Source organism: Somniosus microcephalus, chromosome 3 (genome assembly GCF_052327205.1).
Source record: "Somniosus microcephalus isolate GS21.2 chromosome 3, FLI_Smic_1.0, whole genome shotgun sequence".
Taxonomy (NCBI): domain Eukaryota; kingdom Metazoa; phylum Chordata; class Chondrichthyes; order Squaliformes; family Somniosidae; genus Somniosus; species Somniosus microcephalus.
Window position 1 is genome coordinate 167124441 of NC_140989.1, and position 67334 is coordinate 167191774.

General features: G+C 48.2%; 1 protein-coding gene across 3 annotated transcripts; it reads right to left on the minus strand.

Moving 5' to 3' along the window:
• Positions 1-5983: 5983 nt before the first annotated feature.
• Positions 5984-54919, minus strand: lrp11 (low density lipoprotein receptor-related protein 11). Of its 3 annotated transcripts, XM_085981861.1 has the most exons (8): positions 54246-54917; positions 47149-47306; positions 33651-33792; positions 18572-18697; positions 18254-18451; positions 11705-11875; positions 9045-9146; positions 5984-7117 (listed from the first exon to the last, which is right to left on the minus strand). In XM_085981861.1, the coding sequence occupies exons 1-8, from the start codon at positions 54772-54774 to the stop codon at positions 6963-6965; spliced, it is 1581 nt and encodes a 526-aa protein (XP_085837987.1). In that variant the 5' UTR covers positions 54775-54917; the 3' UTR covers positions 5984-6962. The 3 variants fall into 3 exon arrangements, with proteins under 3 accessions (XP_085837987.1, XP_085837988.1, XP_085837989.1); XM_085981862.1 differs by lacking the exon at positions 11705-11875 and having other exon boundaries at positions 54246-54919; XM_085981863.1 differs by lacking the exon at positions 5984-7117 and having other exon boundaries at positions 9073-9146; positions 11643-11875; positions 54246-54919.
• Between the last annotated feature and the right edge of the window lie 12415 nt (positions 54920-67334).

Below are 67334 nucleotides of genomic sequence, written 5' to 3' on the forward strand. Positions count from 1 at the left end.
CTCTTTCTCTTCCCCCCAGTCGCTCTCTCTCTCTTCCCCCCGTCGCTCTCTCTTCCCCCCAGTCGCTCTCTCTTCCCCCCCGTCGCTCTCTCTTCCCCCCGTCGCTCTCTTCCCCCCCAGTCGCTCTCTCTCTTCCCCCCGTCGTTCTCTCTCTTCCCCCCGTCGCTCTCTCTCTTCCCCCCCAGTCGCTCTCTCTCTTCTCTCCCCCCAGTCGCTCTCTCTTCCCCCAGTCGCTCTCTCCTCTTGCCCCCATTCGCTCTCTCTTCCCCCCCAGTCGCTCTCTCTCCCCCCAGTCGCTCTCTCTTCCCCCCAGTCGCTCTCTCTCTTCCCCCCAGTCGCTCTCTCTCTTCCCCCCAGTCGCTCTCTCTCTTACCCCCAGTCGCTCTCTCTCTTGCCCCCATTCGCTCTCTCTTCCCCCAGTCGCTCTCTCTTCCCCCAGTCGCTCTCGTCTTCCCCCCCCAGGTCGCTCTCTCGTCTTCCCCCCCAGTCGCTCTCTCTCTTCCCCCGTCGCTCTCTCTTCCCCCCCAGTCGCTCTCTTCCCCCGTCGCTTTCTCTCTTCCCCCCCCAGTTGCTCTCTTCCCCCCGTCGCGCTCTCTTCCCCCCCATCGCTCTCTTCCCCCCCGTCGCTCTCTTCCCCCCAGTCGCTCTCTTCCCCCCCAGTCGCTCTCCCTTCCCCCCAGTCGCTCTCTCTTCCCCCCAGTCGCTCTCTCTTCCCCCCAGTCGCTCTCTCTTCCCCCCGTCGCTCTCTCTTCCCCCCCTTCGCTCTCTCTTCCCCCCCGTCGCTCTCTTCCCCCCAGTTGCTCTCTTCCCCCCAGTTGCTCTCTTCCCCCCGTCGCTCTCTCTTCCCCCCCCGTCGCTCTCTTCCCCCCGTCGCTCTCTTCCCCCCAGTCGCTCTCTTCCCCCCCAGTCGCTCTCTCTTCTTCCCCCCAGTCGCTCTCTCTTCCCCCCAGTCGCTCTCTCTTCCCCCCAGTCGCTCTCTCTTCCCCCCGTCGCTCTCTCTTGCCCCCATTCGCTCTCTTCCCCCCTTCGCTCTCTCTTCACCCCCTTCGCTCTCTCTTCCCCCCCGTCGCTCTCTTCCCCCCAGTTGCTCTCTTCCCCCCAGTTGCTCTCTTCCCCCGTCGCTCTCTTCCCCCCCAGTCGCTCTCTTCCCCCCAGTCGCTCTCTCTTGCCCGCATTCGCTCTCTTCCCCCCCAGTCGCTCTCTTCCCCCCAGTCGCTCTCTCTACCCCCCCCACTCGCTCTCTTCCCCCCACCCGTTCTCTCTACCCCCCACTCGCTCTCTCTTCCCCCCGTCGCTCTCTTCCCCCCAGTCACTCTCTCTACCCCCCAGTTGCTCTCTCTACCCCCCCACTCGCTCTCTTCCCCCCACTCGTTCTCTCTACCCCCCCACTCGCTCTCTTCCCCCCACTCGCTCTCTCTTCCCCCCAGTCGCTCTCTCTCTTCCCCCCCAGTCGCTCTCTCTTCCCCCCCGTCGCTCTCTCTTGCCCCCATTCGCTCTCTTCCCCCCTTCGCTCTCTCTTCCCCCCCTTCGCTCTCTTCCCCCCAGTTGCTCTCTTCCCCCCAGTTGCTCTCTTCCCCCCGTCGCTCTCTCTTCCCCCCAGTCGCTCTCTCTTCCCCCCCAGTCGCTCTCTCTTCCCCCCAGTCGCTCTCTCTTGCCCCCATTCGCTCTCTTCCCCCCATCGCTCTCTTCCCCCGTCGCTCTCTCTACCCCCCCACTCGCTCTCTTCCCCCCACCCGTTCTCTCTACCCCCCACTCGCTCTCTCTTCCCCCCCAGTCGCTCTCTTCCCCCCAGTCAGTCACTCTACCCCCCCACTCGCTCTCTTCCCCCCACTCGTTCTCTCTACCCCCCACTCGCTCTCTCTTCCCCCCACTCGCTCTCTCTTCCCCCCAGTCGCTCTCGCTACCCCCCCACTCGCTCTCTTTCCCCCACTCGCTCTCTCTTCCCCCCAGTCGCTCTCTCTACCCCCCCACTCGCTCTTTCCCCCACTCGTTCTCTCTACCCCCCACTCGCTCTCTCTTCCCCCCACTCGCTCTCTTCCCCCCACTCGCTCTCTTCCCCCCACTCGCTCTCTTCCCCCCACTCGCTCTCTCTTCCCCCCACTCGTTCTCTCTTCCCCCCCACCTCGCGCTCTCTACCCCCCACTCGCTCTCTCTACCCCCCACTCGCTCTCTCTTCCCCCCCACTCGCTCTTCCCCCCCCACTCGCTCTCTCTTCCCCCCCCACTCGCTCTCTCTTCCCCCCCAGTCGCTCTCTCTACCCCCCCAGTCGCTCTCTCTACCCCCCCACTCGCTCTCTTCCCCCCACTCGTTCTCTCTACCCCCCACTCGCTCTCTCTTCCCCCCACTCGCTCTCTTCCCCCACTCGCTCTCTTCCCCCCACTCGTTCTCTCTTCCCCCCCACCTCGCGCTCTCTACCCCCCACTCGCTCTCTCTACCCCCACTCGCTCTCTCTCCCCCCCCTCGCTCTCTTCCCCCCCTCGCTCTCTCTTCCCCCCCCACTCGCTCTCTTCCCCCCCACTCGCTCTCTCTTCCCCCCCCACTCGCTGTCTCTTCCCCCCCACTCGCTCTCTTCCCCCCCCACTCGCTCTCTCTTCCCCCCCCACTCGCTCTCTCTTCCCCCCCCACTCGCTCTCTTCCCCCCCACTCGCTCTCTCTTCCCCCCCCACTCGCTGTCTCTTCCCCCCCCACTCGCTCTCTTCCCCCCCCACTCGCTCTCTCTTCCCCCCCCACGGGCTCTCTCTTCCCCCCCCCACGGGCTCTCTTCCCCCCCCTCGCTCTTTCTTCCCCCCCACTCGCTCTTCTTCCCCCCCCACTCGCTTTCTTCCCCCCCCACTCGCTCTCTTTCTTCCCCCCCCACTCGCTCTCTTTCTTCCCCCCACTCGCTCTCTTCCCTCCGTCGCTCTCTTCCCATCGCTCTCTTCCCCCTCGTCGCTCTCTTCCCATCGCTCTCTTCCCCCCCCAGTCGCTCTCTTCCCCCCCGTCGCTCTCTTCCCCCCCCAGTCGCTCTCTCTTCCCCCCGTCGCTCTCTCTCCCCCCCGTTTCTCTCTCTCCCCGTCTCTTTCTACCCCCATCGCTCTCTCACACTCCCAATCTCTCTCTCTCACACTCCCAATCTCGCTCTCTTCACACTCCCAATCTCTCACACTCCCAATCTCTCACACTCCCAGTCTCTCTCACACTCCCAATCTCTCTCTCTCTCTCACTCCCAATCTCTCTTCGAACAACATGCCCGCGAAAAAGCCTCGGCACCGCCGGGCACCCCCAGATAGTATATAATGAAGGGCAAGAGGATAACTAGGGAAAGAGTAGGGCCCATTAGGGACCAAAGTGGCAATCTGTGTGTGGAGCCAGAAGATGTAGGTGGGGTTTTAATTGAATTTTTTGCATCTGTGTTCACTATGGAGAAGGACGATGTAGACATAGAAATCGGGCAGGGGGACTGTGATATACTTGAACATATTAGCATTGAGAGGGAGGAGGTACTAGTGGTTTTAGCAGGCTTAAAAGTGGATAAATCCCCAGGCCCGGACGAGATGTATCCCAGGCTGCTGTGTGAGGCAAAGGAGGAGATTGCAGGGGCTCTGACACAAATTTTCAGAACCTCTCTGGCCACAGGGGATGTGCCAGAGGACTGGAGAACAGCTAACGTAGTACCATTATTCAAGAAGGGTAGTAGGGATAAACCAGGGAATTACAGGCCAGTGAGCCTAACATCAGTGGTAGGGAAATTATTGGAAAAAATTCTGAGGGACAGAATTAGTCTCTACTTGGAGAGGCAAGGATTAATCAGGGATAGTCAGCATAGCTTTGTTAAGGGAAGATCATGTCTGACCAATTTGATTGAATTTTTCAAGGGGGTGACTAGGTGTGTGGATGAGGGTAGTGCAGTGGATGTGGTATACATGGATTTCAGTAAGGCTTTCGATAAAGTCCCGCATAGGAGACTGGTCAAGAAGGTAAGAGCCCATGGGATCCAGGGTGCCTTGGCACATTGGATCCAAAACTGGCTTAGTGGCAGAAGGCAGAGGGTGATGGTGGAAGGTTATTTTTGTGACTGGAAGCCTGTGTCCAGTGGGGTACCGCAGGGATCGGTGCTGGGTCCATTGCTGTTTGTGGTCTACATTAATGATTTGGATGTGAATGTAAAAGGTATGATCAGTAAGTTCGCAGATGACACAAAAATTGGTGGGGTGGTAAATAGCGAGGAGGGTACCCTCAGTCTGCAGGACGATATAGATGGGTTGGTCAGATGGGCGGAACAGTGGCAAATGGAATTTAACCCTGAAAAGTGTGAGGTGATGCATTTTGGAGGGACTAACAAGGCAATGAATGGTAAGACCCTAGGAAAGACAGAGGATCAGAGGGACCTTGGTGTGCATGTACATAGATCCCTGAAGGCAGCAGAACAGGTGGATAAGGTGGTTAAAAAGGCATATGGGATACTTGCCTTCATTAGCCGAGGCATAGAATATAAGAGCAGGGAGGTTATGATGGAGCTGTACAAAACGCTGGTTAGGCCACAGCTGGAATACTGTGTGCAGTTCTGGTCGCCACACTATAGGAAGGATGTGATTGCTTTGGAGAGGGGGCAGAGGAGATTCACCAGGATGTTACCTGGGCTGGAGTGCTTCAGCTATGAAGAAAGACTGGACAGGCTGGGGTTGTTTTCCTTGGAGCAGAGAAGGCTGAGGGGGGACCTGATTGAGGTGTACAAAATTATGAGGGGCGTAGATAGGGTAGATCAAAAGGAACTTTTTCCCTTAGTAGAGGGGTCAATAACAAGGGGCATAGATTCAAGGTAAGGGGCAGGAGGTTTAGAGGGGATTTGAGGAGGAACTTTTTCACCCAGAGGGTGGTTGGAATCTGGAACTCACTGCCTGAAAGGGTGGTAGAGGCAGGAACCCTCACAACATTCAAGAAGCATTTGGATGAGCACTTGAAATACCATAGCATACAAGGCTACGGACCAAATGGAAAATGGGATTAGACAGGGCTTGATGGCCGGCGTGGACGCGATGGGCCTCTTTCTGTGCTGTATAACTCTATGACTCACCCCTTCCTATCTTTGCGACCTCCTACAGCCCAACAACCCTCCGAGAACTTTGCGTTCCTCCAATCCTGGGCTCTTGTGTACCCCCACTTCCTTTGTCCCACCATTGGTGGCCGTGCCTTCAGCTGCCTTGGCCCTCAGCTCTGGCATTCCTTCCATTAAACTCTCCGCCTCCTTTTATACACTGCTTGAAACCTACCTCTTTTATCAACCATTTGGTTTGGTGTCAATTTCTGCCCGATTGCACTCCTGTGAAGTGCCTTGTGATGTTTTACTATGTTAAAGGCATTATAGAAATCCAAGCTGTTGTTGTGCAAACTCATGTGAAGGTTGACTCCATCGTGGCATCCCTGCCTTGAGTTACTAGGCTACTAGAGCAGGCCAAAGGCTGGGTAATCTGCAGCGAGTGGCTCACCTGACTCCCCAAAGCCTCTCCACCACCTACAAGGCACAACTCAGGAGTGTGATGGAATATTCTCCACTTGGTAAGATGAGTGCAGCTCCAACAACACTGAAGAAGTTCGACACCGTCCAGGCCAAAGCAGTCCGCTAGACTGGCAGCCCATCCACCACCTTAAACATCCACTTGCTCACCATCGGTGTGCCATGGCTGCAGTGCATGGGAATACCATCACCTCCAAGTCACACACCATCCTGACTTGGACACGTCACCATTCCTTCATCATCGCTGGGTCAAAATCCTGGAACTCCCTACCTAACAGCACTGTGGAAGTACCTTCACTTCACAGACTGCAGTGGTTCAAGAAGACCCACTACCACCTTCTCAGGGGCAACTAGGGATGGGCAATAAATGCTGGCCTTGCCAGCTACGTGCACATCCCAAGAATTAATTGTTTTTTAAGTTACCTTTGAAAGCAGCGACCCATTCAACTGCGAGATGAAGCAAATAATGTTAGTCGATCGGACCTGGAATCACACTGGGTAAATGCCATTTATTAGAGATGATCCAGGAGCCAAGGATTGTTGGTATTCAATGGAATCTTTAAAGAGGAAACTTCCAATTTTACAAAGTTCAACAGTTTGGGCACAGAATATACTGTCTGTTCTAAACTAACGCACTCGATGGGCCGAATGGCCTCCTTCTGGGTTAGAAATGTCTCCAATTCTGTGCAATTTGCAGTATTGTATTTTATCACTACTTTGCTCCTAATATTCTGTTACTTTCCAACTGCTGCTAAGCGTTTCCAGGAGAAATGACCCAGAAAGTAAGATAGCAGGTGGCACCAACACTGGCATAAGTTTACATTAAAATAATATGGGGGTGGTGGGGAATCTGCTCACAGCGCTAACCGAAAGGAGGTGCAGAAACGTGTCCGCAGGCGGAGAGAAACTGCAGGTGACACGGGGGGGGGGGAATTCACCTGACGTGCACCCAGTGCAGGATCACGGCGACAGGGTCCTTATTGATCGATGGGATGGTATGGTCGAGCTCCTTATTAAACAGGATAAACCTCGTCTGAATGAGCAAGTGAGGCAGAAGCAGAAGTCAACAGGTGTAAAAGTTTCATGGATGCTGCCTGACCTGCTGAGTGTTTCCAGCATTTTCTGTTGTTATTTCAGATTTCCAGCATCTGCAGTATTTTGCTATTGTTTTAAACGTTTCAGCGCAAGGCAGAGTGAGAAACACTCGATCAGCCACCAAGTCTTACTGACAGGGCTACTTGGAAGAACATCACTATGGCAACAACACTGGTTTGGTCTGAAATTGGTTTCAAAACAAGGCCCAGATTTGCCTGTGTGACTAGGAAGGAATAAAATCGAAGGGTTCTACTGCGTTCCACATAATCATTTGAACAAATACACACACGCACATTGATTTATTTTACATCGAGAAGCACACTGCTATGATGATTGTTATTAAAAAGAGACCTTTTCTTGTACCATTCCCGGGTCACAGGTACATGCCGTTGATCAGGTAGTCCGACTCCTCGGACGTAATAGGCCGGACCTTCTTCAGTTTGCGCCTCACCAGCTGCAGCCGGCAGCCAATCATCAGCAGGAGCAAGGCGGTGATGGCAAGTCCCAGGGCCAAGGGTAGCACAGCTCCTGCAAGGTAAGTTCGGAAAAACGGTCAGCTCCCTGCACCTCCTCACATTTAAGAAAAGGGGGGGGGGGGGGGGTTAAAGATTTTAGGGCTCTCGGCTGGAAGAGAGGGTTAACAGTAGCGTCCCCCCCCCCCAAAAAAAAAAGTCGCAGCTTACAGCACCTCCCGTCACCCCCACTCCCAGCCCCTCTCCCCACTGCATCTTCCCCTCCCAACCAACACATGCACCCTCCTCCACACGCAGCACGGCCCCTTCCCATTCCTCCCCCCACCCCCTAATGGTGCGACCCCTCCCCCACACGCAGCACGGCCCCTTCCCATTCCTCCCCCCACCCCCTAATGGTGCGACCCCTCCCCCACACGCAGCACAGCCCCTTCCCATTCCTCCCCCCACCCCCTAATGGTGCGACCCCTACCCCACGCGCAGCACGGCCCCTCACCAACCCACACGGCCTCTCCTTTCCCTCCCCGCCCTTCTCCTCCCCCCACACACAGCAGCCCCTCACCTCCCACCCACACAGCCCCATCCACATGCTCGGTGTTTCTTGGCTACTTTCAGTCCCCCAACCGTTGGCCGAGACCAGACTTCCGAAAGGGAGCCTCGCTCAACGTCCATGTTTCCCGGGGATTCAGGGCTGCCGACCTCCGCTGGGAGCTCCCGCCAACTGTGGCTCCCCACTAGGAGCCGGGTTTCACTGAATTCACCCAGTACAGTTCCAGCTCTGTGCTCCCATCACATCCAGAGCAGGCTGACGTGCTGGGGATCTCCTCTCTGTTCGACAGACAGAGGTCCCAAATGGAGTCAGTTTGGGCAGCCACCATGAATTGACAGGACCAAGCTCGCTCTGATCCGGGGGCTGTCACTCAAAGACCCCAAGAGCCTAGCTGTTGTACAAAATAGTTGAACAGGAAGGGTAGAGATCAGCATCAAAGCATGTGGCTGATGCAGAGCAGAGGCACCCGTTACCTGACCTGGAAGCGCTCAATGCCGACTCGCAGGAGCCGTTTTTCTATAAGCAGCTCCTGCAGCAGAGTGGGGCCTGCAGGGAGCGTGGACCGGGAATCACAGGCACCCGTCCAAAGTTTTTTTGATTGGGTGAAAAATGGGGGGGGGGGGGGGGGGGGGGGGGGGTGGTGGGCGGTGGAGTATTCTCTGGACACTCCTGGCAGCCGAGGCTGATGGGAAAATTGCCCATGCTCCAGGTGGGCTAAGCTGCACAGTTCGAGCGAGCATTAGGCTGTCACGGGGTGGGATAGTACATTAAGTGTTTATATACTTTTGTACAGCAAGGATATTGTGTTAAACCTTTATAAATCACTGGTTAGGCCTCAGATGGAGTATTGTGTCTAATTTTGGGCGCCACACTTTAGGAAGCATCTCAAGGCATTAGAGAGGGTGCAGAGGAGATTTACTAGAATGGTACAATGTTATGATCTGGAATGCACTGCCTGAAAGGCTGGTGGAAGCAGATTCAATATTAACTTCCAAAAGGGAGCTAGACATATATTTTAAAAGACAAATTTTGCAGGGTAATGGGGCAAGAGAAGACGACTAGGGCTAATTTGATAGCTCTTTCAAAGAGCTGGCACAGACACAATGGGCTGAATGGCCTCCTGTTTTGTACAATATTATGATCTGCAGAAAGGTCCTCGTAAGTATCTGCATCCAATAATAAGCAGACAGATGGACCTTCTACCAGGCCTCTATCGATAGCGCTCGAGACTGCCCTCTACAAGGTATCCACAGTAGTGCAGGCTCTCCCAATCCCTGCCGCCGCCTCCCCACCCCATCCCAACTTCGGGGTTTGTCTCCCGCTCAGTGTTTTGCACACAGCAGCACAGCTGGGATGAGGAGCTCTTTGGTGTTGAGGAAACCTGTGTCCATCCAAATCCTACCACCCGGTGATAATGATCACACACACGACTGACCTGACTCTGGGACCGGGTGGCCTCCTCTCCCATGGCCGATCTTCGACATCAGGATGTCGTCTTTACTTGTCTCAACTGAACTCGTCTCTGGAGAGTCGTCACCTGAACAAACATCGGAAAACAAACTCGGTAACAAGGTTGTGCTAGCCCACGTAACATACTTGCTCACTCACTGTTTGCTCAATCAACAATTAGAGTTACAGCAGGGATAATGTACTGGGAATGGGGAGAGAGACACAACACACCCAGTAACTGGTACAGCAGGGATAATGTACCGGGAATGGGGAGACACACACAGCACACCCAGTAACTGGTACAGCAGGGATCATGTACTGGGAATGGGGAGAGAGACACAGCACACCCAGTAACTGGTACAGCAGGGATCATGTACTGGGAATGGGGAGACACACACAGCACACCCAGTAACTGGTACAGCAGGGATCATGTACTGGGAATGGGGAGACACACACAGCACACCCAGTAACTGGTACAGCAGGGATAATGTACTGGGAATGGGGAGACACACACAGCACACCCAGTAACTGGTACAGCAGGGTTAATGTACTGGGAATGGGGGGACACACACAGCACACCCAGTAACTGGTACAGCAGGGATAATGTACTGGGAATGGGGAGACACACACAGCACACCCAGTAACTGGTACAGCAGGGTTAATGTACTGGGAATGGGGAGACACACACAGCACACCCAGTAATTGGTACAGCAGGGTTAATGTACTGGGAATGGGGAGAGAGACATAGCACACCCAGTAACTGGTACAGCAGGGATAATGTACTGGGAATGGGGAGAGAGACATAGCACACCCAGTAACTGGTACAGCAGGGTTAATGTACTGGGAATGGGGAGACACACACAGCACACCCAGTAACTGGTACAGCAGGGATAATGTACTGGGAATGGGGAGAGAGACACAGCACACCCAGTAACTGGTACAGCAGGGTTAATGTACTGGGAATGGGGAGAGAGACATAGCACACCCAGTAACTGGTACAGCAGGGTTAATGTACTGGGAATGGGGAGAGAGACACAACACACGCAGTAACTGGTACAGCAGGGATAATGTACTGGGAATGGGGAAGAGAGACATAGCACACCCAGTAACTGGTACAGCAGGGATAATGTACTGGGAATGGGGAGAGAGACACAGCACACCCAGTAACTGGTACAGCAGGGATAATGTACTGGGAATGGGGAGACACACACAGCACACCTAGTAACTGGTACAGCAGGGATAATGTACTGGGAATGGGGAGACACACACAGCACACCCAGTAACTGGTACAGCAGGGTTAATGTACTGGGAATGGGGAGAGAGACACAACACACCCAGTAACTGGTACAGCAGGGATAATGTACTGGGAATGGGGAGACACACACAGCACACCCAGTAACTGGTACAGCAGGGTTAATGTACTGGGAATGGGGAGACACACACAGAACACCTGCTAACAGGTCTGAGTACAGGTCTGAGTGCACTACTGTGGGCTGTGGGAGGTGGTATTTGTATAGAAAGAACTTTCACATCCTCAGGACATCCCAACATGCTTCAAAGCCAAGAAATTAATTTTGGAAGTGCAGTCACGGTTGTATTGCAGGCAAACACAGCAACCAATTTCCACACAGCAAAGTCCCACTAACAAAATATGAATGAATGACTAGTTAATCCATTTTTGGTGGTGTTGGCGGAGTAGGGAATGTTGGTCAGGACACTGGGAGAACTCCCCATGTCTAGAATTGTCAATCATGGACTTCTAGCAAGGAGGTAGAAGAGTGAAGCAGAGTTATCAGTTCCAAGGCCTTTGATTAGGAAGGATTTAGTGGGGTGAAATTGTTCCCTTGGGTCATGGTGACAACTATCCAGGCAATACTAGGAGTCTGAGCAGAGCAGAGTGAGATATATCAGAAGAGCAGCACAGAGTGAGATTGGACAGGAGAGTGAGCAGCACAGAGTGAGATTGAACAGGAGTGAACAGGGCAAGTACTTTCAGCACTGTGCAGCAAGGCGCCCAATTTTATTTAAATTAGGGCAACATCCAATACTGCAACTAGCCTCAGCTCGTTCTGCCACCGGCCACCCCCACTGAGCCAGACCATCATGGCTCAGCCGTGTCAGTCTTGGCTCATTGGTAGAAGTCTTGCCTCTGTCAGCAGGTTCAAGTCCCACTCCAGAGATGAGCACAAAAATCTAGCCCGACACTCCAGTGCAGTGCTAAGGGAGAGACATTAAACTGAGGCCCCATCTGCTCTCTCAAGTGTACGTAAAAGATCCTGCCATACTGTTTTGAAGAAGCAGGAGAATTCTCCCCAGTATCCCTCAATCAACACAATAAAAACAAATTACCTGGTCATTATCACATTGCTGTTTGTAGGAGCTTGCTGTGCGCAAATTGGCTGCCATGTTTCCTACGTTACAACAATGACTACACTTCAAAAGAAAGTCCTTCATTGGCTGTAAAGCACTTTGGGACATCCTGAGATCGCGAAAGGCGCTATATAAATGCAAAACTTTCTTCGTTTCATTATCCTGCCCACTGTGTCAACCGAGCTTGCTTTAGAATTACAAACGGCACACGCACCTTAATTTTTAAAAGAATGAAAGTGTTACAACTGCGCTCGGGCTAGTGTTTGCCGAGTTTACCTTGTGCAACTGCACATCCATTCTTACAGTCTAGCTCCTGCAGGAAGTTATTCTGATTGCCCTGACACCCACTGTAGATGAAGTGTCTGCAGGTTCCCGAGGCGCTATCGAAGTACCAGCGTGGGAAGTGGCCCTCGCAGTGACCCATAGTAGGAGGAGCCAAGCAGTAATCTGTAAACAAAAATCAACAACTTGCATTTATATAGCGCATTTAATGTTGTAAAACATACCAAAGCGCTTCACAGGCACGTTATCAGACAAAAGTTGACACCAAGCCACATAAGGAGATATTAGGTGAGGGGAGCAAAAGCTTGGTTAAAGAGGTAGGTTTTAAGGAGCGTCTTAAAGGAGGAGAGGGAGGTAGAGAGCAATGTTCCCGTTTAGCTGCGCAGCCACACAGCTGCCTGAAGCTCCTGCACAGGCCCCTTGCTGGTTTCTCAATGGAAAAACCACACATGCGTGGAAGTTTGAATGGGCTGTGCAGCGAAAACAGAAATCACAGGGAACATTGGTAGCGAGGTGGAGAGGTTTAGGGAGGGAATTTGAGCACTTATGGCCTTGGCAGCTGAAGGCACAGCCACCAATGGAGGGCGAAGGAAATTGGGGGTGCACAAGAGGCCATTGGATGAACGCAGAGTTCTCAGAGGGTTGTAGGGCTGGAGAAGGTTACAGAGATAGAGAAGGACGAGGCCATGAAGGGATGTGAACACAAAGATGAGAATTTTAAAATTGAGGCCTTAACAGATGTAGGTCAGTGAACACAGGGCGTGATGGGTGAACAGGACTTGGTACGAGTTGGAGTACGGGCATTAGAACTTTGGATGAGCTCAAGTTGACGTAAAGTGCAAGCTGGGAGAGCAGCCAAGGAATCGTCAAGTCTGGAGGTAACAAAGGCACAGATGACGTTTTCAGCAACAGATTGGTATCACAAGGTTCTTTACAGCAGCACCTGGCCTTCAAGTCAGAGAATACCCATTGTACAAATAAACAGCTCCTTTTTTAATCATTCCTGGGATATAGGCATCATTCATTGCCCATCTCTAGTTGCCCCTTGAGAAGGTGGTGGTGGGCCTTCTTGAACCGCAGCCGTCCGTGTGCTGTTAGCTAGAGAGTTCCAGGATTTGGACCCAGTGATGATGAAGGATATGTCCAAGTCGGAATAGTGTGTGACTCGGAGAGGAACTTGGAAGTGATGGTGTCCTCATGCTGCTGACGAGATGCTAAGTTGCTTCTTAACTGTTAGGAATGTGATCTGCTGCATAAACTGCTCTCAGTCAGGGTTTGAAGAACTGTTTTCATTCCGGGCGTATCCCTGGCTCTTTCAGCTGCCAGGAAAAACCCAAAGCAGGCTGGCCGGATATGGTAATACCAGGTGGCGAGCTGGTTTCCCACAGTCCGGCCAGCCTGCTTTGGGGTTTGCTGCCTGGCAGGTCAGGAGCGATTAGCTCCAAACACGGCTATGGCACAAGGTATTTAAACACAAAGGAGTGCGACAGAAGCCACGGGGATTGGACTGGATGCTGCTAACTGTAGCGTTCAGTACAGAATAAAGGGGTACATTCCATTGTTCTGTCTCTTAACTAGCCCCTTAACAGGGGTAAAACCATCCACAAGGTGTCCTGCCTGCACAGCTTGATAGAAAGAACTTGCATCTATATAGTGCTGTTCACGACCTCAGGACATCCCAAAGCACTTTACAGTCAATAAAGTACTTTTTGAAGTGTGATCATTGCTGTAATGTGGGAAACATTTTGCTATGTTAAAGGCTCTATATAAATGCTAATTGTTGTTGAAACATGTTAGTTAATTTGCGCACAGCAAGGTGCAACAAATGTGATAATGACCACATAATCTGTTTTAGTGATGTTGGTTGAGGGATAAATATGGGCCAGGACACTGGGGAGAACTCCTGCTCTTTGAAACAGTGCCATGGGATCTTTAAGTCCACCTGAGAGGGAAGACAGAGCCTTTGTTTAACATCTCATTTGAAAGACGGCACCGTTGACAGTGCAGCACTCCCTCAGCACTGCACTAGGAATGTCAGCTCAAGTTGGTGGAGCAGGACTTGAACCTACAATCTTCTGATTTAGAGGTGAGTCTAGTATGTTCTCTAATAAACTCTAGAATATACTCTAACATAGTAAAACGTCCCAAGGCGCTTCACAGGAGCGTAATCAATAAAAAGCAATTTTGACACCGAGCCACAGAAACAGGTATCAGGAGAGGTGACTAAAAGCTTGATCAATGAGGTAGGTTTTAAGGAGCATCTTAAAAGAGGAGAGGTAGAGAGGCGGAGAGGTTTAAGGAGGGAATTCCAGAGCTAAGGGCCAAGGCAGCTGAAAGCACGGCCATCAATGGTGGAGTGATTAATATCGGGGATGCGCAAGAGGCCATAATTGGAAGAGCACAGAGATCTCGAAGGCTTGTAGGGCTGGAGGAAATTACAGAGATAGGGTGAGGCCATGGAGGGATTTTAAAATTGAGGTGTTGTCGGGCCAGGAACCAATGAAGGTCAGCAAGCACAGGGGTGATGGGTCATTGAGATTTGGAGCGAGTTAAGATACGGGCAGCAGAGTTTTGGATGAGCACAAGTTTATGTAGGGTGGAAAATGGGAGGCCGGCCAGGAGAGCATTGGAATAGTCATCTAGAGGTAACAATGGTATGGATGAGGGTTTCAGCAGCAGATGAGCTGAGGCAGGGTCGGAGTCGAACGAAGTAGGCAGTCTCGGTGATGGAGAGGATATGTGGTCGGGAATTCATCTCGGGTCAAACACAACACTAAGGTTGCGAACGGTCTTGCTCAGCTTAAGACTGTTGCCAGGGATGGAAACGATGATCAGCGAATGAAGTTTGTGGTGTGGACCAAAGACAATGGCTTCAGTCTTGCCAATATTTAGTTGGAGGAAATTTCAGCTCATCCAATATTGGATGTCGGACAAACAGTGTGATAAATCAGAGACAGAGAAGGGGTCCAAAGAGGTGGTGGTGAGATAGAGCCGAGTGTCATCGGTATACATGTGGAACCTGATGTGTTTTCGGATGATGTCGCCGAGGGGCAGCATGGACATGAGAAATAGAAGGGGGCCAAGGATAGATCCTTGGGGGACTCCAGAGGTAACGTTGCATGAAGAGGAGCCATTGCAGGTGATTCTCTGGCTATGATTAGATAGATAAGAATGGAACCAAGCTAGAGTAGCTCCAGCCAATTGGACGCCAGAGAGGCGCTGGAGGAGGATGGTATGGTCAACAGTGTCGAAGGCTGCAGATAGATCGAGAAGGTTGAGGAAGGATAGTTTATCACTGTCACAGTCACAAAGAATGTCATTTGTGACTCTGACAAGGGCCGTTTCAGTACTGTAGCCAGGCCATAAACCTGATTTAAGGGATTCAAACATGGAATTGCGGGCAAGATGGGCACGGATTTGGGAAGTGACAACACTTTCAAGGACTTTGGAGAGCAAAGGGAGGTTGGAGATGGGGCGGTAGTTTGGAAGGACAGAGGGGTCAAGGGTGGGTTTTTTAAGGAGGGGGTGATGACAGCGGATTGCAGATGTAACCCCACTATTTAAGAAAGGAGAGGGAGAGTAAACGGGGAACTACAGACCAGTTAGCCTGACATCAGTGGTGGGGAAAATGCTAGAATCTATTATTAAGGACAGGTAACATGGCACGTAGAAAATAAGAAGATTGGGCAAAGTCAACACAGATTTGTGAAAGGGAACTCGTGTTTGACAAATCTGTTAGAATGTTTTGAGGTTGTAACTAGCAGAATAGATAAGGGGGAACCAGTGGATGTGGTATATTTAGATTTTCAGAAGGCATTCGATGAAGTGCCACACAAGCGGTTATTAAATAAAATTAGGGCTCATGGGATTGGGGTAATATATTAGCATGGATTGAGGATTGGTTAACGGACAGAAAACAGAGAGTAGGAATAAACGGGTCATTTTCGGGTTGGCAGGCTGTAACCTGCTTGGGCCTCAGCTATTCACAATCTGTATCAATGATTTGGATGAGGGGGCCAAATGTAATATATCCAAGTTTGCTGATGATCCAAAGCTGGATGGGAATGTAAGTTGTGAGGAAGATGCAAGGAGGCTTCAAGGGGATATAGACAGGCTAAGTGAGTGGGCAAGAACATGGAAAATGGAATATAATGTGGAGAAATGTGAAGTTATCCACTTTGGTAGGAAAAATAGAAAAGCAGAGTATTTTTTAAATGGAGAGAGATTGGGAAATGTTGGTGTTCAGAGGGACCTGGGTGTCCTCGTACACGAATCACTGAAAGTTAACATACAGGTACAGCAAGCAATTAGGAAAGCAAATGGCCTTTATTACAAGAGGATTTGAGTATAAGAGTAAAGACGTCTTACTGCAATTATATAGGGCCCTGGTGAGACCACACCTGGAGTATTGTGTACAGTTTGTCTCCTTACCCAAGGAAGGATATATTTGCCATAGAGGGAGTGCAACAAAGGTTCACCAGACTGGTTCCTGGGAATCGTGGATTGTCCTAGAAGGAGAGATTGAGTAGACTAGGCCTATATTCTCTAGAGTTTAGAAGAATGAGAAGTGATCTCATTGAAACATACAAAATTCTTACAGGGCTTGACAAGGTAGATGCAGGGAGGATGTTTCTCCTGGCTGGGGAGTCTAGAACCAGGGGTCACAGTCTCAGAATAAGGGGTCGACCATTTAGGACTGAGATGAGGAGAAATTTCTACACTCAGAGGGAGGTGAATCGTTGGAATTCTCTACCCCAGAGGACTGTGGAGGCTCAGTCGTTGAGTATATTCAAGATAGAGATCGATAGATTTTTGTATATTAAGGGAATCAAGGGATATGTGGATAGTGCAGGAAAGTGGAGATGACGTAGAAGATCAGCCATGATCTTATTGAATGGTGGAGCAGGCTCGAAGGGCCAAATGGCCTACTCCTGCTCCTATTTCTTATGTTCTTATATGTCCTTATGATTTGAAGGGGGGGAGGGGGGAACCCGATAATGCTTTAAGTGGTCCAGCCAGATCTATCGATGGATGTTTAAACCAGTTGTTCGCCAAAGATGTTCAAATCTGCGTCCCTTGGACTTAAGGGAGCAGAGATGAAGGGTATACCGGGGGATCGATTAGGGCGAGAGAGAGCATAATGGTTCTAATGGGGACAAGGGCATTAAAAGTGGTGGAGAAGGTGTGATTTAGCAAATCGGTAGCTGCAGAAATATCATGGTGAATTGTAGGCCAAAGGCTAGATAGTTGGGAATTTGAAAGTGCAGTGGTAAGTGACTTGAGGGAGAGTTTTTTCCCAGGGGCGGACACAGAAAGAAGGTGGGTTGGGAGGGGGGAAAGGGAATGTGGGTGGACAGCGATACATGGAAATGATCAGAAATTGCTATATCAGTAATAGTAACGAAGGGAGAAGCGACACCACGTAAGAAGATCAAGGGGGTGGCTATGTGTGCGAATAGAAGAGTTTATATGGAGGGAGAAATTTAGGGAGGAAAGAAGGGCAGTAAACACAGAGGAGAGCACGCAAGAAGAGTTAAGATGGAGGTTGAAATCACCAAGGATGAGAAGTCACTCAGTACAGAGGCTGAGGGAGGAAAGCGGTAAAGATATCTCAGCTAAATGAGCTAAAGCACTCCACATAAAGCAAATGTGTTTGAAGTGTCATGTCTAATGCTATGTAGGTAAACATAGCACCTATTTTGTGCACAGCAGGACTCCAGTTAATAGCGTTAGTCTGCTTTCAGTATAGTTTGTTGAGGGAGGACTGTTGGCAGGAACTCCCTGCTCTGGTTGCAATAGTATCACAAATCTTTAAACTGAACCAGTGGAACAGGCAGACAGTGCCTTAGTTTAACATCTCACCTGAAAGAATACAACTATGACAATGCAGCACTCCCTCAGTACTGCACTGAAGTGCAAGCCTAGATTATGTTTTGTTTATTTATTCTCAGGATGTGGGCATCACTGGAAAGGCTGTTATTTACTGCCCATCCCTAGATGCTCCTAAACAGGTGGTGGTGGGCCACCTTGCTGAACCGCTGCAGTCTTGTCTGGTGATTCTTGTTATTCTTTGTAGCAGTTCGATACAACTGAGTGTCTGGCCCACTTCAGAGGGCAGTCAAGAGTCAACCGTGTTGTTGCGGGGACTGGAGTCACATATAGGTCCAGACCGGGTAAGGACAGCGGGTTTCCTTCCCGAAAGGATATTGGTGAACCAGTTGGGGCTTTTACAATCTGACAGCTTCAGGGTCACTTCAGTGTTGGGCTGGCTTTTATCCCACAACTTAACTCAAAGCCAAAAAAGTGCGACAACAACGCCAAGCCAGCACTCCCTTTCTATTTAGTTATGGGGTCTGTTAGTTTTGGATAAAAACTGTGCAACTTCTTGCGCAGTGCCACTTAAAGAATACAAAAGGATACGGGGAATGGGCGGGGAAATGGGATTGAAGTGGATAGTTCCCGTTGAAGAGTAATGGGCTGAATAGCTGACAGTCCTTTGATTCTGCACACAAGTTGATTTATTAATCGCTTGCTTACACATACCTGGAAGCCAGCCAGTGCTGGATTTGCCCCTCCCTTCTGTTCTGGATGACTGTGTCAACTCGGTATTGAGCTGCTCCACAGATTTTCGGTTCTCCGCTGAAGGCTTCTGGAAGCTGTCAGCAGATGGCCACGCGGCGCCATCTTGCCTTGAGCTGGCAGCGAGCGTCGTGTGGGTCACTGATTTACGACCTACGTTAACTTTAGCAAAAAGAACAAAAACACACAGGTTACGTCACCAGTCGTTTGTTCTTTCCCCTCTTCCAGTTAATGAACACGAGGTCAAAACTCTTTGACCCATGTGTTCGGGATTGCACTTACAGCTTTGGCAGAAGGTTTCATCGGATCTGTCGGGGCACTGGGCTGTCCCATCACAAGCCATGGTGATATCGATGCAGCAGCCATCATCACAGATGAATTGGTATCGCAAACAAACTCCTGTACAGTCTGCGAAGAAGAAAAAGAGAATGGTGCATCAGCAGACCCACTAATACGGCCACTCCAGACAGAAACCTGCATTGAAACAAGGGACCAGCCAACCTCGCAACTGCTGCTGCAGTGGGGAGACACCTTACAATTTCCACATTAACTTTCTCTTCGAGCCTGTTCCGCCATTCAATAAAATCATGGCTGATCTTCTACCTCAACTCCACCTTCCCACACTATCCCCATATCCCTTGGTTCCCAACAATCTATCGATCTCTGTCTTGAATATAATTAACGACTGAGCATCCACAGCCCTCTGGGGTAGAGAATTCCAAAGATTCACCACCCTCTGAGTGAAGAAATTGCTCCTCATCTCAGTCCTAAATGGCTGACCCCTTATTCTGAGACTGTGACCCCTAGTTCTAGACTCCCCAGCCAGGAATAACACCCTCCCAGCATCTACCCTGTCAAGCTCCTTAAGAATTTTATAGCTTTCAATGAGATCAGCTCTCATTCTTCTAAACTTTAGGGAATATAGACCTAGTCTACTCAATCTCTCCTCATAGGACAATCCCCCCATCCCAAGAAATAGTCTTGTGAACCTTGTTTGAACTCCCTCTAAGGCATGTATATCCTTCCGCAGGTAAGGAGACCAAAATCGTACACAATACTCCAGGTGTGGTCTCACCAAAGCCCTATATAATTTCAATAAGACTTCTTTGCACTTGTACTCCAAACCTTCTGTAATAAAAGCTTACCATTTGTTTTCCTAATTGCTTGCTGCACCTGCATGTTAACTTTCCGTGATTTGTGTACAAGGACACATAGGGTCCCTCTGAATAGCAACATTTCCCAATCTCTCACCATTTAAAAAATTCTCTGCTTTTCTATTTTTGTAACCAAAGTGGATAACTTCACATTTCTCCACATTATATTTCATCTGTTATGTTCCTGCCCACTCACTTAACCTGTCTATATCCCTTTGCAGCCTCTTTGCATCCTCCTCACAGCTTACTTTCCCACCTAGCTTTGTATCATCAGGAAACTTGGATACATTGCACTCGGTCCCCTCATCTAAGTCTTTGATACAGATTGTAAAAAGCTGGGGCCCAAACACTGATCCTTGCGGTACCCTACTAACCCTTGGATGTAGACCATCAGGTCCAAGGTATTTGCCAGCTTTCAGTCCCATTAATTTCTCCAGTACTATTTCTTTACTAATACGAAGTTCCTCATTCTCACTAGGCCCTTGATTTCCCACTATTTCTGGAATTTTTATTGTGTCTTCTTCCATGAAGACAGAAACAAAGTATTTGTTTAATGTCTCTGCAATTTCCTTATTCCCCATTATAATTTCTCCTGTCTCTGCCTGTAAGGGACCCACGTTTACTTTTGTTACTCTCTTTTTTACGTACCTATAGAAGCTTTTACATCTGTTTTATGTCTCTTCCAAGTTCACTCTCATATTCTATTTTCTCTCACTATCAATTTCTTGGTCATCCTTTGCTGAATTCTAAAATCCTCCCAATCCTCAGGCTTACTACTCTTTTTGGCAACATTATAAGCTACTTCCTTTAATGTAATACTATCTTCAACTTGATCACTTTTCCTGTGGGATTTATATTCCTTAAGGGAATGTATATTCATTAGGAATTATTAATTATTTCTTTAAATGTTCGCCATTACTCATCTACCATCATATCTTTTAATCTAGTTTCCCAATTTACCTTAGCCGACTTGCCCCTAATACCTATGTAGTTTGCTTTGTTTAGATTTAAGACTCTAGTTTTGGACTTAACTAAATCACTCTCAAACTCTATAAAAATTCGATCATATTCTGATCACTCTTCCCCAGAGGGTTCTTTACTATAAAGGTTATTAATTAACCCTGTCTCTTGAACAATACTAGCTCTAAAATAGCAAGTTCGCTAGTTGGTTCCTCAACATACCGATCTAGAAAACTATCTTGAATGCATTCCATGAACTCATCCTCCGCACTATTACTGCAAATTTGATTTGTGCAGTCTATATGAAGATTAAAGACTCCATGATTACTGTATTACTCTTGTTACATGCACCCATTGATACTGTTCCCGACACTACTACTACCGTCCATCCCTAGTTTGCCTTTGAACCATTATAGCAATTTGATACAGCTGACTGGCTTGCTAAGCACTTCAGAGGGCAATTAATTTTCAACCCCGGAGTCACATATAGGCCGGACCGGGTAAGGACGGCAGGTTTCCTTCCCTAATGGACATTAGTGAACCAGTTGGGTTTTTACGACAATCCGACAACTTCATGGTCATTTTTACTGATACCAGCTTTATATTTTCAGAATTTTATTGAAACTGAATTCAAATTCTCAAACTGCCACGGTGGGATTTGAACTCACTAGTCCAGGCCTCTAAAGTACTGGTCCAGTAACATAACCACTACATTACTGTACCCATGTCAGGAACTTGCAGGATAACTCAAACTTGCCTGTTTAAACTCTGCCGACCATGTGCTAAGTCGGTAAAGCTCCGGGTGTCAGCAATGTCAAGTTGAAGCAGTGTTCAACGGGAGTTGGGGGTGGGGGTGTTAGTTCATATTTCACATCTATAAGATTGTCACGTTGCTGCCAATTGAAAGGAGATGAAATTGGTTGCTTGAACTCACTGAGCATCTGTGACTCACTTTAATAGATTGGGCGCAGCTGATTGGCTAACGGAACAAAAGCAAAATACTGTAGATGTTAGAAATCTGAAATAAAAACAGAATTACTCCATCCCACTCTGGAACAGTGTAAGAGGCCGAGGTCAATGAAGCTCAATGCAAGCTCGAGGAACAGCACCTCATCTTCCGATTAGGCACCTTACTGCCTTCTGGTATCAGCACTGAGTTCAACTAAATTAGATCATAATCACCACCAATGTTCCCTCTAAGCTGCGCACCCAAAGAAAAATTAGGGAGAACATTGATCACCGCTCCTATTTTCTAGGACAGCAGGTGCTGGTAATGATTCTGTTGTAACCATTTACACCTCCTTTCCATTAGCCACACCCATTTGCCTCACACCATCATCAGTTTTGTTATTAGAAACAGAAACATAGAAGATAGGAGCAGGAGTAGGCCATTCGGCCCCTCGAGCCTGCTCCGCCATTCAATGAGATCATGGCTGATCATCCAAATTCAGTACCCTGTCCCTGCCTTCTCCCCATATTCCTTGATCCCTTTAGACTTAAGAAATATATCCAACTCCTTTTTGAATATATTTAATGAACTGGCCTCCACCGCCCTCTGTGGCAGAGAATTCCACAGGTTCACCACTCTCTGGGTGAAGAAATTCCTCCTCATTTCAGTCCTAAATGGCTTACCCCTTATCCTTAGACTATGACCCCTGGTTCTGGACTCCCCGGCCATCAGAAACATCCTTCCTGCATCTAGTCTGTCCAGGCCTGACAGAATTTTATAGGTTTCGATGAGATCCCCTCTCAATCTTCTAAACTCCAGTGAGTATAAGCCCAATCGACACAATCTCTCCTCATACGTCATTCCTGCCATCCCAGGTATCAGCCTGGTGAATCTTCGCTGTACTCCTTCCATGGCAAGAACGTCCTTCCTCAGGTAAGGCGACCAAAACTGCACACAATACTCAAGGTGCGGTCTCACCAAGGCCCTGTACAGCTGTAGCAAGACATCCTTGTTCCTGTACTCCTGCCGCTCCACCCTATCAGAGACCTCTCCCTTTGTTCATTCTTTCCCCCTGTCTCTGCACTTGCTTAAAAACTGTTCAATCTCTAACTTCTTCCAGTTCTGATGAAAGGCCATCAACCTGAAACGTTAACTCTGTTTCTCTCGCCGTAGATGCTGCCTGACCTGCTGAGTGTTTCCAGCAGTTTTTGTTTTTATTGATGGCTAATGCTGGAGATGTCCCTGGAATGACTCCAGAGCATATAAGGGTAGTGGGGCCTTGATATACCTATCAATTCGTCCAATAAAAGGCGACGAGTTAGGAACGTAACTAAAGGTTTTTATTGACTAAATAACAGAGCCCACCCTCGTGGGTGATCGGGTCCAACAAGGAGGAATACCAGCCAGTCGACTACCTTTATACCTGGGCAGGTAGGTGGAGCCATGGGCGGAGTCGGAGGTGGTCAGCCCAGGTATAACAGCGCGACAAGAGGCGACCTCGTATCGTGATACAACGGTGATAACAATACAACAGTGATAACTATAGTGTAACGATAAAGTGGTTTACCACATTCACCCCTTGTTTAGATTTGAGTCCGGCGGGGTGAAGTGTACTACCAGTTCTGGTATGTCAGTCTGTCCGGAGGCCTCGTAAGCCTCTCCGATCGTCGCAGCGGCGGTGCTGCATTATCCGGTGTTAGTGCTGGTGTCTGCGTGGTCGGCGAAGGCTCGTGGGGTTCCGGCATGCCGTCTACCTGGGCTGGAATTGGGGGGGTGGTGGGGGGGGGTAAAGGTGGTGTCTCCGGAGTGCCCGAGGGTGCGAGGTCTCGTAAGGAGACAGTGTCCTCCCGCCCGTCTGGGTAAGCCACGTAGGCGTACTGGGGGTTGGCGTGCAGGAGGTTCACCCTTTCGACCAGGGGGTCTGTTTTATGGGCCCTCACGTGCTTTCGCAACAAGACGGGCCCCGGAGAGGTCAGCCAGGTTGGTAGAGTGGTTCCCGTAGTCGACTTCCTGGGGAAAACAAACATTCGTTCATGGGGGGTGGCGTTAACGGCAGTGCAAAGTAGTGACCGGATGGAGTGCAGCGCTGTCGGGAGGACTTCCTGCCAGCGGGAGGTTGGGAGGCCCTTAGACTTTAAGGCTAAGAGGACGGCCTTCCATACCGTCGCGTTCTCTCTTTCCACCTGGCCGTTCCCTTGGGGGTTGTAGCTGGTGGTCCTACTTGCTGCAATACCTCTCGCTAGTAGGAACTGACGGAGTTCCTCGCTCATGAAAGAGGAGCCCCGGTCACTATGTATATAGTTTGGGAACCCGAACAAGGCGAAGAGGTCGTTCAGGCATTTAATGACCGTGGTACTGGTCATGTCTGGGCAGGGGAAGGCAAAGGGGAAACGGGAGTACTCATCAACAATGTTGAGGAAGTACACATTACGGTCAGAGGACGGGAGGGGCCCCTTAAAGTCGATGCTCAGGCGCTCGAAGGGGCGGGTGGCCTTGATCAGGCTTGCTCTGTCCGGCCTAAAGAAGTGCGGTTTGCACTCGGCGCAGGTCTGGCAGTTCCTGGTTATGGTCCTGACCTCCTCGATGGAGTAGGGCAGGTTGCGGGCCTTAATGAAGTGGTAAAGTCTGGTGACCCCGGGGTGGCAGAGGTCGTTGTGGAGGGTCTGAAGTCTATCACTTTGCGCGCTGGCGCATGTAATTCGTGACAGAGCATCGGGGGGTTCGTTCAGCTTACCTGGCCGGTACAAGATATCATAATCGTAGGTGGAGAGCTCGATTCTCCACCTCAAGATCTTGTCATTCTTGATTTTGCCCCTCAGCTTGTTATTAAACATAAAAGCGACCGAACGTTGGTCGGTAAGGAGGGTAAATCGTTTGCCTGCCAGGTAGTGCCTCCAGCGTCGTACCGCCTCCACAATCGCCTGGGCCTCCTTCTCGACCGACGAGTGTCGGATCTCAGGGCCCTGTAGGGTCCTTGAGAAGAAGGCCACCGGTCTCCCCTCCTGGTTAAGGGTGGCGGCTAGGGCGAAGTCGGATGCATCGCTCTCGACTTGGAAGGGGATGGACTCATCCACTGCGTGCATAGTGGCCTTGGCAATGTCTCCCTTAATGAGGGAGAAGGCTGCGCACGCTTCCTCCGTAAGGGGGAAGGATGTGGACTTCATGAGGGGTCTGGCTTTGTCCGCATAATTGGGCACCCATTGGGCATAGTAGGCGAAGAGCCCCAGGGTTCTCTTAAGTGCCTTAGGGCAGTGGGGGAGGGGTAGCTCCATGAGGGGGCGCATTCTTTCGGGGTCGGGGCCGATGAGTCCGTTCTCTACTACACAGCCAAGGATGGCAAGGCGCGAGGTGTTAAACACACATTTCTCCTTATTGTAGGTGAGGTTCAGCCGTTGGGCTGTACGGAGGAATTTCTCCAGATTCACGTCGTGGTCCTGCCGGTCGCGGCCGCAGATGGTGACGTTATCTAGGTAGGGGAATGTGGCCTGCAGTCCGTTCTGGTCAACCATCCGGTCCATCTCCCTTTGGAAGACCGAGACCCCGTTGGTGACACCGAAGGGGACCCTAAGGAAGTGGTATAGGCGCCCATTCGCCTCGAAGGCGGTGTACTGGCGGTCCTCGGGGTGGATAGGGAGTTGGTGGTAGGCCGACTTAAGGTCGATGGTCGAGAATATGCGGTATTGTGCAATCTGATTGACCATGTCAGATATGCGGGGAAGGGGGTATGCGTCCAGCTGGGTGTATCTGTTTATGGTCTGGCTGTAGTCGATGACCAGGCGATTTTTATCGCCGGTCTTAACGACCACGACCTGGGCACGCCAGGGGCTGTTGCTCCCCTCGATGATGCCCTCCTTCAGGAGACGCTGCACCTCAGAGCAAATGAAAGCTCTGTCCCCAGCGCTGTACCGCCTGCTCTTGGTAGCGACGGGTTTGCAGTCGGGGGTGAGGTTAGCGAACAGGGAAGGTGGCGGCACCTTGAGGGTGGATAGGCTGCAGGTGTTACGCGGTGGGCGGTTTAACCTTCGCTGGTTGTCGACTGTGAGTGGGGGGAGGGGTCCACCGTATGCTAGGGTTACACTTTGGAGGTGGGATTGGAAGTCCAGCCCTAGTAGGACGGCAGCGCAGAGCTGGGGGAGGACGAGGAGTTTAAAGTTTTTATACTCTGTACCCTTAACCGACAAGGTCACAGCACAGTAGCCGCTAATGTCCGTGGCGTGGGACCTCGATGCCATCGAGATTCGGTTGCGCGTTGGCAGGACAGGGAGGGAGTAGTGGCTCACCGTGTCTGGGTGGATGAAGCTCTCCGTGCTTCCGCTGTCGAACAGGCAGGTCGTGGCGTGGCCGTTTACTTTGATGTCCATCATCGACTTGGACAGGTGGTGTGGGCGGGCTTGATCCAGAGTGACGGAGGCTAGCGTGTAGGTAAGCGAGTCGTTGTCGTCTGCGGGCGAGGCGGTCGTCGGGTCCGGGGGCCCGGTGGCAGTCGGGCGTGGTGGGTAAAATGGCGTCTCCCACGAGGTAGGACAAAATGGCGGAGAAGATGGCTGCCCCCATAACTCACATGAGGCACTATTGGGGTCGGTTGCCTTGATCAAAGATGGCCGCCCCCATGACTCACGTGTGGGGATACTGGCCTCAGTTGCCGTGAAAGAAGATGGCCGCCCCCACAGTTCGCATGAGGCACTGCTGGCCTCTGAAGATCCGCTCCTGCAGGCCTTAGAGAAATGGCCTTTCTTCCTGCAGGTTGTGCAGGTAGAGTTCCTGGCTGGGCAGCGCGACCTCGGGTGCTTCTCCTGGCCGCAAAAGAAGCAGCCGGCGGCCCGATCGCGGGTGCCCGATGTTGGAGCCGGTACCGGGGGTGGCGGGCCCGGTCGGGTCCGGGACGCCGACGCTGAGGTAGGTCCCGGGGGCGGCGCTGCGAAGGGTATTGCGGTAGGGGTCGGGCCCGAGTCCCAGGGTCGCGAGCAGTACCTGGAAAACGCCTCCTGGTCCTGATGGGCCACCTCCAGGGAGAGAGCGAGGGCTTCAGCTTTGTCCAGGTCGAGGTCTTTAGCTTCAAGCAGTCTTTGCCGTGAGTAGTCGGACCGTAGGCCTTTCACAAAGGCATCGCGGATATTATCTTCCGTATTTTCAACAGCCGTCACCGCTTTAAAGTCACAGTTCCTGCCGAGTGCTCTTAGCGCCCGTAAAAATTCAGCTACAGACTCTCCTGGCTGTTGCGGGCGGGATCTTAGGAGGTGCCTGGTGTACATGTAATTTACCGGGCTGCGGTACTGCTGTTTCAGTAGGTTGATAGCGGCCTCGTACGTAGTCGTGTCCTGTATGAGTGCGTATACTCTCGGGCTCGCTTGGGCGTTCAGAAGTCTTAGTTTGGATCTCTGCGGGGCGCCGGATTCTTCCAGGTAGGATTCGAAGCAGTCCAGCCAGTGTTTGAAGTTGAGGGCTGCGTTTGCTGCCTGTGGGTTTAGATCCAGGTACGGTGGTTTGAGGGCTTGCAGCCAAGCCGGCTGGTGTGGCTGTGCTTCTGGGAGGGCTTCTGGCTGGCCAGTAGTAGACATCTTTAAAATTTAGTCAATAAAATTGATATACCTATCAATTCGTCCAATAAAAGGCGACGAGTTAGGAACGTAACTAAAGGTTTTTATTGACTAAATAACAGAGCCCACCCTCGTGGGTGATCGGGTCCAACAAGGAGGAATACCAGCCAGTCGACTACCTTTATACCTGGGCAGGTAGGTGGAGCCATGGGCGGAGTCGGAGGTGGTCAGCCCAGGTATAACAGCGCGACAAGAGGCGACCTCGTATCGTGATACAACGGTGATAACAATACAACAGTGATAACTATAGTGTAACGATAAAGTGGTTTACCACAGGCCTTTAACAACCAGTGGAGGTAAGGTGGAGTTGGCAGATCTGCTTACAGCACACAGCAGAACTCACGTGACAAGTTACGAAAGGGAAGAATTATGTTGGATATTAGGCGGTTCTTCTTTTTCCAGAGAATAGTGGACCTGTGGAACTCCTGTGGTGAACACTATTTTGGCGAGTTCCTTCAAGTGAGAGCTGGGCCCGTTTCTGGCTGGGGCAGAGATCACCACATACAAGAGGTAGGTACCTAGTAACGTTAATCACGGTCAATGTGGTCTCCTGGACTAGTTTTGATCACCTAAGGGGGTGGGAGAGGACATTTTCCAGTCTTTTTCCCTAATTGGCCTGGGATTTTAAACTGGTTTTTCACCTCTCCCACGCGTTACATGGCTCTGGGTGCGATGGGGAGTATCTGTATTTTGATGCATAGGACAGCATGACCGTTTGGGACAGGCTGGATGGACCAGTAGGTCTTTTCCAGTCTGTCATATTTGTATGTTTGTATGTAACTTACCTTGTAAACTGAAGCCTCCTCAAGCACTGCTCCTCAAACAAATGCGGGTACGAGTCCTGTGCTGTATATTCTGGTCTGGGGGGGGGGTCACTGGTGAGTGGGCGTCAACTTCCGCCAAGTGTCTCCAGTGATGCCGGACCTGGACTGGCCTCCATCGCTTGCTCCTCCTCTCCTTCCTCCAAAAAAAAAGCAAAAATACAGGGGAATTCCCAAAGGGAAACCTGTTGCACGCTGTCCGAAACGGCGGGCCCAGACTGAAGCCTGATCAACCTGCAGGGAGACCACCATCCATTGGCCACTCTACTGCACCAGTAAACCTCAGGCATGAGGCGCCGATGAGCCAATCAGCCAGGCACAGGAATAAACGATAAGGCTGGATCGGAGATGTAGTGTGACTGTGAAACCCTTGGGAGCTGAGCACCCATACTGTAGGAAGGAGGCCACGGCCTTGGAAAGGGTGCAGAAGAGATTTACCAGAATGAAACCAGGTATGAGGGACTTCAGTTATGTGGCGAGACCAGAGAAGCTGGGATTGTTCTCCCTAGAACAGAGAAGGTTAAGGGGACATTTAATAGAGGTGTTCTAAATTATGAAGGGTATTTTGATAGAGTAAATAAAGACAAAGGCCTAGAAATTCAGTATAGCCACGTTTGGGGCGCTACAGCCGGGCGGCCGCTAAAGTTTGCGCCCGGCGCAACTTCGCGCCACCTTCGCCGATATTCAGTGGCATCGCCCCAAGAGGTTGCTGCTGCGCTAAAGCAGGCGATGCACGACTATCATTAGGCGCTAAGCCGGCGATCCGGGGCGCTCACACCGAGGACGGGCGCAGCGCAGGTGCGGCGAGTTGCTCAATGAAGGCAGACACGCTGGCGCCGGTCAGCTCTTAAAGGGGAAGGGTCGACTTGTTTGGCTGCCATGCCCTGCACACTGCAGCTCTGAAGCAAGGCCTGACCATTGCTGGTTCATCAGTTCTACGCCCTCAACCATGGGGAAGCCCGCTATTCTTCCAAAGCCGATTGCACGCTCTTGCTGCTTGTCCAGGGTCATGGGGAAGGAGATGTACTGACGTCTCCTTCTGAAAAGGGCATTGTTCACCTGGCGGATGCAGCAATGTACCGCGAACTGGGAGATGTTGGCAATGTCCCCAGTAGCGGATTGGAAGGAGCCAGTGGCATCGAAGTTGAGAGCCACCGTCACCTTCACTGCCACTGACAGAGACGTCCTGCTCCTCAGCTGTGGCTGCAGATCTCTGCGAAGCAGGTGGCAGATCTCAGTGACCACCTCCCTTCTGAATCGCAGCCTCTGAACGCACTGCTCCTCAGATATGTTCAGATATGAGAACTGCTGGCAGTATACCCTGGGTGGGTAAGGCCTCCTGTGCCGACGCCTGTTGGCCAATCTCCGTCTGGCCATGACTGGCACTCGCTCACGGCATCTCTGATCCCTTTGAATGCAATGCAGAAAGCCAACGTTTCCACCCATTGCAGCCCCCATTATATGTGGTGACTCAAGGCTATGGCACTGAAAGTGAAATCCAAGTGCAAAGCTCTGGCCTGAAGCCACAAGTACCTGTGCAAGCGCTGAGTCAAAGTAGAAAGCTCTCTGCCTTTGTCTCTCTCCAAACATCTCTCTCTCACAGAGGGATTGGCACAAAATGGCTGCCACTTATACTGCAGGAGGAGTCCCCTTTAAATAACGCCTCCCGCGCCCTGCAGCGACTGGGAACCGTTCCCCTCTACCAGTCGCAAAGAGGGGCGGCGCCACTGAATTTCCGGTTCGGGGCGCACAAAGGGCGTTGCACGATGAAATGACGTCAGGATCTGCGCGCGCAGCTGAGCGCGCGCAAAGGCTTTGCGCCGCCGCTAAATCTTTACTGAAGTTGGGGAGAGGCGCAGATCGCGCTGCGCCCGGCCGCTAGCCACCTAGCGCCCCACATCTCCTCCTCCTAAGGCGCTAGCGGCTGGTACAAACAACTGAATTTCTAGGCCAAACTGTTTCCACAGGCAGGAAGGTCAGTCACCAGAGGATACAGATTTAAGATAAATGGCAAAAGAACCAGAGGGGAGCTGAGAATTTTACACAGCGAGTTATGATTGGCAATGCACTGCCTGAAAGGGTGGTAGAAGCAGATTCAATAGTAACTTCCAAAAAGGAATTAGATAAATACTTGAAAAGGAAAAATGTGCAGGGCTATGGGGAAAGAGTGGGGGAGTGGGATTAATTGAGTAGCTTTTTCAAAGAGCGGGAACAGGTACAATGGGCCAAATGGCCTCGTTCTGTGCTGTATGATTCTATGATCTTGCACTCATAGCTTTACCCAACAAACACTGGGTGGCCTGTATGGCTAAATGTCTTTCTATTTGTTCTCTCGGGGATGTGGGCATCGCTGGCAATGCCGACATTTATTTCCCTGCCTAGTTGCCTTCTCCTTGAACGACTGCAGTCCTTGTGCTGATGGTACTCCTATGATGGTGTATGAATGTTGGCCTCATTTGGACCTGTGGCAGATAAACAGCTCCTTCGTGCACACTGGCTGGATAATTGGTGATTGTGTCATCACCTTCTATAGCAATTCAATCGGTTCAACACTGAGGTCTGGTACAGGCAGAGTGGGGGGAGGAGGGAGGGTTCCAAAAATATCAGGAGCAGAAACCTGGCTGTTTTAAACTCCTTCTTAGCTGTTAGTCGTACAAGGCTGGCAATGTTGCTCCTCTGATAAGATTCCACAGGTTCTCCAAGCAAAACACTCCACAAGATGCCCAAAGTGTGTTTGTGATACAGAGAGGGAAAGAGAGTGAGCATGAGGAGAGGGTGTGTGTGTGTAAGGGTGAGTGTTTCTGAGAGTGAGAGAGCGGGTGAGTGTATGAGAATAAGAGTATGGGAGAGAGAAAGGGGGAAGAGTGAGTACGTGAGAAAGGGTTAGAATGAGTGTGATAGAGGGCGAGAGTGAGTGCAAGAGAATGTGAGTATGAGCGTGTTAGATTGAGACACAGACATGCAGCACGAGGCTGACAATGGATTAGCACGGGACCAGCCCATTCAGTTAAGATGTAGGTCACCTCTCCAGGTAAAAGACTAAAAATAGCCCGAAATGTTTGTTGTGTTAGAGCGTGCCAGCAGTATCCTGCAGAATAGGACTGGATCTGAACATAAAGATTAAACTAGACACAACACAGCAACATGCATGCACACACATACAAGCACACAAACAGGCAAACTGCAATAGACACTGCAACGCACACATAGTGCACAGTAACATATGGGCACAGTAACACATAGAGCAACACAAATGCACACAGCAACATGTAAAATATAGAAACACGCATAACAAAATGCAAACATGGAAATGCACACAGCACAACAGGCAAATGTATACAGCAACATGTACAAGTTGCACAGCAACATGAAGACAACGCACACTACATAAAACACACAAACAGCAACATGCAGATAAACACACACAACACACAAAGTGCAGCTGACTACACAAAGAGATGGATTCAATTTCCGATACAGATTAGTACGTATAGTTTGAAACAATCGCCTTAAATCTTTCTCTTGCGTTGAAAGCCATCAAACGCCAGGAGAATGCTTTTAGTCAACAGCTGTTCCGCAGCCTCTGGCAACCTAGATTTCGGTTCACAGAAGGTGCAGTGGGGGAGGGGAGGCGTCCACCTGGAAACTCTGAAATCTGAGACAGCCACCATATTGATACCTGGTTCTAACTTGTGCTTCCAGCTGGTTGACTTCTGTTTTCTGAGCTCAGCCAGTAGCAACCTTGAAAGGCAAAGTAAAGCTGGGACTCTTCAAATTCAGGGTAAACTGGGGGACACCCGGAGCATCGACTGTGCCTCGCCGCTCACCACTAAAAGCAGAATGCAATTGGCCAGCTCCATCACCACAAAGGACTGCAGCGACTCAAGGAGAAGGCCCAACTCTATCCTTCTGAGGGCAACTAGGGATAGGGTGACCAACTCTGGTTGGATATATTCTGGGAGCTATCATTACATGACCCATGTTCTCGCCATTGGTCACCTGACACCTCCATCCTCGCATCGTCTTCCCCAGCCAACTGGAAAGTGACCAGACTCGTTACCCGATTGGATTATTCTTGACAATCAGTCAAACAGTCATTTTTCCCCACACCTCTGATTTTTTTTTTAGATTAGCTGCACCTATGATCTTTCTCCCGGGTTGCTCGCAGGAGATTCATCTTTAATTGTTGGCGACTCCTGGAAAATCCAGTATGGGTTGGCAACTTTAATGGTATGAGGAGCCAATGTAACATCGGCTAGAAAATCCCGAAAGAAATCAGGAGCCAAACACACATCATTTAAGTTCAATCATTAGGGGCCCATCGCCATCACGCAAAGACTCCACTCCAGAGACTTGAGCACAAAAATCCAGGCTGGTACTCCAGTACAGTACTGAGGGAGAACTGCACTGTCGGAGGTGCCGTCTTTCAGATGAAACGTTAAACCAAGGCCCCGTCTGCTCTCTCAAGTGGATGTAAAAGATCCCATGGCACTATTTCGAAGAGGAGCAGGGGAGTTATCCCCGGTGTTCTGGCCAATATTTATCCCTCAATCAACATCACTAAAACAGATTATCTGGTCATGATCACATTGTTGTTTGTGGGACCTTGCTGTGTGCAAATTGGCTGCCGCGTTTCCGACATTACAACAGTGACTATATTCCAAAAAAGTACTTCACTGGCTGTAAAACGCTTTGGGACGTCCGGAGGTCACGAAAGGCACTGTAGAAATGCAAGTCTTTCTTTCCTGGGTGACTGGGAGCTCACCCTTCCCTTTTTCACATTTGGTCAGATTCCTGGCATGCCCCTAATGCCAGGGGAGACGACGGGCTCCAACTAGGAGTGGGTGTACAAGCATCCCGGGTACGGCTACGGGATTTCTGTTCTGCCCTCTGCTTTTTCCAGCTTCTGTCCACAGCCTCTGACTGAGTGAGGGGCCCCTTCCAGGATCTGGGCACAGCACGCTGCTGAGACCAAGGAAGGCACGGGATGGAGCGCCTTATCTGTGGGCTGTTAGCACTCCAGTTTGTGAACACTTCAGTGCTACACCTGTGGGAATTCTGCTGCTTTCTATAAACGTACTTCACAAATATTTCCATCCCGTATTGCAATAACCGCACAAAGCTACCTAACAGTGCCCGTGAAGTTGCCAAAACAAATAAAAAGGCTGATGGAACGTTAGTCTTTATCACAAGGAGGCTGGAATACAAAGCTGTGTAAGTTATGCTACCATTATACAAAGCTCTGTTTAGACCCCATTTAGAGCACTGCGTTCAGTTCTGGGCACCGCACCTCAGGAAGGATATATTGGCCTTGGAGGGGGCGCAGCGCAGATTCAGCAGAGTGATACCGGGGCTAAAAGAGTTAAATTAGGAGGACAGGTTGCACAGACGAGGCTTGTAATCCCTTGAGTAAAGAAGATTAAGGGGTGAGCTAATTGAAGTGTTTAAGATGATTAAAAGAGTTGACAGGGTAGATAGATAGAAACTTTTTACTCTGGTGGGGGAGTCCAGAACAAGGGGACATAAGCTTAAAATTAGAGCTAGGCTGTTCAGGGGTGATGTCAGGAAGCACTTCTTCACACAGAGGGTAGTGGAAATCTGGAAAACTCTCCCCAAAAAGGCTGTGGATGCTGGGACTCAATTGAAAATTTCAAAACAGAGATTGATAGATTTTAGTTAGGCAAGGGTATTAAGAGTTATGTAACTAAGGCGGGAAAATGGAGTTAGGATACAGAATGGTCATGATTTAACTGAATGGCGGAACAGGCTCGAGGGGCTGATAGGAACAGAAGTGGGCCTAAGTGATTTATAGAGCAGCAGGGAATGGGGTGCGTGTCATTCAATGCCAAGGGCTTCATGTTAACTCACAGGTGAACTGACCTGTCGTTTGGTGTTTTGGTGGCATCACAGTGATGGTGACATTGTCATCGCTCTTTTGTCCAATGGTGTCCATGACTGACAGTTGAATCACATACACCCCCTCTCGTAAACCACTCAACTTCAACATCCCAGGCTGCGGAGACTGAAGAGAAACAAAAAAAATCATTACGATCAAGAACATATCAAAATACTATAGGCTTACACAGACCCTTAATGTTTAATTTTGGTATATATTAAAATGCTTTGCCAGGCTAAAAGGTTTTTCGAAGTAAAATAAAGTTGTAACAGATGGTCTTTCATTGATACGTGGAATGTGCTTTGATGAGCTTTACTAAAAGGCAGCAAACATTTGGGAGCAAATGTGCTTTCAAAAGAAGCTGTTGGATTTGGAAGCTGCTTTGTGATAAGAGTTATTTCAAGAGCTGTGTTTCGGATAAGCAGATACTGATAGAACAAATGGTTGTGACTGCAAGCGGTCGTCATAGACAACAGAGATGAACAAACCCCCTTAGATTTGCGGATTTCGTGTCTACAACAAAACAGGCTACAAGATTGTAGAACGACTTTTGGTGGCTAAAGGGGAGGAGTCAAACCTTTGAAATTTTGAAATACAGGATGAGATGTAACACATGAAATGTGACCAAGTGGTTTTCTGCTACTTTTGTAAACTTTTGAGTGAATGAACATTTTTAGGCTTTGATAAAAGCAACTAATGGATAGCCACACAGGGTGTGTGAGTGTGAAAGTATGACAGCTCAAACAACTCAGGTTGAACATTAAAGGAACATCTCACCATCTCTGAATGATTGATTTACTGAACAAACATAAGATAACATAAGAAACAGGAGCAGGAGTAGGCCATTCGAGCCTGCTCCGCCATTCAATGAGATCATGGCTGATCTTCTGCCTCAACTCCATTCACCAGCCCTATCGCCATATCCCTTGATGCCTTTACTAGTCAGAAATCTATCGACTTCTGTTTTGAATATACCCAATGACTGAGCCTCCACAGCCCTCTGGGGTAGAGAATTCCAAAGATTCACCACCCTCTGTGTGAAGAAATTTCTTCTCATCTCAGTCCTGAATGGTCTACTCTTTATCCGGAGGCTGTGGCCCCTGGTTCTAGACTCCCCAGCCAATGGAAACATTCTCCCAGCATCAACCCTATCAAGCCCTGTAATAATTTTGTATGCTTCAATGAGATCCCCTCTCATTCTTCTGAATTCAAGAGAATGCAGGCCTAGTTTACTCAATCTCTTCTCATACGAGTCCCGCCATCCCAGGAATCAATTTCGTGAACCTTCTATGTGTATCCTTCCTTAGGTAAGGAGACCAAAATTGTACACAGTACTCCAGGTGTGGTCTCACCAAGGCCCTATATAATTGGAGTAAGACTTTACTCCTGTACTCAAATCCTCTTGTAATGAAGGCCAGCATACCATTTGCCTTCCTAATGGCTTGCTGCACCTGCACATTCACTTTCAGTGACTCATGTACAAGGACTCCCAGGTCCTTTTGAGCATCTGCATTCCCCAATCTTTCACCATTTAGGAAATACTCTGCCTTTGTTTTTTCTACCAAATTGGATAACTTCACATTTATCCACATTATATTCCATCTGCCATGTTCTCGCCCACTCACTGAGCCTGTTGAGATCCCCTTGAAGCCTCTTCACAACCTCTTCATAACTGACACTGACACTGCCACCTAGCTTTGTATCATCAGCAAATTTGGAAATGTTACATTTAGTCCCCTCATCCAAATCATTGATATAGATTGTGAATAGCTGGGGCTCAAACAAGGCCAGGAAAACTGTATAAAAACCAGTGACGAAAAATATTGGCACTGCAGTCAGAGGGAGGTGGTTTGGCCAGTCATCTCGCCTACGAGGATCAGGCTGCAGTCGGAAGGAAGGGCCTGGCTGATCGTCTCAACTTGAAGAGCTGCAGTTGAAAGGCGAAGAGCTGCAGTCGAAGAGACGTGGCCTACAATCAACGCTGGACTGATCATCGGCGGGTGGTTATATGTATGAATTCTTGTAACATTATTGGTGGACTGCTCGAATAGTGGTTGGGGTTTTGAATCTGTCTCAAGAACAATAAAAGATTAAAGACAGAACCTGTGTGTCTGGTGTAATTTTTAATAAGTCTCAAGTCCGAACTCTATAGCCTGTTAGACAGGGCGAGGGGTAATTCCGCACGTCCTACAGATTTCGCGGCCACGAAGGGACACTGAGTGAGAAATTTACGGATCATTAATATGGGTGGAAAAACCGGCAAGACAATGGATGAGTTCGTTACTAAACATGTTGCGGGCAAGTTACCTCTCTGGGAGAGGTGGGTACGGGTCATTATTGACGGTGAGTATCCGGTTTATGAGGCCGAACAATGGACTCAAGGGTCCACACGTCGGCAGCGGATAATAAAAGCCGTCTGGTTGCTAGCCTATCAAAGGCAGGTTAAGAACGATGAGCGTGAAAAGATTAAGTCACGAATGGAAATAGAGGATTATGGCAGGAAAAGCCAGTGATAGAGAAGCGGTGGTGAATAGGTTACTTAAGGATTTAGAGGAAGAACAAGAAGGTCGTAAGAAAGATAGAGAGGTGTTTGAGAAGGAGAAAGCAAGATGGTGTAATAAAGAGCAATATTTGAAAAGTCAGTGTGTGAATCAAGGGAACGAGAGTAAAGCTTGGAAAGTGGAAGCTAGTAGCCAACAACAATGGGCAGAAACAGCAGAGAAGGATAATGAAGATTTGAAAGCTGCCATTAGGGTGGTGCAGAAACAGGTTGTGAAACAAGGTGGGCAGCAAGACCACGCGGAATGCAAAAGGAAGGTTAAAGTGTTAGAAGAAAAAGTAAGAGTACAAAGGGGAATGGTGTGCGCTGTAACCCCGGGAGAACAGCCTGTATTTGGGTGGTCATCTTCAGACAGTGAGTGGGAGGAGGTTGAAGAAGGGGAGTTAGGACCTATACTTGGGAAAAAGATTAAACCACCTCCTACCATGCCTTCCCCAATGAACCCCATACATCAACGAAGGTATCTCACCCCAGGAGTGGATGCCCGACTGGGAGAGAGGGGTAACTTGGACAGAGAATTTTGTTAATTATTATAGGAGTTTGAAAGACATGGTGTCTGACATTAAAAAGTTAGAAATGGGAGGTGAGCCCCAAGGACATTTCATTGCAGTTGAACAAAGAGCAGCAGTAAGTGAAATGGACGAGGATGAAAAGAAGAAGTTATTATTATTCACTCTTAGCCCTCAAGTGTTTAGCAGCCTCCCACCTGACACGAAGATTGGTAATGGGACGTGAGAGAATTTAAAATTGGGGTAGGAACAGGGGATCCCTTCAAGGCTATGGCAGAGATAGAACAGGGGCCCAATGAACCAACCACAGCGTTTGCCGACAGACTATGGCCTACATATATGGAAGCAACGGGTGGAGGAGTAGGAGTGCAAGCCGACTTACAGGGACAACCCAGAAATCACTGGCTCCAGGTTCCGATACCTCATAGTCTGCCATATCAGCCTTTGATCCCACAGATGCAAATAACACTGAGGAAAGGGATTTAAGGAAACTAACTTTGGTGTTTGAAAGAAGACAGCTCGATAAAAGAAACACAGGGACAATTAACAAACCAAAGGGCAAGGTGTGCGAGATGAAGGAAACCTCTCGGAAGTGGCAACAAGCAACCCCGCCAGAAAAGGGAGGGAGCCAGAATAAGTTGCTGAGACAATTTAAAAGGGAGAAAAAAAAGGGAAACAAAGTTTTATCGACACAGACGCTATCAGCTTCTGTCCAAAACAAATAAAACCGGATTTGTTGAGTGAAAGGAACCTTAAAGGATGCTGGAATCTCAGTTTGTGTGAAAGTGTGTGTTAAAAATGTGGAAGTTCTCTGTCTTTGAAAAGTGTCTGTTATGTTTGTTTTAGCTCCAACCATTTTTCTGTACAGAGAGCTAAAAGCTATTTAACCCTCTGTACTCGTCTCTTGAATGTTGGGACAAGTGTGCTGTTTTATGTTTGTTAATTGATTTATGTATGTATATACACATGTATTATTTGAGAGATACTTGAGCCATGTTTTTGAACTGATATAGCACTCCGAGTTTATAACCTATTACAGTGATTAATATTTCTAAGTTGTGTGAATGTGGTTGTTTAAGTATGTTTATTTCAATTTAAGTTCGTGCACCCAAAATTAAATTCAAAAGACAGTTTGTTTTACAGAAGATAAGCTTCAAACCTTGAAGTTAGTTACCATGGTGCCCAGAAGAAAATTAATTTGAACATTTACAAAGCATGTGTAAATGTTTCTTTGTTAATGCAGCTCCTCCCTCTTTTTCAAGTGATACTGGTTAGTTTAAGAGATTGGTCTGAATTAGATTGGAGTTATTGAGGTTAATTAACCTATTAAAACCAGACTTTTGTTACAGCCATGGTGAAATTCTGGTTGGTGTAAATTGTGTGAAAACCTCTAGTTCCGGACACGAGACGATCACATTAGCAATTGGTATTTTTTAAATTTCTGACCAATTTCAAGTGTGTGAGACCAGGGGGAATGAAAGGGAATGCTATTATTGTGTATGGCGTTATTTCACAGAATGTTTGTAGCGGTGTTACTAATGATGTCTGATGCTTTAACCTGCTGTGTTTTGTAAAGATATTTGACATTATTAAATTTAAGTTTCTTAATTTTCAGTGAATATTTCCCCACATTGACAGAAGGGAATCTGGAATTGACAAATTAACCCATTGGGCTGGTCGGAAAGCCACAATGGATTTTCTCTTTTTTTCTTTTAAGCAGGAGGCCATATGAGTGTTGATAGTGGCAAGAGTATGAGGGAATATATGCCTGCATAAATCCACAGGACATACCACTTGAATGGCAACTGGGGGGGGAGGGGTCAACAAGTTTATTCAGTACCGGCAACTGACGAGGATAACATAGAAACATAGAAGATAGGAGCAGGAGTAGGCCATTCGGCCCCTCGAGCCTGCTCCGCCATTCAATGAGATCATGGCTGATCATCCAAATTCAGTACCCTGTCCCTGCCTTCTCCCCATATCCCTTGATCCCTTTAGCCTTAAGAAATATATCCAACTCTTTCTTGAATATACTTAATGAACTGGCCTCCACCGCCCTCTGTGGCAGAGAATTCCACAGGTTCACCACTTTCTGGGTGAAGAAATTCCTCCTCATTTCAGTCCTAAATGGCTTACCCCTTATCCTTAGACTATGACCCCTGGTTCTGGACTCCCTGGCCATCAGAAACATCCTTTCTGCATCTAGTCTGTCCAGACCTGACAGAATTTTATAGGTTTCGATGAGATCCCCTCTCAATCTTCTAAACTCCAGTGAGTATAAGCCCAATTGACACAATCTCTCCTCGTACGTCATTCCTGCCATCCCAGGTATCAGCCTGGTGAATCTTCGCTGCACTCCCTCCATGGCAAGAACGTCCTTCCTCAGGTAAGGCGACCAAAACTGCACACAATACTCAAGGTGTGGTCTCACCAAGGCCCTGTACAACTGCAGCAAGACATCCTTGTTCTTGTACTCGAACCCTCTTGCTACGAAGGCCAACATACCATTTGCCTTCTTAACCGCCTGCTGCACCTGCATGCTTACCTTCAGCGACTGGTGCACAATAACACCCAGGTCTCTTTGCACTTCCCCTTCTCCCAATCTATTGCCATTCAAATAATAATCTGCCTTCCTGTTTTTGCCACCAAAGTGGATAACCTCACATTTATCCACATTATAGTGCATTTGCAATGTTTCTGCCCAATCACCCAACCTGTCCAAATCGTACTGGAGTTTCATGACATCCTCCTCACAGCATACCCTCCCACCCAGCTTTGTGTCGTCTGCAAATTTGGAGATATTACATCCAATTCCCTCATCCAGATCATTAATATATATTGTGAACAGCTGGGGTCCTAGGACCGATCCTTGCGGTACCCCACTAGTCACTGCCTGCCACTCAGAAAACGACCCGTTTATTCCAACTCTTTGCTTTCGGTCCGCCAACCAATTCTCTATCCAAGTCAATACCTTGCCCCCAATCCCATGTGCCTTAATTTTGTACGCTAACCTCTTATGCGGGACCTTATCGAAAGCCTTCTGAAAGTCCAAATACACCACATCCACTGGTTCTCCCTTATCTATTTTACCAGTTACATCCTCAAAAAATTCCAGTAGATTAGTCAAGCATGATTTACCTTTTGTAAATCCATGTTGACTTTGTCCGATCCTGTCACTGCTTTCCAAGTGCTCTGCTATTACATCTTTTATAATGGACTCTAGCATTTTCCCCACTACCGATGTCAGGCTTACCGGTCTATAATTCCCCGCTTTTTCTCTACCACCTTTTTTGAATAGTGGGGTAACATTAGCTACCCTCCAATCCATGGGTACTGTTCCAGAGTCTATTGAGTTCTGGAAGATGACCAGCAATGCATTACTATTTCTAGGGCCACTTCCTTAATTACCCTGGGATGTAGATTATCAGGCCCTGGGGATTTAATCGGCCTTCAGTCCCATCAATTTTCCTAACACCATTTCCCTACAAATACTGATATCTTTCAGTTCCACCCCTTTCATCAGACCCTATGTTCCGCGGTATTTCTGGGAGGTTATTTATGTCCTCCTTTGTGAAGACAGAACCAAAATATGTATTTAGTTGGTCTGCCATTTCTTTGCTCCCCATTATAAATTCCCCCGATTCTGACTGCAAGGGACCTATGCTTGACTTCACCAATCTTTTTCTCTTCACATATCTATAAAAGCTTTTACAGTCAGTTTTTATGTTCCCTGCAAGCTTACTCTCATATTCTATTTTCCCTTTCTTAATTAATCCCTTTGTCCTCCTTTGTTGAATCCTAAACTGCTCCCAATCCTCAGGATTATTGCTTTTTCTGGCCAATTTGTATGTCCTCTCCTTGGATCTTATGCTATCCCTAATTTCCCTTGTTAGCCACGGTTGAGTCAACTTTTTTGTTTTATTTTTATGCCAAACTGGGATGAACAACTTCTGTAGTTCATCCATTCGGTCTTTGAATGTTTGCCATTGCCTATCCACCGTCAACCATTTGAGTGCCATTCCCCAGTCAATCCTACCCAACTCGTTCCTCAGACCATCGTAGTTTCCTTTATTTAAATTGATGATTGAGGACCCTAGTTTCTGAGTCAACTACTTCATTCTCCATCTTAATGAAGAATTCGATCAGATTATGATTGCTCCGACCCAAGGGGCCTCGTACAACAAGATTGCTAATTAATCCTTTCTCGTTACCTAATACCCAGTCTAAGATGGCCTGATCTCTGGTTGGTTCCTCGACATATTGGTCCAGGGAACCATCCCATAAACACTCCAGGAATTCCTCCTCCACAGTATTGTTACTAATTTGGTTAGCCCAATCTATATGTAGATTAAAGTCACCCATGATGATTGCTGTGCCCTTATTGCACGCTTCTTTAATTTCCCTTTTAATGCCATCCCCAACCTCCGCCTTACTGTTTGGAGGTCTATATACCGCTCCCACTGACGTTTTTTTCCCCCTTAGTATTTCTCAATTCTACCCATACAGATTCCAACCCAACTCCCCCATGCTAAAACAATTAATAACATTTTACAAGAAAACTATGATGCTTTCGACGAAGCAGCAGGAAATGACGTGTATAGTTTATGGATTTTGGTTGGAAAACCTACAGCGAATTACTGAGGGGAAGCTTCCCTCGTGGGTGACTGATCAACATTAAAGAGTTATGTCCACCTACCAACTGAATTTGACTATGTGTCAGGTCAGAAAATTAGTGCAGGTATACCCGGTGAAACATTACTGCGACTGGCTGAAGCAGAGGGATGTCACTGTTGGGTTTATTATCTTGTCCTGCAGGGGAGTGCAACCCCAAGTCCTCTGTTTTGTATAGAAAACATAGGGGTACGCCGGGGAGATAATGTGGTAGAGTATTGTGACCCCCTAAAGTATGTGGCCCAGATGGATGTGATCACGTGGGTGGCCCCAGACCTTACTGGATGCACCCGAGACCGGGATGCGTTCATTAACCCTTATGACATAGCAGAGCATGCAGCCCCCGCTTATGGGTTTAAATGGGATCACGTGGCATGGAATTGCACTATAAATGTAACTCTGGGGGAGCATTTCCCTCTGAGATCATATCAGGAAAGAGGGGAATATTGTCTCACCACCGTACACCGGGAATACCAGTATGGTAATCTGATCTGTCCTATTGTGACAGGAACATTTTGTTTGACCTGTATGATTGGAGCGCGGGTGTTATTAAATGTATATTCACATGACCAACTAACTATTAAGTTAAAAGAGCAGTTGTACCAATATGTTGTTACATTTGGATACAACATACCAACCCTGCCCGAGTACCTGATAGGGTTCATGAAGCGGATTAATTAATCTCAAAAACATTATTACATTTTGACCCAGAAGAATCATGAGATAAGGACGGAAATACTTAAAGTCGGGGTCGATTCGTCCTGGTGGGTTTTTGGCATGAATATCGAGGTTCATCCTTGGATAAGGATTATTTCCCACGCTTTGGTCATTATTCAGTTGGTAATTCTGTTATACCTGTTTACGCTAACGTGTCGTGTCAAGAGACGGCGCAAGCAACAAGAAATAGTCAGGTTACTGCAGAAAACTCAGGATGCTTGAGTAAGTAACTGTAACCCAAAAAAAATCTGGCGACAGTTACTTGAGGAGGGGCTGTAGGCTTACACAGACACTTAATTTTTAATTTTAATTATTAGTAAAAAAACAGTACTAGCAAAATGAATGGGTCTAAAAGTCGATAAATCCCAAGGACCTGATGACCTACAAGACTTGAAAGAGGTGGCCATTGGGATAGTGGACGCATTGATTGTCATCTTCCAAAATTCTATAGATTCTGGAACGGTTCCTGCAGCTTGGAGGATAGCAAATGTAACCCTGCTATTTTAAGAAAGGAGGGAGAGAGAAAACGGGGAACGACAGACCTGTTAGCCTCACATCAGTAGTTGGGAAAATGCTGGAATCTATTATAAAGGAATCAATAACTGGGCACTTAGAAACTAATAGTAAGATTGGGCAGAGTCAATATGGATTTATGAAAGGGAAATCCTGTTTAACAAACCTATTGGAGTTCTTTGAGGATGTAACTAGTGGAGTGGACAAAGGGGAACTGGTAGATGTGGTGTATTTGGATATTCAGAAGGCCTTCGATAAGGTCCCACACAGGAGGTTGGTGAACAAAATTAGGGCACATGGAATTGGGGGTAATATACTAGCATGGATTGAGAATTGGTTAACAGACAGAAAACAAAGAGTAGGGATAAACGGGTCTTTTTCAGGATGGCAGGCTGTGACTAGTGGGGTACCGCAAGGATCGGTGCTTGGGCCCCAGCTATTCACAATCTATATCAATGATTTGGATGAGGGGACTAAATGTAACATTTCCAAATTTGATGATACAAAGCTAGGTGGCAGTGTCAGTGTCAGTTGTGAAGAGGATGTGAAGAGGCTTCAAGAGGATCTCAACAGGCTCAGTGAGTGGGCGAGAACATGGCAGATGGGATATAATGTGGATGATTGTGAAGTTATCCAATTTGGTAGAAAAAACAGAAAGGCAGAGTATTTCCTAAATGGTGAAAGATTGGGGAATGCAGATGCTCAAAAAGGACCTGGGTGTCCTTGTACATAAGTCACAAAGTGAATGTGCAGGTGCAGCAAGCCATTAGGAAGGCAAATGCTATGCTGGCCTTCATTACAAGAGGATTTGAGTACAGGAGTAAAGAAGTCTTACTCCAATTATATAGGGCCTTGGTGAGACCACACCTGGCGTACTGTGTATAATTTTGGTCTCCTTACCTAAGGAAGGATATACTTGCCATAGAGGGAGTGCAATGAAGGTTCACGAAATTGATTCCTGGGATGGCGGGACTGTCGTATGAAAAGAGATTGAGTAAACTTGGCCTGTATTCTCTTGAATTCAGAAGAATGAGAGGGGATCTCATTGAAGCATACAAAATTATTACAGTGCTTGATAGGGTGGATGCGGGGAGAATGTTTCCCTTGGTTGGGGAGTCTAGAACCAGGGGCCACAGCCTCAGGATAAAGGGTAGGGCATTCAGGACTGAGATGAGAAGAAATTTCTTCACACAGGGTGGTGAATCTTTGGAATTCTCTACCCAAGAGGGCTGTGGAGGCTCAGTCATTGGGTATATTCCAAACAGAAGTCGCTAGATTTCTGACTGGTAAGGGCATCAAGGGATATGGCGATAGGGCCGGTGAATGGAATTGAGGCAGAAGATCAGCCATGATCTCATTGAATGGCGGAGCAGGCTCGAAAGGCCGAATGGCCAACTCCTGCTCCTATTTCTTATGTTCTTATTTTACTGTTGTTTGTGGGATTTTGCTGTGTGCAGATTCGCTGCCCTATTCGAGAGACTTGAGCACAAAATCTAGGCTGATGCTCCAGTGCAGTATTGGTGCTGGATCTGAAGATAAATTGGGCTGTTTGGCAGGATAATGCAGATTGGCTACGAGGAATATTTTCTGCGAGCTGCTTGCCCTATCTTCAAATCACTTTTAATTATGTCTGAAGCGAACATTGGGCTGTATGCAGGAGGAAAAAGCACTAGCCTCATTCATGTCTAAACTTCATACCAGGAAATTCTGCAGATCCTGATAATTTTTTTTTAACTCTTATGGACAAATTTCTACCTGTTGTTGTTTTATATATATTGGTATGTATCTGCATCTTTGGCTTCTGTGTAAGCCTAATCTTTGCAAATAAACTTGATTTGTAGTTTTAGCCCGAGCAATATATTAAGGTGGTATTTAGCTGACTGTTCGAGAAGTCAGGAGGTGGACAGCATGATTAATCTCTGGGGTACAATAGCTCAGTAAATCAGGTGGCTGTTAGCCCTGTGGGATATTATTCCTATTTACTATTTTTTTTAAAAATTAATTCTCGGGATATGGCCATTGTTAGCAAGGCTGGCAGTTACTACCTATACCTTGTTGCCCTTGAGAATATGGTGGTGAGCCTCCTTCTTGAACAGCTGCAGTCCATGTGGTGAAGGTGCTCCCGCAATGCTATTAGGTAGGGAGTGCCAGAATTTGGACCCAGTAACAATGTAGGAACCGCGATATATGTCCAAGTCGGGATGGTGAGAGACTTGGAGGTGATGGTGTTCTCATGCACCTGCTGCCCTTGTCCTTCTGGGTGGCAGGTCACAGGTTTTGGAGGTGCTGCCGAAGAAGCATATGTAAAGGGCTGTAAGTTTCAGATCAGAAGGGACTCAGAGCGACTGAATACAGTGGTAAGGGGCGGAACTATAACAGTAATTACAGTCCGTGCTGCATTATCACCAGTACTAACTTACTGCAAGTGTTTGAAAGACTTACATTTATATAGTGGTTTTCATGACCGCAGGACATTCCAAACTGCTTTACAGCCAATGAAGTACTTTATGAAGTGTAGTAGGAAATGTTGCAGCCAATTTGCACACAGCAAGATCCCACAACAGCAATGAGAGAACGACCAGATAATCTCTTTTACTGATGTCAGTTGAGGGATAAATGTTGGCCAGGACACCAGGGAGAGCTCCCTTGCTCTTCTTCGAAATAGTTCCATGGGATCTTTTACATCCAACTGAGGGGGCAGACGGGACCTCAGTTTAAAATGTCAATCCTAAAGGCGGCACCTCCAACAGTGCAGCACTCTGAGTACTGCACTGGAGTGTCAGCCTAGATTACGTGTTCATGTCTCTGGAATGGGACTTGAACCCACAACCTTCTGACTCAGAGAGGTGAGAGTGCTACCCACTGAGCCATGACTGACTCAAATTGGCAATCGTAAGTAAAACATAACTATTCTACTTCTTCATTTTACCACATTATGGTGCACTGGTTTCTCCTTTAATTTTTGTGTGTGGAGTCTGCTGTTCGTTTCTATCAGTTTTGTAAGACCACAATGTGTCATTGCCTACTTTGCACTTTAGATTTTGGGCTGGTAATCACACTGCACAGTGCACACGGTTAATGATTAACAGTTGAATTGGAGTCGGTAAAACATAAACCTTTACATAAATTTTGCATTAGTTTCATAATAGCTGACAATTCTGAGAGGACAGTCATGTGAGAACCGTACAAGGGTTTTCTCATCATGTAACCAGAAAATATACTCACATTATTTAGTAAAACCAGCAGCAGTTTTTATATACAACACCATGCATCACTAACATACCACAAGAACATGTAGATGCAGAGTGCAAATCACTAAATACTTGCCCACAGAGCAGGGCGGCGCCAGGGCCCACAGTGAGAATGTAGGGAGGAGAAAGTGTGTGTCGGATGGTATATTGGAGTTTAGAAAGAAGATAGGGAAAGTTGAGAGGCGCACTGACCAGAACAGAAATGAATAAAGTAAAGGTTGCGACAGAGGGAGAGGTTGAACTGCCCATCAGATGACATCCTTTACCTTGTATCCTGCCCAGTTACAGGAGCAGTATCCAAGGCTTGGATAGACTTCAGAGACAGTTAAAAGTTGTTTTGGGGAGGGAGAAAAGGTGAAGGGAAAATCTGAGCTTGTTTGGTAAAAGAGATGTGGGAAAGCCAGCTGAAATCAGGAGAGAAGGTGAGACCAAGAACAGCAATGGATGAAGATTGACTAAGGTTGGAGCCATTACAGGGAAGAGGTAGGCGAGACTGGGGAGAGCCATGAAGGAACGGTGTGTTTGAAGGATCAATTACCATTGCCTAATGTTGTGCTTCAGCCACTAATCTGCCTTATCTGAGTTTCTGTCTTTAAATTAAAGCGTGTTAGCATAAAATATTTAATTAGGAAAGAGATAAAATGATGACTGGTCGACATGGTCACAAGGGTGTCTTATCTCACAGTGGGCTGCTCCACTATTGACTTACTTGTCCTTCACAGCCCATATGAACACAGAGTACCTGTTACAGAGTGTCACAGCAACAAGAAGCAAGGAGGGGGCGGGGAACACACTAGTGAGGCCGTGTAATGTCCAGCTCAATGTGAAATTCCAGTGAGGGGATGTGGTGTGCCTCACTGGAGCAAATTACACTGTAAAGCAATCGCTATATTGTACGTCACCAACAGCAGCTTCCCCCCCCGGGGAGGGGACCGCGCACCACCACCACCACCCCCCCCCCCCCGGGGAGGGGACCGCGCACCACCCCCCCCCCCCCGGGGAGGGGACTGCGCACCACCCCCCCTGGGGAGGGGACCGCGCACCACCCCGCCCGCCCCCCCCCCCCCCCCCGGGGAGGGGACCGCGCACCACCCCCCCGGGGAGGGAACCGCGCACCTCCACCAGACACTGGGCAAATTCCAAATTCCAGTGGGACTTGCGGCTTTCAGCTCCTTGGCCCTCATCTAAAAGGAGGTGCAGGGAGAACGCAGCTGAAATGGGTGGGGGAAACCCAACGGATCGTATCTTAGAAATCAAATACCTTCATATCTACCAATGGATCCCCTTGTAGCAAGGTCCATTCATATCGCACAATTCCCTGATCGTCGGCACTGCCTCTTCCGTCCAGCAGCACCCAGTCAGTAGGCAGCAGCAACACCATGTCCTGGCCTGCATCGCAGTAGGGGGCTTCATCATTCCCTGCAGAAGAGTAGACAAACAGCAAGATAAAGAGAATATCGCCTTGCCAAGGCCTGAAGGAGTCAGCACTTTAGATGAGGAACGCCCGCACCAAACACTTTTGAAAATGGGGTAACTTTTGAGGCAGTCTGCGGACAGATGTCAGCCATGGCTCAGTTGGTAGCACTCTCGTTCCTGAGTCAGCAGGTCATGGGTTTGAGCCCCATTCCAGGGATGTGAGCACAAAATCTAGGCTGACACTCTAGTGCAATACTGAGGGAGTGCTACACTGTTGGAGGTGACTTCTTTTGGATGAGACCGAGGCCCCGTCTGCCCTCTCAGGTGGACGTAAAAGATCACATGACACTGTTCTGAAGAGTAGGGGAGTTATCTCCAGTGTTCCGGCCATAATTATCCCTCAACCAGCATCACTAAAAAGTACAGATTATCTGGTTGTTATCTCATTGCTGTTTGTTTGAACATTCCCCGCGCAAATTGGCTGCTGCGTTTCCCTACATTACAACAGCGGCTACACTTCAAAAGTACTTCATTGGCTGTAAAGCACTTTGGGATGTCCTGAGGTTGTGAAAAGCGCTATATAAATGCAAGTTCTTTCTTTTGTTCTTCACAGCATTTGGATCAGACTCCTTGCTCATTTTCCCCATTCCATCCACACAGGGATTAATCTGTATTATCCCTCCCTTCTCCTACTGGCTGTTGAGGTATCTCTGAAGAACAGCCAAGGATCAAGAGTGTCACCACAATTGAGAAGTAAATCCAAATAGGGATGGAAATCAATGTACTGGTCACTGAAGTGAGTGCTCGGCTTTTCGTAGAGACTAGAATCAATTACTCATAAGCTTGGAATAGGGACTGGAGGAGGCCATTCAGCCTCGAGCCTGTTCCGCCATTCAATTAGATCATGACTGATCTGTATCTCAACTCCATGTACCTGACTTGGTTCTGTAACCAGTAATACCATTGCCGAACAAAAATCTATCAATCTCAAAATTTCCAATTGACCTAGCCTCAATAGCGCTTTATTTTTGCCGGGGGGTGGGATTGGTGGTGGTGGAAAGAGTTCCAGATTTCCACCACCCTTTGTGTGAAGGTGCCTCCTGACATCACTCATGAATAGCCTAGCTCTAATTTTAAGGTTATGACCCCTTGTTCTGGACTCCCCTTTCAACTACTTTAATCATCTTAAACAAGTCAATTATATCAACCCTTAATCTTCTATACCGAAGGGAATACAAACCAAGTCTCTGCAACCAGTCCTCATAATTTAACACTTTTAGCGTTGTGCTTACAAAGTGATCAAACACAACTGACTGAATGTCCTTCGTTATACATCTTAACCAGACCTATCCTACTCAGCACACATAAGAACATAAGAAATAGGAGCAGGAGTAGGCCATACGGCCCCTCGGGCCTGCTCCGCCATCCAATAGGATCATGGCTGATCTGAATCTAGACTCACGTCCACTTCCCTGCCCTCTCCCCGTAACCACTAATTCCCTTATCTGCTAGGAAAATGTCTATCTCCATTTTAAATTTATTTAATGTTGCAGCTTCCACAGCTCTCTGGGGTAGCAAATTCCATAGATTTACTACCCTCTGAGTGAAGAAGTTTCTCCTCATCTCAGTTTTGAAAGGGCAGCCCCTTATTCTAAGATTATGCCCCCTAGTTCTAATCTCACCCATCAGTGGAAACATCCACCCGATCAAGCCCCCTCACAATCTTATATGTTTCAATAAGATCGCCTCTCATTCTTCTGAACTCCAATGAGTAGAGTCCCAACCTACTCAACCTTTCCTCATACATCAACCCCCTCATCTCTGGAATCAACCGAGTGAACCTTCTCTGAACCGCCTCGAGAGCAAGTATATCTTTTCTTAAATATGGAAACCAAAATTGCACGCAGTATTCCAGGCGTGGCCTCACCAGTACCCTGTATAACTGCAGCAAGACTTCCCTGTTTTTATACTCCATCCCCCTTGCAATAAAAGCCAAGATTCCATTGGCCTTCCTGATCACCTGCTGCACCTGCATACTAACCTTCTGTGTTTCATGCACCAGGACCCCCAGATCCCTTTGTACTGTAGCACTTTGCAGTTTCTCTCCATTTAGATAATAACTTGCTCTTTGATTGTTTCTGCCGAAGTGCATAACCTCACACTTTCCAACATTATATTGCATCTACCAAATCTCTGCCCACTCACTTAGCCTGTCTATGTCCTTTTGCAGGTTTTTTATGTCCTCCTCACTCACTGCTTTCCCTCCCATCTTTGTATCGTCGGCAAACTTGGATATGTTGCACTCGGTCCCTTCCTCCAAATCGTTAATATAGATTGTAAAGAGTTGGGGTCCCAGCACTGACCCCTGCGGAACACCACTAGTTACTGATTGCCAGCCCGAGAACGAACCATTTATCCCAACTCTTTGTTTTCTGTTAGATAGCCAATCACACAGAATCACAGAAACCCCACAGTGCAGATAGAGGCCATTTCGGCCCATCGAGCCTGCACCGACACATATCCCACCCGATCCCCGTAACCCCTACACCAACACATATCCCACCCTATCCCCGCAACCCCACGTATTTAATCCCCCTAACACTAAGGGTCAATTTATCATAGCCAATCAACCTAACCCGCACATCTTTGGACTGTGGGAGGAAACCGGAGCACCCGGAGGAAACCCACGCAAACACGGGGAGAATGTGCAAACTCCACACAGACAGTCACCCGAGGCCGGATTCGAACCCGGGTCCCTGGCGATGTGAGACAACAGTGCTCACCACTATGCAATCTTCCACCCATGCCAGTATATTACCCCCAATCCCGTGATTTTTTATCTTGATCAGTAATCTTTTGTGTGGAACCTTGTCAAATGCCTTTTGGAAGTCCAAATACACTACATCCACTGGTTCCCCTTTATCCACCCTATATGTTACATCCTCAAAGAATTCGAGCAAATTTGTCAAACATGACTTCCCCTTCGTAAAACCATGCTGACTCTGTCCTATTAAATTATGTTTATCCAAATGCTCTGTTACTGTTTCCTTAATAATGGACTCTAACATTTTGCCAACCACAGATGTTAGACTAACTGGTCCATAGTTTCCAGCTTTTTGTCTACTTCCCTTCTTAAATAAGGGTGTTACATTAGCAGTTTTCCAATCTGCCGGGACCTTTCCTGGGTCCAGGGAGTTCTGGAAAATGATCACCAATGCATCCACAATCCCTACCGCCACTTCTCTCAAGACCCTAGGATGTAGGCCATCAGGTCCGGGGGATTTATCCGCCTTAAGTCCCATTATTTTACTGAGTACCATCTCCTTAGTGATTTTAACCGTGTTTAGCTCCTTCCCCCCCCCCCCATTGCCCCCTGTTTGTCCAGTGTTGGGATATTTTTAGTGTCCTCTACTGTAAAGACTGATACAAAATATTTGTTCAGCGTCTTTGCCATCTCCATGTTCCCCACCACTAGTTTCCCAGTCCCATCCTCTAAGGGACCAACGTTCACTTTAGCCACCCTTTTTCTTTTTATATAGCTGTAGAAACTCTTGCTATCTGTTTTTATATTTTTTGCTAGTTTACTTTCATAATCTATCTTCCCTTTCTTAATTAATCTTTTAGTTATTGTTTGCTGGCTTTTAAATGCTTCCCAATCTTCTATCCTCCCACTAGATTTGGCTAATTTATATACCCTTGTTTTCAGTCGAATACTATCCTTTACTACTTTACTAAGCCACGGATGGCTGTCTTTTCTTTTACTCCCCTTTTTCCTCAGTGGAATATATTTATCTTGAAAGATGTGAAATATCTCCTTGAATGTAGACCACTGCTCTTGTACCGTCTTACACTTTAATCTGTTTCCCAGTCCACTTTAGTCAATTCTACTCTCATACCTTCATAGTCTCCTTTATTTAAGCTTAGTACGCTGGTTTGAGATCCAACTCGCTCACCCTCAAACTGAATTTGGAATTCAACCATATTATGGTCACTCATTCCAAGGGGATCCTTTAGTAGGTCATTTTTTATTAATCCTGTCTCATTACACAGGACCAGATCTAAGATTGCCTGCCCCCTGGTTGGTTCAGTTACATACTGCTCAAGGAACCCGTCCCTAATACACTCAATGAACTCATCCTCAATGCTGCCATGCCCAATTTGATTAGTCCAGTCAATATGAAAGTTAAAATCCCCCATGATTATAGATGTTCCCTTATTACAAGCTCCAACTATTTCCTGATTTATACTCCGGCCAACAGAGTTGCAACTGTTAGGCCTATAGACTACGCCCACTAGTGACTTTTTCCCCTTATTATTCCTTATCTCCACCCAAACTGTTTCACTATCCTGATCCTTTGACCCAATATCATTTCTGACTATTGCAGTGATTCCATCCTTGATTAACATAGCAACCCCACCTCCCTTTCCTTCCTGTCTGTCCTTCCTAATTATCAAATACCCTTGTATGTTTAGTTCCCATTCATGATTATCTTGCAGCCATGTTTCCGTAATGGCCACCAGATCATACCCATGTGTAGTTCTTTGCACCGTCAACTCGTCAATTTTGTTACGAATGCTGCGTGCATTCAGATAAAGAACTTTCAAATATGTTTTCTGACAATTTATTCCTGCTTTTACCCCTTTTACTACTTTACCTTTATTATATACATTCTGTTCCTTCCTGACACGCTCTGGTTTTTAATTCCCCCACTGCTACCTTGCTCTATTGCCTTCTCCGCTGTCATTTTTATTTTTCGCTCTCTTAAAAACTCCCACTAATTAGTTTAAAGCCCTCTCTACAGCCCTAGTTATTCAATTCGCCAGGATTCTAGTCCCAGCACTGGCCAAGTGAAGTCCGTCCCAACGGAACAGCTCTCTCCCGTCCCAGTACTGATGCCAGTGTCCCAGGAAGCAAAACCCATTTCTCCTACACCAGTCTTTGAGCCACGCATTTAACACTCTAATTCTATTTACCCTAGCCAAATTTGCATGTGGCTCCGGTAGTAATCCAGAGATTATTACCCTTGTGGTTCTGCTTTTTAATTTGGCCCCTAGCTGCTCAAACTCCCTCAGCAGAACCTCCTTCCTTGTCCTATCTGTCGTTGGTACCAACATGGACCACGACAACTGGATCCTCCCCCTCCCACTCCAAGTTTCTCTCCAGCCCAGAGGAGATGTCCTTAACCCTGGCACCGGGCAGGCAACACAGCCTTCGGGACTCTCGCTCTTGGCTGCAAAGAACTCTATCTATCCCCCTAATGATACTATCCCCTACCACTACAACATTTCTTTTAACTCCCCCCACTTGAATGGCCCCCCGCTCCACGGTGCTGTGGCCAGGTTGCTCATCCCGCAGTCCCTGTTCCCATCCTCACAGGGAGTAAGAGCCTCAAACCTGTTGGACAAGAGCAAGGGCGGCGGCTCCTCCAACACTACCTCCTGGATCCCCGTACCTGCCTCACTTCTAGTCACACCATCCTGACCCGGGCCACGGACCACATCTGAATTAATTAATCTAATTGGTGTGACTACCTCCTGATACACAGAGTCCAGGTAACTCTCCCCCTCCCTGATGTGTCTCAGTGTTTGAAGCTCGGACTCCAGCTCTTCAACACGGAGCCGGAATTCCTCGAGCAGCCAACACTTACTGCAAATGTGATCACCGTGAGCATCAACGGTGTCCACCAGCTCCCACATATTGCAGCAGCAACACATCACCTGATCTCCCATTCTATGTAATTAATTAAATTATTATTTTTAAATACCCTCTGCCCCGATTCTAGATGATGAATATCGCACCTTAGAAACTATAAACCACAGAGTTTAAGCTTAAAAAGAGAAATAATTACCAACCAATCACTTACCCGCTTTCTGGTGATGTCACACTTGGATTACTTTTTACCTCTCTCCTTCCCTCTGACTTCGGAGACTGGAGATTGGTAGGCCTTACCTGGGTCTCTGAAGCCTTTTTAAGCTTCCCGCTCGCGCCTCCCGCCGACACCCGCGGTCTGAGGCCTTACCTGGGTCTCTGAAGCCTTTTTAAGCTTCCCGCTCGCGCCTCCCGCTGACACCCGCGGTCTAAGGCCTTACCTGGGTCTCTGAAGCCTTTTTAAGCTTCCCGCTCGCGCCTCCTGCCGACACCCGCGGTCTGAGGCCTTACCTGGGTCTCTGAAGCCTTTTTAAGCTTCCCGCTCGCGCCTCCCGCCGACACCCGCGGTCTGAGGCCTTACCTGGGTCTCTGAAGCCTTTTTAAGCTCCCCGCTCGCGCCTCCCGCCGACACCCGCGGTCTGAGGCCTTACCTGGGTCTCTGAATCCTTTTGAAGCTTCCCGCTCGCGCCTCCCGCCCAATTAGATCATTACCCCATTGATTGCGAACCCCTTAACCTGTCTACCATCCTTAACCAGGACAGAAACTGGCTCATCAGCTCCCAGGACCCTGTAGTGGCCGATGAAAAGAGGACAGGAGCAACCTGTGACGGGCCCGCTCTAATTTTCCCTCCTTGGCCCCCATTCTGTCCAACTCCGTGACCAAGATCAGATCTCCCAGAATGCGGCCCATTGGGGCAATGGTCTTGCCTCGTCTCGGTTGAGTCACCATACGCAGTCTAGCTGTACTCCGCCAACTTTGGCCAGGACTCCCCTGCTCTTCTTCGAAATGGTGCCATGGGATATTTTACGTCCATCTGAGAGAGCAGACGGGGCCCTCGGTTTCGCGTCACATCCTGAAGACGGCACCGCCGACAGTGCGACACTCCCTCACTGCAGCGTCAACCTGGAGTTTGTGCTCAAGTTTCTGGTGTGGGGCTAGAACCCTCGACCTTCTGACCCAGAGGCGAGAGTGCTGCCCACTGAGCAGCCAATCTAGGTCCTAGCTGGAACAATCCGAACCGACCGTTCATGGACTGACTGAAAGTACTTTGGCACTCGAGTTGGGCCCTTACGGTTGCCATGGCGACGCGGCTCGGTTTGCTGGCTGGCGTTGAGCGGCCGGGAGAAGCTGCTGTATCCCCGGTGCGGGGAGAAGCGACAGACGTCGCGGCCTCGGGAGGTGCAGTTGAAGAGGTAGCAGCTGAGCGCGGGCGGGGTGTTGGGCCTGGGCTCTAGGCCCCGGGCCCAGTCCAGGCCCCGGCCTCCTCCTCGGGCCCGCTCCACCACGGCCACCGTGCAGCTGGGGAAGCCGCAGCAGGCCCGCAGGCACTGCGCCGGGCTAGTGACGGCGGCCGGGGCGCTGAGGAAGGTGGCGCCGGCGCTCAGCGAATCCCGGGTCCGGATGATGTAGTCTTGCAGCAGGCCAAAGCCGGGCTCGCAGCCGCCGGAGAGCTCGGGCTCCGGGCCCCGGGCCTCGCCGGCCTCCCGAAGCTGCTGACGGAACTCCCCGAGCATCAGCGCTCCGGGTCCGGCCCCTGTCGTCGTCCTCAGCCACACGCAGGCCGCGAGGAGCCGGCAGGCCAGCGCCGATGCTCCGGGCATTGTTCGCAGAGGCGGCAGAGGCCTCAGCTCATGGTGTGCGGCGGCAGCCGGGCGGGAGGGGCCGGGGGACAGAGCTGACAGCAAAGAGGCGGGGAGACAATTACATCCAAGGTACTGGACCGCGAATAGAGAGAGAGAGCGAAGGAGGGGCCAGAGAGAGAGCTGGGCCAGAGAGAGAGAGAGTGAGAGAGAGTCAAGGAGTGGTGGAGACAGAGATGCACTTCCTCACAGCTTGTGGAAAATATCACGGCATAAGGGAGAATTTCTACCCAAAATTCACAAAAATATGCCCTGAATTCAGAAATTTGAATGACGACCAAAAACTCCCATACCTACTAGGGGAACAGAGAAATTGTGTAACCTTAGCGCCACACTATGTTACAACTTGCCATAAACAGAGGGACAACCATTAAATCTAAGAAAAGAGTATATACAAATTATATGAATGTATATTTATACACTCAGGGATATATCTGTTTATACACTGTATGGATAGATCCGCGTTTATGTGTTCAACCATAAATGTTTTTCGATGCTTTGGCAACATAAGATGTACCTTGTCATGCCAATAAAGCGATTTGAATTGAATTGAATTGAGAGGGAGGGACCAGAGAGAGAGAGAGAGAGAGAGAGGGAGGGACCAGAGAGAGAGAGGGAGGGACCAGAGAGAGAGACCAGAGAGAGTGCGGTGCTGACGGCATACTAAGCGAGATGATTAAACACACAGACGATAAGATGAAACTGGCTATCCTAAAACTCTTCAACTTGGTTCTGAGAGTCGGTTACTTCCCTGATATCTGGAACAAAGGACTCATAACACCCATATACAAAAGTGGGGACAAAGTCGACCCAAATAACTATCGAGGCATCTGTGTAAACAGTAACCTGGGGAAGGTATTCTGTAGTATCATAAACAAAAGACTTATAAACTTCCTTGAGGAGCACAATGTCTTGAGTAAAAGCCAAATTGGATTCCTACCAAACTATAGAACATCAGATCATATCTTCACCCTACAGACCCTAATTGACAAACATGTTCATCAAAACAAAAGCAAAATCTACGCATGCTTTATAGATTTCCAGAAGGCTTTCGATTCCATCTGGCACGACGGTCTATTCCTGAAACTTATCGAAAGCGGGGTAGGGGGAAAAACATATGGTGTAATTAAATCAATGTATACAAACAATAAATGTGCAGTTAAAATTGGAGACAAACAAACAAAATACTTCCCACAGGGGCGGGGGTTGACACAGGGCTCGCCCATCTCACCGACACTCTTTAATATTTACATAAATGAATTGGCAAAACTACTTGAACAATCTACAGCACCCGGCCTCACCCTATATGAATCCAAGGTTAAATTCCTCCTCTATGCAGATGACCTGGTTCTGCTGTCACCAACTGAGGAGGGTCTACAGCAGAACCTGGATCTGCTGGAGTCGTTCTGCCAGACCTGGGCCCTGACAATAAATCCCAAAAAAACCAAGATCCAGACATCAGGGACCCAAAATAAATTTCACACTAGGAACAACCAAAATTGAACAAACCACTAACTACACATACTTGGGCTTAAAAATCAGTTCTATGGGAAATTTTCATCTGGCTGTGAATGAACTGAAAGAGAAAGCAAGAAGGGCTTTCTATGCCATTAAAAAATCAATCCAAATAGAAATCCCAATTAGCATTTGGCTCAAAATTTTTAAATCAGTAATTGAACCAATTGCACTCTATGGCAGTGAGGTGTGGGGACCGCTAACACAACAAGAATTTGCAAAATGGGACAAACACCCAATTGAGATCCTACATGCAGAATTCTGTAAAAGTATCCTCCGGACTCAAAGGAAAACCGTAAACAATGCATGCAGGGCAGAACTAGGCCAATATCCATTAATAATCACTATCCAAAAAAGAGCCACCAAATTTTGGAAACACCTAAAAATGAGCAACCCCCACTGCTATCATTACGAAGCCCTGAAATGCCAAGAGAGGACCATAAAGAAGAATACCCTCAGTCAACTAGTCCTAGGACTCAGTGAAGTAACTACTAACACTACTAACAATAACCAGCCCCAGGACAGTGACAGCGTAACACAAAGAATTCGACCCAACACAATCGTCACTAAGCAAAAGGAAAAATATCTGTCATATTGGGCAGAAACAACAAAAACCCAAAACAAACTCAATTGCTACTTGGCCCTAAACAGACAATACAACATGGCTGATTACCTGACCATGGTAAAGGATAGCAAACTGAGAAAAACCTTGACAATGTACAGACTTAGTGAACATAGCCTGGCGATCGAAAAAGGTAGACACAGGCAGACCCGGCTACCAAGAGAGGACAGGATATGCTCTCACTGCAGTCAGGGAGTGGTGGAGACAGAGATGCACTTCCTCACAGCTTGTAGAAAATATCAGGGCATAAGGGAGAATTTCTACCCAAAATTCACAAAAATATGCCCGGAATTCAGAAATTTGAATGACGACCAAAAACTCCCATACCTACTAGGGGAAGAGAGAAATTGTGTAACCTTAGCAGCACACTATGTTACAGCTTGCCATAAACAGAGGGACAACCACTAAATATAAGAAAAGAGTATATACAAATTATATGAATGTATATTTATACACTCAGGGATATATCTGTTTATACACTGTATGGATAGATCTATATTTATGTGTTCAACCATGAATGTTTTTCGATGCTTTGGCAACATAAGATGTACCTTGTCATGCCAATAAAGTGATTTGAATTGAATTGAATTGAATTGAGAGAGAGAGAGGGAGGGACCAGAGAGAGAGGGAGGGACCAGAGAGAGAGGGAGGGACCAGAGAATAAGAGAGAGGGACCAGAGAGAGAGAGAGGGAGGGACCAGAGAGAGAGAGGGAGGGACAAGAGAGAGAGGGAGAGAGAGAGAGAGGGAGGGGGGGTACCAGGGAGAGAGAGAGGGAGGGGGGTACCAGGGAGAGAGAGAGGGAGGGGGGGACCAGGGAGAGAGAGAGGGAGGGGGGGACCAGGGAGAGAGAGAGGGAGGGGGGGACCAGGGAGAGAGAGAGGGAGGGGGGTACCAGAGAGAGAGAGGGAGGGGGACCAGAGAGAGAGAGAGGGAGGGGGACCAGAGAGAGAGAGAGGGAGGGGGGACCAGAGAGAGAGAGAGAGGGAGGGACCAGAGAGAGACAGAGAGGGAGGGACCAGAGAGAGAGAGGGACCAGAGAGAGAGAGAGAGGGAGGGACCAGAGAGAGAGAGAGAGAGGGAGGGACCAGAGAGAGAGAGAGAGAGAGGGAGGGACCAGAGAGAGATGGAGAGAGGGACCAGAGAGTGAGAGAGAGGGACCAGAGAGAGAGAGAGAGGGACCAGAGAGAGAGAGGGAGGGACCAGAGAGAGAGAGGGAGGGACCAGAGAGAGAGAGGGATGGACCAGAGAGAGGGAGGGACCAGGGAGAGAGAAGGAGGGACCAGAGAGAGAGAGAGAGGGACCAGAGAGAGAGAGAGAGGGACCAGATAGAGAGAGAGCAGAGAGAGAGAGAGCGCGGGACCAGAGAGAGAGTGGGACCAGAGAGAGAGAGAGACGGACCAGAGAGAGAGAGAGAGGGACCAGAGAGAGAGAGAGAGGGGGCCAGAGAGAGAGAGAGCAGGGCCAGAGAGAGAGAGAGCAGGGCCAGAGAGAGAGAGAGAGGGACCAGAGAGAGAGAGAGAGAGGGAGAGGGACCAGAGAGAGAGGGACCAGAGAGAGAGAGAGAGAGAGAGGGACCAGAGAGAGGGGCCAGAGAGAGAGAGAGAGGGACCAGAGAGAGAGAACTTGGTTCTGAGTGTCGGTTACTTCCCTGATATCTGGAACAAAGGACTCATAACGCCCATAAAGAAAAGTGGAGACAAAGTTGACCCAAAGAACTACCGTGGCATCTGTGTGAACAGTAACCTGGGGAAGGTATTCTGTAGTATCATAAACCAAAGACTTATAAACTTCCTTGAGGAGCACAATGTCTTGATTAAAAGCCAAATTGGATTCTTACCAAATTATAGAACATCGGATCATATCTTCACCCTACACACCCTAATTGACAAACATGTTCACCAAAACAAAAGCAAAATTTTTACCTGCTTTATAGATTTCCAGAAGGCTTTTGATTCTATTTGGCATGACGGTCTATTCTTGAAACTTATTGAAAGTGGTGTAGGGGGAAAAACATATGATGTAATTAAATCAACGTATACAAACAATAAATATGCAGTTAAAATTGGAGACAAACAAACAAAATACTTCTCACAGTGGCGTGGCGCAGGGCTCGCCCATCTCACCGACACTCTTTAATATTTACATAAATGAATTGGCAAAACTACTTGAACAATCTACAGCACCCGGCCTCACCCTATATGAATCCAAGGTTAAATTCCTCCTCTATGCAGATGACCTGGTTCTGCTGTCACCAACTAAGGAGGGTCTACAGCAGAACCTGGATCTGCTAGAGTTGTTCTGTCAGACCTGGGCCATGACAATAAACCCCCAAAAAACCAAAGTTCTTGTGTTCCAGCAAAGATCCAGACATCAGGGACCCGGAATAAATTTCACACTAGGAACAACTAAAATTGAACAAACTACAAACTACACATACTTAGGCTTAAAAATCAGTTCTACAGGAAATTTTCAACTGGCTGTGAATGAACTGAAAGAGAAAGCAAAAAGGGATTTCTATGCCATTAAAAAGTCAATCCAAATAGAAATCCCAATTGGCATTTGGGTCAAAATGTTTAAATCAGTAATTGAACCAATTGCACTCTATGGCAGTGAGGTGTGGGGTCCGCTAACACAACAAGAATTTGCAAAATGGGACAAACACCCAATTGAGATCCTACATTCAGAATTCTGTAAAAGTATCCTGCGGACTCAGAGGAAAACCGCAAACAATGCATGCAGGGCAGAACTAGGCCAATATCCACTACTAATTAATATCCAAAAAAGAGCCACCAAATTTTGGAAACACCTAAAAATGAGCAACCCCCACTGCTATCATTACGAAGCCCTGAAATGCCAAGAGAGGATCAGAAAGAAGAGTCCCCTCAGTCAACTAGTCCTGGGACTCAGTGAAGAAACTACTAACACTACTAATAATAACCAGCTCCAGGACAGTGACATCGTAGCACAGAGAATTCGACCCAACACAATTGTCACTAAACAAAAGGAAAAATATCTGACCTATTGGACAGAAACAACAAAAACCCAAAACTAACTCGATTGCTACTTGGCCCTAAACAGACAATACACCATGGCTGAATACCTGACCACGGTAAAAGATGGCAAATTGAGAAAAACCTTGACTAGGCTCAGACTTAGTGAGCATAGCTGGCCATCGAAAAACGCAGACACAGACAGACCTGGCTGCCAAGAGAGGACAGGATATGTTCTCACTGCAGTCAGGGAGTGGTGGAGACAGAGATGCACTTCCTCACAGCTTGTGGAAACTATCAGGGCATAAGGGGGAATTTCTACCCAAAATTCATAAAAATATGCCCTGAATTCAAAAATTTGAATGATGACCAAAAACTCCCATACCTATTAGGGGAACAGAGAAATTGCGTAACTTTAGCGGCAAACTATGTTACAGCTTGCCATAAGCAGAGGGACAAAAATTAAGAAAAGATTATATGCATATTATATGAGTATATTTATACACACAGGGATATATCTGTTTATACACTGTATGGATAGATCTGCGTTTATGTGTTCAACCATAAAAGTTTTTTCGGTGCTTTGGCAACATAAGATGTAACTTGTCATGCCAATAAAGCAATTTGAATTGAATTGAATTGACCAGAGAGAGAGAGAGGGAGGGACCAGAGAGAGAGAGAGGGAGGGACCAGAGAGAGAGAGAGAGGGGGAGGGACCAGAGAGAGAGAGAGCCAGAGAGAGAGAGAGAGAGGGAGGGACCAGAGAGAGGGAGGGACCAGAGAGAGAGAGAGAGAGGGAGGGACCAGAGAGAGAGAGAGAGAGAGGGAGGGACCAGAGAGAGAGAGGGACCAGAGAGAGGGAGGGACCAGAGAGAGAGAGGGAGGGACCAGAGAGAGAGAGAGGGACCAGAGAGAGAGAGCGGGACCAGAGAGAGAGAGAGAGAGACCAGAGAGAGAGAGAGGGACCAGAGAGAGAGGGAGGGACCAGAGAGAGAGAGGGAGGGACCAGAGAGAGAGAGAGGGGCCAGAGAGAGAGAGAGCGGGACCAGGGAGAGAGAGGGAGGGACCAGAGAGAGAGAGAGCGGGACCAGAGAGAGAGAGAGGGACCAGAGAGAGAGAGAGACCAGAGAGAGAGATAGAGAGAGGGACCAGAGAGAGAGATAGAGGGACCAGAAAGAGAGAGAGAGAGGGACCAGAGAGAGAGAGAGAGAGAGAGAGAGTGGGACCAGAAGAGAGAGAGAGAGAGAGGGACCAGAGAGAGAGAGAGAGGGACCGGAGAGAGAGAGAGAGAGAGAGAGGGACCAGAAGGAGAGAGAGAGAGAGAGGGACCAGAGAGAGAGAGAGAGAGACCAGAGAGAGAGGGACCAAAGAGAGAGAGAGAGAGAGGAACCAGAGAGAGAGAGAGAGGGACCAGAGAGAGAGAGAGAGAGAGGGAGGGACCAGAGAGAGAGAGAGAGAGGGAGGGACCAGAGAGAGAGAGGGGGGGACCAGAGAGAGAGAGAGTGAGGGAGAGACCAGAGAGAGAGAGGGAGGGACCAGAGAGAGAGAGGGAGGGACCAGAGAGAGAGAGGGAGGGAGCGACCAGAGAGAGAGAGAGAGAGGGAGGGACTAGAGAGAGAGAGAGAGAGGGAGGGACCAGAGAGAGAGAGAGAGGGAGGAAACAGAGAGAGAGAGAGAGGGCGGGACCAGAGAGAGAGAGAGAGAGGGAGGGACCAGAGAGAGAGAGAGAGAGGGAGAGACCAGAGAGAGAGAGAGTGAGGGAGGAACCAGAGAGAGAGAGAGAGGGAGGAACCAGAGAGAGAGAGAGAGGGAGGAACCAGAGAGAGAGAGAGGGAGGAACCAGAGAGAGAGAGAGGGAGGAACCAGAGAGAGAGAGAGAGGGAGGGACCAGAGAGAGAGGGGAGGGGAGAGGGGGAGGGGAGACAGGGGAAGGGGAGGTGGGAGGAGAGGGGAGGGGGGAGGGGAGGGCAGGAGGAGAGGGGACCAGAGAGAGAGAGGGAGGGAGCAGAGAGAGAGAGAGAGAGAGAGGGAGGGACCAGAGAGAGAGAGGGAGGGACCAGAGAGAGAGAGAGAGGGAGGGACCAGAGAGAGAGAGAGAGAGAGAGAGAGGGGCCAGAGAGAGAGAGAGAGGGGGCCAGAGAGAGAGAGAGCAGGGCCAGAGAGAGAGAGAGCAGGGCCAGAGAGAGAGAGAGCAGGGCCAGAGAGAGAGAGAGAGGGACCAGAGAGAGAGAGAGAGAGAGGGACCAGAGAGAGAGAGAGAGGGACCAGAGAGAGAGAGAGAGAGGGACCAGAGAGAGAGAGAGAGAGAGAGAGACCAGAGAGAGAGAGAGAGGGACCAGAGAGAGAGAGAGAGAGAGGAACCAGAGAGAGAGAGAGGGACCAGAGAGAGAGAGAGAGAGAGGGAGGGACCAGAGAGAGAGAGAGAGAGGGACCAGAGAGAGAGAGGGAGGGACCAGAGAGAGAGAGAGTGAGGGAGAGACCAGAGAGAGAGAGGGAGGGACCAGAGAGAGAGAGGGAGGGACCAGAGAGAGAGAGGGAGGGAGGGACCAGAGAGAGAGAGAGAGGGTCAGACCAGAGAGAGAGAGAGAGAGGGAGGGACCAGAGAGAGAGAGAGAGAGGGAGGGACCAGAGAGAGAGAGAGTGAGGGAGGGACCAGAGAGAGAGAGAGTGAGGGAGAGACCAGAGAGAGAGAGGGACCAGAGAGAGAGAGGGAGGGACCAGAGAGAGAGAGGGAGGGAGGGACCAGAGAGAGAGAGAGAGGGAGGGACCAGAGAGAGAGAGAGAGAGAGGGAGGGACCAGAGAGAGAGAGAGAGAGGGAGGGACCAGAGAGAGAGAGAGAGATATCTGGTGCCAAGGACTAATCTCCCCCATATATAAAAGCGGAAACAAATCAGACCCAAATAACTACCGCGGCATCTGTGTCAACAGTTGTCTAGGGAAGTTATTCTGCAGTATTCTAAATAGTAGATTACTTGATTTTCTTAACAAACATAATATCCTCAGAAAAAAACCAAATAGGCTTTCTTCCAAAACACCGCACCGCCGACCATATCTATACCCTTCACACCCTCATTGAAAAACATATACACCAAACAAAAAATGGGAAAATATTCGCCTGTTTCATCGACTTCAAGAAAGCCTTTGACTCTATATGGCACGAAGGGCTCTATTATAAACTTCTTCAATGTGAATAGGGGGCAAAGTCTATGACCTTATTAAATCAATGTATCTGAAAAACAAATGCGGGGTCAAAATTGGAGACAAACGCACCGATTTCTTCACCCAGAGAAGAGGCGTCCGGCAGGGCTGCAATTTGAGCCCGACCCTGTTCAACATATACATAAATGAATTAGCAGACATGCTGGAGCAAAGCGAGTCACCAGGTCTCCGTCTCCTGGATGGAGAAGTGAAATCCCTGTTCTATGCGGACGACCTGGTTCTGCTGTCTCCCACAGAACAGGGATTACAGCAACAACTAGACCTACTCGACAAATACTGCCAAAATTGGGCTCTAACAGTAAATCTAAAGAAAACCAACATCATGATTTTTCAAAAAAGGCCCAGATGTCAGGAAAACAAATACCAGTTTACCCTCAGTGATATCACTATAGGACACACTATGAGCTACACCTACCTTGGTCTAACTATTACAGCATCAGGGAGCTTCAGCATAGCAGTGAATGCACTAAAAGAAAAAGCCCGAAGAGCCCTATATGCAATAAAAAGAAAATTCTACAACATCCAAATCCCAATCAAAATCTGGCTCAAAATATTTGACAGCATAATCCTGCCCATTGCACTGTACGGTAGTGAAGTATGGGGCCCGCTAAATCACCAAAGCTACACTAAATGGGGAAAAACATACAATAGAAGCCCTACATGCAGAATTCTGCCGAAGCATCCTTCGCACCCAAAGAAAAACGCCAACAAATGCATGCAGAGCCGAACTAGGCAGATACCCACTGATAAACATCCAAAAACGAGCACTAAACTTCCTAAATCACCTCAAATCTAGCTCCCCAGACACCCTTCATTTCAAAGCCTTTCAGACCCAAGAGCTAAACCCAGAAAAGAGTCCCCTGAGTCAGCTGCTACGGAAACTAAGTACTCAGCCGGACCCTGACCAGCCCCAGACCAACACAGCCGTCCAAACACCAATCCGAGTGAACCAAATCATTAAAAATGCAAAGAAACCTACCTGGAACATTGGAACAAAATAACCGAAAGCCAAAGCAGATTAGAATGTTACCGGGCCCTAAAAAGAGAATATAAACTGGCAGACTACCTCACGACCATCAGAGACACAAAACAGAGACAGACCCTCACCAGGTACAGACTAAGCGACCACCAACTGAAATTGAAAAAGGCAGATACAAGAAATCCTGGCAGCCTAGAGAGAATAGAATATGCGATCAATGTCTGGCTGGCGAGGTTGAAACAGAAATGCATTTCCTCCTAAAATGCGAAAAATTCAACACATCAAGAAACATATTATTCAACAAGCTAAGCCAAACAACCCCAGATTTCAAGGAATTGGATGATCTGTCAAAATTGAGATTAGTCCTAGGAGAAGGAGACAGACCATACCTTGGGGCCAAATATGTAACAACATGTCACAACCTGAGGACTGTTTAAAATTAAGACTGTTTAAAATTAATATTGAACGTACCAAATGAAGTACAAAGACTGTTTAAAATTAATATTGTTTAAAAGTAATATTGTATGTACCCAACAAATGTCAAATCGATTGACACCTACAGAATGTTGGAAAACTGTACCTTTTTGCTATGTAAGCTTTGGCAATATGGTTCTCTGTAAACTTTCATGCCAATAAAGCATTTTAATTGGAAATTGGAATTGGGAGAGACCAGAGAGACAGAGAGTGAGGGAGGAACCAGAGAGAGAGAGAGGGAGGAACCAGAGAGAGGGAGAGGGAGGAACCAGAGAGAGAGAGGGACCAGAGAGAGAGGGGAGGGGAGAGGGGGGAGAGGGGGAGGGGAGAGGGAGGGGAGAGGGGGGAAGGGGAAGGTGGGAGGAGAGGGGAGGGGGAGGGGAGGGGGGAGGGGAGGGCGGGAGGAGAGGGGACCAGAGAGAGAGAGGGAGGGACCAGAGAGAGAGAGAGAGGGAGGGACCAGAGAGAGAGAGGGAGGGGACCAGAGAGAGAGAGAGAGAGAGGGAGGGACCAGAGAGAGAGAGAGAGAGGGGCCAGAGAGAGAGAGAGAGAGGGAGGGACCAGAGAGAGAGAGAGCGGGACCAGAGAGAGAGAGAGAGGGGGCCAGAGAGAGAGAGAGCAGGGCCAGAGAGAGAGAGAGCAGGGCCAGAGAGAGAGAGAGAGGGACCAGAGAGAGAGAGAGAGAGGGGGACCAGAGAGAGAGAGAGAGAGAGAGAGAGGGACCAGAGAGAGGGGCCAGAGAGAGAGAGAGAGGGACCAGAGAGAGAGAACTTGGTTCTGAGTGTCGGTTACTTCCCTGATATCTGGAACAAAGGACTCATAACGCCCATATACAAAAGTGGAGACAAAGTTGACCCAAAGAACTACCGTGGCATCTGTGTGAACAGTAACCTGGGGAAGGTATTCTGTAGTATCATAAACCAAAGACTTATAAACTTCCTTGAGGAGCAAAATGTCTTGAGTAAAAGCCAAATTGGATTCTTACCAAATTATAGAACATCGGATCATATCTTCACCCTACACACCCTAATTGACAAACATGTTCACCAAAACAAAAGCAAAATTTTTACCTGCTTTATAGATTTCCAGAAGGCTTATGATTCTATTTGGCATGACGGTCTATTCTTGAAACTTATTGAAAGTGGTGTAGGGGGAAAACCATATGATGTAATTAAAAATTGGAGACAAACAAACAAAATACTTCTCACAGTGGTGTGGCGCAGGGCTCGCCCATCTCACCGACACTCTTTAATATTTACATAAATGAATTGGCAAAACTACTTGAACAATCTACAGCACCCGGCCTCACCCTATATGAATCCAAGGTTAAATTCCTCCTCTATGCAGATGACCTGGTTCTGCTGTCACCAACTGAGGAGGGTCTACAGCAGAACCTGGATCTGCTGGAGTCGTTCTGCCAGACCTGGGCCCTGACAATAAATCCCCAAAAAACCAAGATCCAGACATCAGGGACCCAAAATAAATTTCACACTAGGAACAACCAAAATTGAACAAACCACTAACTACACATACTTGGGCTTAAAAATCAGTTCTACGGGAAATTTTCATCTGGCTGTGAATGAACTGAAAGAGAAAGCAAGAAGGGCTTTCTATGCCATTAAAAAATCAATCCAAATAGAAATCCCAATTAGCATTTGGCTCAAAAGGTTTAAATCAGTAATTGAACCAATTGCACTCTATGGCAGTGAGGTGTGGGGTCCGCTAACACAACAAGAATTTGCAAAATGGGACAAACACCCAATTGAGATCCTACATTCAGAATTCTGTAAAAGTATCCTGCGGACTCAGAGGAAAACCGCAAACAATGCATGCAGGGCAGAACTAGGCCAATATCCACTACTAATTAATATCCAAAAAAGAGCCACCAAATTTTGGAAACACCTAAAAATGAGCAACCCCCACTGCTATCATTACGAAGCCCTGAAATGCCAAGAGAGGATCAGAAAGAAGAGTCCCCTCAGTCAACTAGTCCTGGGACTCAGTGAAGAAACTACTAACACAACTAATAATAACCAGCTCCAGGACAGTGACATCGTAGCACAGAGAATTCGACCCAACACAATTGTCACTAAACAAAAGGAAAAATATCTGACCTATTGGACAGAAACAACAAAAACCCAAAACTAACTCGATTGCTACTTGGCCCTAAACAGACAATACACCATGGCCGAATACCTGACCACGGTAAAAGATAGCAAATTGAGAAAAACCTTGACTAGGTTCAGACTTAGTGAGCATAGCCTGGCCAACGAAAAAGGCAGACACAGGCAGACCTGGCTGCCAAGAGAGGACAGGATATGTTCTCACTGCAGTCAGGGAGTGGTGGAGACAGAGATGCACTTCCTCACAGCTTGTGGAAACTATCAGGGCATAAGGGGGAATTTCTACCCAAAATTCATAAAAATATGCCCTGAATTCAAAAATTTGAATGATGACCAAAAACTCCCATACCTATTAGGGGAACAGAGAAATTGCGTAACTTTAGCGGCACACTATGTTACAGCTTGCCATAAACAGAGGGACAAAAATTAAGAAAAGATTATATGCATATTATATGAGTATATTTATACACACGGATATATCTGTTTATACACTGTATGGATAGATCTGCGTTTATGTGTTCAACCATAAATGTTTTTTCGGTGCTTTGGCAACATAAGATGTAACTTGTCATGCCAATAAAGCAATTTGAATTGAC

What these genes read in the sequence shown, in the direction of transcription:
- lrp11 (XM_085981861.1), bottom strand. Translation starts at nt 54,774, where the DNA reads ATGCCCGGAGCATCGGCGCTGGCCTGCCGGCTCCTCGCGGCCTGCGTG. An exon ending in ACCAAAACACCAAACGACAG is followed by an intron (nt 18,698 to 33,650) that starts GTCAGTTCACCT and finishes TCTTCTTCGCAG; the next exon opens with ACTGTACAGGAGTTTGTTTG. An exon ending in TGGATGTGCAGTTGCACAAG is followed by an intron (nt 9,147 to 11,704) that starts GTAAACTCGGCA and finishes ATGTTTGTTCAG; the next exon opens with GTGACGACTCTCCAGAGACG.